This window comes from Anabrus simplex, chromosome 8 (assembly GCF_040414725.1).
Source record: "Anabrus simplex isolate iqAnaSimp1 chromosome 8, ASM4041472v1, whole genome shotgun sequence".
NCBI lineage: Eukaryota > Metazoa > Arthropoda > Insecta > Orthoptera > Tettigoniidae > Anabrus > Anabrus simplex.
In genome coordinates, this window is record NC_090272.1 from 198,404,310 (window position 1) to 198,465,257 (window position 60,948).

Below are 60,948 nucleotides of genomic sequence, written 5' to 3' on the forward strand. Positions count from 1 at the left end.
GAATGCAGAGAATGAGGCATCGATAAATGTGATAACGCTGGAGAATGTGGAGAATGATAGATGGAGAGAACTTAAGAATGGTGTTAGAAACCGGGAAATGGATGGAAAGAAAGAAGCGAAGGAATGCCAATGCCAGAAAGGATATGTAAATCGACGGACATATCAAACGAGCGATAGATATGTACCATATTATAGGACGAATAATAGGTACTCAGGAAACGGAGCTCGGAATAGTTTTCGGAGAAGGCCACTATACGAAGGAAGGAGAGAACAAAGTTATAGAGGTAGAGAATTTGCCAAAAGAAAGTATATCCAAGAATTAAGGGAAAATATAAATAATAAGGATAAATAGGAACAGGCGATTAAGGACAAAGAAGTGGTTGGTGATATAGAAGGTGCGGAGAGCTTAGAACTCCAGGAGTACAAGAAGATGGAGGAAGCGAAACGAACGTTGAATCCGAATGCACAAAACTTTAGTGCAGGGATAGATGTTTCCGAGAAGAAAAAGAAAACCATGGATTTTTAAGAATTAGTTATAATAAGTGCAATAAAGAAAGGAAATCGAATGACAAAATTTTGAATAGGATTGATGCCAAATAATACTTTAGGAGTAAAAACGATCAGGAATGATTATACGGAAGAAATGTAAAAAACTCAAACATGAAAAGAGATACAGAGAATGAGGATAATGTAACGTAAAGCTCCATTATACAAGTATATGGAAGAGCGGATTAAATATGTTGTATCCAACATATTTAAAGTTAACGTGGAGGTGAAATGTACCATTACGTTACATTAGCGGCCGTCAATGTAATGAATACAGTGGACAAAGATGGCGGACAGTAGCTTCAGGTGCAAGTACACAGAGTAGTGATCTAATAAATCGATATCGCCCGGCCGCAAGGGAAAAGAATTTCAAGAGTTAAATAATGACCGACGGAAAAATTTGAAAGAGAACGATTCTTAACTACTTTGTGAAGATCAAGTTACAAGTTGAAGGGAAGTTGCACGGCGTGTAGAAAGATTATAAAAAGTATCAACTCAACGTCAAATACGAAAATATTAGTATATTAACAGAATAGAAGACTATATCTGTAAGAACATAGTACGGAAAAAGACTAGATTTGAAAGAGATATTCGTCATTGTGAGATCTGAATTCAGAAACGGAAAGGAAGCTTCAGCTGAATTACACGTTGCCGAAATTAATACCATAGCGGCATAATTTATTGCTTCCAGGAGGGAGGCAATATCTGTTTAAGCAAAAGAAAGAGCAAGGAATAGGCCAGATTAGAAAAATCTATAAATTTAAAGAAAAGAATATTTTCGTCCAACTCGAATTTCTAAAAAACAAATATTGTGAATTGAATTGCCTATTATTCACCAGTATACTATGTATTCTACTATGTATTTGTTCTTTTATGATTGCATGATGACTGTTGACAAGATGGACTCAGCTTAAACAGAAGGAATGTTTTGCTCAAGACTGATTAGCTCAAGCCAAGACCCAAGATGAAACCGCAGATGACGTAGTCTTCGGATCGCAGTGGTTGCCTACTCCGAGATGCCGTAGTCCAGCAGAGATCCAGCGGCAAAATCCCGTTACGAGATAAGTATTATGAGTTGCATCGTAATGAATTTCAAATCAATTAATGAAAAATATTTATAGGTGTACAGGAGTGCTAGATATAAGAGATCAAGTGCCAATGAAAGGATATATGAATATAAATGCCAATTATTAGCCGATGAAATGTGCTATTTTATGCTATATAACTGCAGTGCTTATGTGATAATTTTAAGGTTATTGGAAGCTAGATCTGATTGAGTATTTGTGCATGTTTTGTGCCAATTAATACGTATAGACCGTGAAGCGTTTAACCAGTTATGGATGTATAAATATAAGCGAGATATAAGACGTAACCTAGAACTTCAGGTCAATATGTATACCAATCATGGCCAGTATGATAATAATATGGTAAAGAAGTGTTTGAAATATTATGAAGTTGCAGTGTATAAGAGAATAATCAGGATAGTGAATATTGCGTCCGTAACACAGAGGTTATTTTAGTGGAATTGAATGATGATCTATCTTAAATATGGAGGAATATATATATATATATATATATATATATATATACAGAGGAAATGAAGTGTTAATGTGGCATGTTATAAGTAGAATGAGGAGATATGTTTCTGTTCGTTATGTAAAAATGGGATAGATAACTGAAATGCGAATTTCTGTGTTACATATTATATTTAGATTTGGGTTAGCACTGCAAGTAAAGAAGACAGGCCATGTTGAGTTGAAAGCATGTCTCGAGCCAAGCAGTATGTGTTTCGTTATAACTTTCGGAGGATGATAGGGAGAGGTTACGTGTTTGTTATGCATTACGTTATATATATATAAATATATATATATATATATTTGGGAATAGAATGAAATCTCGCACATTTACGTATTTGAAGGTCAGCACGTTAGCGCTTACACGGAGTACGGTTTGCTTTATCGAAATTATGGCACAGCGAAGAAATATTTGGGAGTATGTAAATATTTTGGCACATGACTAAGACTGTATGGCACGATTTTCGCAGATTAGAATGACGTATCGTCAAATCTATGGCACTCCGTACTAGTTTTATTTGGTTTGTGTTGTACATTTGGTGATGTACTGATTTAATTTATTCATTTGGGTTATGATAGGAATATTGGTAACTGTATGGGTGTTTTGAACCCATAATTAAACATGCTAATGCTTATCTCGTAACGTGGTGAGTCACAAACAAGAATCCAAACATGTGTTTAAATAAATTTTTGGTCAAATAGACCGAAATATAAAATGAAACTTAACTTATGTCCCAAAGAAAGGCCCAAACAACATTAAATGAAAGATATTCCACTCCTCCTTGATTTAATAAAGTTCTGATCCCTATTTTTCCCCTTATATGAATTTAATCATGGAAGATATGGTGTAATTTGATTATTAACAAATATGTAAGCAAATATGTTGAAGATATAAAGTTCTTTCAAATATGTTTATCCCGGAAACCAAGCATTTTGAGAATGATACTTATAATACTATGATTTTCCTTTCCTCATTGCCAATGAATATATATTATTCAATTTTATTATACGTTAGCATGCTAATAAATTAGATATAGATTTGATTTTGCTTTTCTATTCTTTATGTAGGTAGTAGTAGGATAGTTTACGGAATTATTGAGTTAGCTTACGCTGAATATTAGATGAGGATCGGATAATTTCTTTTGACAGAAGGATATGGTATGAATGTTTCAATGGTCGGCGACTCTTCAACGGAATCCGCGATTTATTTAATGCATATAGGAACAACGAAGCGAATTTTTACCCTGAGAAATGATTATATGCCATATGTTGGAACTTATGTTCATAAATACTATTCCAGTTTGGAATCTTTGTATGACTTGCGACCCGATACTTAGAATTTAGTGGCCGGAGTAATATTTAAATATGTGAATACTCAGTTAATATTCCAGTAACATAAGATAGAGGCATCGGGAAAGGTTACACTGATGTTAAGGCATAATAATAATGAGGAAACATTGGACAATAATACAGAAACCCCAGTCTCTGATGAAGCTGCTCCTTCCAACCTCGTGAAAAAAAGAAATTAAGTTCAGGTGCCACATCTGTAATAAGGGGTTTACACAGCGAGGGAACTACAACCAGCACATGACATCGCATTACCGACGCTTTTGAGTGTGATGACTGCGGATCGGAATTCACCAGGAGAGGTCAGCTTGAAAGGCATATGTTAACTCAAACTCAAAAACGTAGGTTTGAATGTCAAATATGTTCAGCAAAATTTGCAGACAAGTGTAATTTGGATAAGCATATGTTATTGCACACTGGTGAGAAGAGACATATATGCAGTCTATGCAATAAGACATTCTCGCAAAGCTGGAATTTGAAGGAACATTTTCTCGTTCATTCTGGACATAAAAGATCTACATGTAATGTATGTATCAGGAAGTTTGCTAAGAAGAGCAATTTAATGACCCACATGATGACTCATACAGGGGTGAAAAAATACTACTGCGATCTTTGCCCAAAGCAGTTTTCACAGAGATGTCATCTTAAACAACTTTGTTTATGTCACTTTGAGAGGGTTGGAGTGACAAATTGGTTCCCAGAAGGATGCCAGAAAAGAAGTTTAAATGTAATGTGTGCTTTGCTGCCTTCACTCAGAACAGAAACCTCAAGCGTCATTTAATGTCGCATGCAGCCTTGAAAAATATCGATTGTGAGGTTTGCACAAAACAATACCTTACTAAAACAATCTGCAGAGGCATCTTCATTGCCATGCCCCCACACAAGTTAAACCTGAGCTAACACAACTATGTATAGCATGTGTAGAAAATCCCCAAATCAAGTCAGAGTCCTCAGAAACATATATTTTAGGATTAGATTCTTAATAAAACAATGTATTCATTTGTATATTTATGAGATGTAACTATTATGTACCTAAATTTGGAAAGTCTCCCATTATTTATTTTATCATTTTGTATGATGGACTGTGAGAGTTCTCTCTATGGTAATAAAAAGAGTTCAGATCTTCTCACAACTTGTAAATTAAATACAAGTTAAAACTCGTTCACCGCAGTTCACAAGGCAACTTCCGCATCTTCCATGGTGTTCATTTTGGATAACTGTTCTCACCGTATGACAAGAGGCTGTTATGTTTTTGATTCTATTTAGACTACCTCTGCAATTACATCCAATGTTTAAGGTTCTGTGGATAGTTGTGCAATGTGCTTGTCTTGCTGACCAGGAGGGGAGGGGATCAAATGAGGTGGGTAGGGTTGAGGCTCTGGTCATGGGGGATTCCATAGTTAGACACGTGGGGAAAGTGTGTGGAGGAAAGGGAACCAGGGTAGAATGTTATCCAGGAATTAGGTTGAGGCAGATGTTGAGGAAAGTAGAAGAGAGGGAGGAGGGAAAGGAGAAGTTGGTAGTGTTTCACGTTGGTACCAACAACGTAAGGCAAGCTGATATAAGTACCAACATAGTTGGAGATGTGTGGGATCTGGTAAATGCAGCACGGGTGAAGTTTAAGAAAGCGGAGATTGTTATCAGTGGAATACTGTGTAGGAGGGATACTGACTGGAGGGTGATAGGGGATTTAAATGAGACTGGAGTGGGTATGTTGGAAACTGGGAGTGAAATTTCTAGATCCTAATGGGTGGGTAGGAGATAGGGATCTGCGCTCGGATGGCCTTCATTTAAACCGCAGTGGTACGTATAAGTTAGGAAATTTGTTTGGAAGGGTAATAGGGAGGTACATTCAGGGAAACGGGATGGCCTAGGGAGCGGTGATTAGGGAACAGGGAACTGGAAATGAAGTAGGGATGACATAAAGTTGTTAGTGCTGAACTGTAGAAGTATTGTAAAGAAAGGAATAGAATTAAGTAATTTAATAGATATATATTTACCAGATATTGTAATAGGAGTTGAATCATGGCTGAGAAATGATATAATGGATGCAGAAATTTTCTCACGGCACTAGAGTGTGTATCGTAGAGATAGGATAGGAAAGGTGGGAGGGGGAGTTTTCATTCTGGTGAAAGAAGAATTTGTAAGCTACGAAAAAGTTAAAGATGAGACACATGAAATTCTAGGTGTAAGGCTCATTTCTAAAGATAATAGGCAACTTGATATATTTGGAGTGTACAGATCGGGAAAGGGTAGCACTGATGCGGATTCGGAATTATTTGATAGGATAGTCAGCTATGTGGGAAACGACATGGAAAGAAATGTGATTGTAGCGGAAGATCTGAATTTGCCAGATGTTAATTGGGAAGGAAATGCGAACGACAGGAAGCATGACCAACAAATGGCAAATAAGTTAATATGGGAAGGACAGCTGATTCAGAAAGTGACGGAACCAACCAGAGGGAAAAATATCCTGGATGTTGTGCTGATAAAACCAGATGAGCTCTATAGGGAAACTGAAGTAATAGATGGTATTAGTGATCATGAAGCTGTTTTTGTGGTAGTTAAAAATAAATGCGATAGAAAGGAAGGTCTTAAAAGTAGGACTGTTAGGCAGTACCATATGGCTGATAAAGCAGGTATGAGGCAGTTTCTAAAAAGTAACTATGATCGGTGGAAAACGGTAAATAAAAAGGTAAACAGACTCTGGGATGGGTTTAAAGAAATTGTTGAGGAATGCGAAAACAGGTTTGTACCTTTAAGGGTGGTAAGGAATGGTAAAGACCCACCTTATTATAATAGAGAAATAAAGAGACTAAGAAGGAGGTGCAGACTGGAAAGAAATAGAGTTAGAAATGGCTGTGGAAGTAAGGAGAAATTGAAGGAAGTTACTAGAAAATTGAATCTAGCAAAGAAGACAGCTAAGGATAACATGATGGCAAGCATAATTGGCAGTCATACAAATTTTAGTGAAAAATGGAAGGGTATGTATAGGTATTTTAAGGCAGAAACAGGTTCCAAGAAGGACATTCCAGGAGTAATTAATGAACAAGGGGAGTGTGTATGTGAGGATCTTCAAAAGGCAGAAGTATTCAGTCAGCAGTATGTAAAGATTGTTGGTTACAAGGATAATGTCGAGATAGAGGAAGAGACTAAGGCCAAAGAAGTAATAAAATTTACATATGATAACAGTGACATTTACAATAAGATACAAAAGTTGAAAACTAGAAAAGCGGCCAGAATTGATCAGATTTCTGGGGATATACTAAAGACAATGGGTTGGGATATAGTACCATATCTGAAGTACTTATTTGATTATTGTTTGACCGAAGGAGCTATACCAGATGAATGGAGAGTTGCTATAGCAGCTCCTGTGTATAAAGGAAAGGGTGATAGACATAAAGCTGAAAATTACAGGCCAGTAAGTTTGACATGCATTGTATGTAAGCTTTGGGAAGGCATTCTTTCTGATTATATTAGACATGTTTGTGAAATTAATAACTGGTTCGATAGAAGGCAATTCGGTTTTAGGAAAGGTTATTCCACTGAAGCTCAACTTGTAGGATTCCAGCAAGATATAGCAGATATCTTGGATTCTGGAGGTCAAATAGTCTGTATCGCGATTGACCTGTCTAAAGCATTTGATAGGGTGGATCATGGGAGACTACTGGCAAAAATGAGTGCAATTGGACTAGACAAAAGAGTGACTGAATGGGTTGCTATATTTCTAGAAAATAGATCTCAGAGAGCTAGAGTAGGTGAAGCTTTGTCTGACCCTGTAATAGTTGAGAGGGGAGTTCCTCAGGGCAGTGTTATCGGACCTTTATGTTTTCTTATATATATAAATGATATGAGTAAAGGAGTGGAATCGGAGGTAAGGCTTTTTGCGGATGATGTTATTCTCTATAGAGTGATAAATAAGTTACAAGATTGTGAGCAACTGCAACGTGACCTCGAAAATGTTGTGAGATGGACAGCAGGCAATGGTATGTTGATAAACGGGGCTAAAAGTCAGGTTGTGAGTTTCACAAATAGGAAAAGTCCTCTCAGTTTTAATTACTGCGTTGATGGTGTGAAAGTTCCTTTTGGGGATCATTGTAAGTATCTAGGTGTTAATATAAGGAAAGATCTTCACTGGGGTAATCACATAAATGGGATTGTAAATAAAGGGTACCGATCTCTACACATGGTTATGAGGGTGTTTAGGGGTTGTAGTAAGGATGTGAAGGAGAGTGCATATAAGTCTCTGGTAAGACCCCAACTAGAGTATGGTTCCAGTGTATGGGACCCTCACCAGGGTTACCTGATTCAAGAACTGGAAAAAATCCAAAGAAAAGCAGCTCGATTTGTTCTGGGTAATTTCCGACAAAAGAGTAGCGTTACAAAAATGTTGCAATGTTTGGGTTGGGAAGAATTGAGAGAAAGAAGAAGAGCTGCTCGACTAAGTGGTATGTTACATGTCATAAACCTCATTTTAGGTCCGTATTGAAATTTTTTTAACAGTTTAACAATAATAAAGGTGTTTTAATTTATTCCACCTTTTCAATACTTATATTTTCACTTATAGTTGTTACATAATTAAATTCTTAGTTACATGGGACATGTTTCGCCCTCAATTAAGAGCATCTTCAGCCTAAATACAATAATCAAAAATACAACTAAATTAAAAGTGGAAGTTAAATACAATCATCAAAAATACAACTAAAATAAAAAGTGGAAGTTAAAAGTTTAGTCTGTTATTAAAATTCGGAACAATAAAAATGTGAAAAATGATAAAATAAAAAGATGCTAATGAAAAACTGTCTTATGATTAAACTATAATCTTGTTGGAGACTAAAACTTCTATTAAAATTCTAATTAAAACAGTTCATATAAAATATTGGAAAATCAAAGTTGTAGTAATAAAAAGCCAACGACATGAGGGCGTGTACACAAGCATAAACTTGATTGTCATGAATACAATCTTTTCAAGGCCGCTGATGAAATTCGTAGCAAGTAAGGCAGAAGCGTCTATTGAAAAATTGTAAGAGGCCGTTAGCACCGGTAGGTAATAAAATGGCTGAATCCTTGCCAGAAAATGTCAACAGATGCAGAAATAAGTTTTATGTAAGTGGAAGTTGTTATTTGTTAACTACTGTTGAGTTGGTTGCTGCCCGTCTGTTGGCTCTGAGTCTGGTGTTATAACTGTGCTGCAGAGGCGGTAGTGAACTCGGAGGGGAAGGAATAGGGGAGTGCGGAAGGGAGGAGAGGATGGGTGGAGTCAAATGTGACGAGGCTGACAAAGGGGCGGAGTCAACTGCATTGCTGGAAGTAGGCCTAATATCTGTAGGTATGGGAGGAGTATTAGGGTTTGAAGAATTAAATATATTAGGTATCCTAAATTTATTCGAACTAACTGACTTTAATAATTCCGGCATTAATTCATGTAGCATACTTTTATTGTCCGTGGTTTCATTGAGATTCTTTTGCTTATTGTACGTCTGATCTAAATAGATGTATAAACTTTCTAATTCGTTCAGCATTCTTCCTTTTTGTATGTTTCTAATTATCGATAAATCTTTCTCTATGGATTCAAATCTGTGACCAGTCTCCCTCATATGCAAACTCATCGCTGAGTATTTCCTATGTTTTTCCGCGTTAACATGTTCCATGCATCTTGTCATAAAATTTCTCCCAGTCTGTCCAACATATGAAAAATTACACTGAGTACATTTAAGTCTGTATACTCCCGATCCTAAATAACGATTCTTATCATAATCATCTACAACTATAAACAATTCCTCTTTACACCCGAGTTCACATAAACAAGCATCTTTTCACAGTCTAATTTATAGAGCACTTAGAATCCCTCTATCTCCCAAGAATTTGAAGAAAGAATTAAATTATATTAGATACCTCGCTAAACAAAATGGTTTCAAAATAGAAATGATCAACAAATTAATCAATAAAATTAAGAACAAATTATCTACGAATCTGATACCAGAAAAGACCAAAAAAACTGAGTATGCTACATTCACTTTTAATAATCCAGCTATACACCAGATTACTAGCGTATTCAAGAAACATAATTTTAATATAGCTTTTAGAACTACTAATACTAACCAGTCCATATTCTTTAATCATAAAAAAGTTAATTATGATAAGAATCGTTATTTAGGAACGGGAGTATACAGACTTAAATGTACTCAGTGTAATTTTTCATATGTTGGACAGACTGGGAGAAATTTTATGACAAGATACATGGAACATGTTAACGCGGAAAAACATAGGAAATACTCAGCGATGAGTTTGCATATGAGGGAGACTGGTCACAGATTTGAATCCATAGAGAAAGATTTAGCGATAATTAGAAACATACAAAAAGGAAGAATGCTGAACGAATTAGAAAGTTTATACATCTATTTAGATCAGACGTACAATAAGCAAAAGAATCTCAATGAAACCACGGACAATAAAAGTATGCTACATGAATTAATGCCGGAATTATTAAAGTCAGTTAGTTCGAATAAATTTAGGATACCTAATATATTTAATTCTTCAAACCCTAATACTCCTCCCATACCTACAGATATTAGGCCTACTTCCAGCAATGCAGTTGACTCCGCCCCTTTGTCAGCCTCGTCACATTTGACTCCACCCATCCTCTCCTCCCTTCCGCACTCCCCTATTCCTTCCCCTCCGAGTTCACTACCGCCTCTGCAGCACAGTTATAACACCAGACTCAGAGCCAACAGACGGGCAGCAACCAACTCAACAGTAGTTAACAAATAACAACTTCCACTTACATAAAACTTATTTCTGCATCTGTTGACATTTTCTGGCAAGGATTCAGCCATTTTATTACCTACCGGTGCTAACGGCCTCTTACAATTTTTCAATAGACGCTTCTGCCTTACTTGCTACGAATTTCATCAGCGGCCTTGAAAAGATTGTATTCATGACAATCAAGTTTATGCTTGTGTACACGCCCTCATGTCGTTGGCTTTTTATTACTACCACTTTGATTTTCCAATATTTTATATGAACTGTTTTAATTAGAATTTTAATAGAAGTTTTAGTCTCCGACAAGATTATAGTTTAATCATAAGACAGTTTTCCATTAGCATCTTTTTATTTTATCATTTTTCACATTTTTATTGTTCCGAATTTTAATAACAGACTAAACTTTTAACTTCCACTTTTTATTTTAGTTGTATTTTTGATGATTGTATTTAACTTCCACTTTTAATTTAGTTGTATTTTTGATTATTGTATTTAGGCTGAAGATGCCCTTAATTGAGGGCGAAACATGTCGCATGTAACTAAGAATTTAATTATGTAACAACTATAAGTGAAAATATAAGTATTGAATAGGTGGAATAAATTGAAACACCTTTATTATTGTTAAACTGTTAAGTGGTATGTTCCGAGCTGTCAGCGGAGAGATGGCGTGGAATGACATTAGTGGACGAATAGGTTTGAATGGCGTTTATAAAAGTAGGAAAGATCACGATATGAAGATAAAGTTGGAATTCAAGAGGACAAACTGGGGCAAATATTCATTTATAGGAAGGGGAGTTAGGGATTGGAATAACTTACCAAGGGAGATGTTCAATAAATTTCCAATTTCTTTGAAATCATTTCGGAAAAGGCTAGGAAAGCAACAGATAGGGAATCTGCCACCTGGGCGACTGCCCTAAATGCAGATCAGTATTGATTGACTGATTGCATGTACTGTTATTAGTCTTGAAATTACCAGGCGAATTGGCTAGAGGTGTGCGGCTGTGAGCTTGCATCCGGGAGATAGCGGGTTCAAATTCCACTGTCGGCAGCCCTGAAGATGGATTTCCGTGGTTTCCCATTATCACACCAGGCAAATGCTGGGGCTGTGCCTTAATTAAGGCCATGGCTGCTTGCTTCCAACTCCTAGGCCTTTCCTATCCCATCGTTGCCATAAGACCTATGTGTGTCGGTGTGATGTAAACCCACTAGCAAAAAAACAAAGTTGAGAAATTATTAGCAATATTCCATAGCTCACATACCTTTCTATTCATTGCTGCTTGAGATAGTGAATATGATCACATTTAGGGTCTGCTTGAAAGAGTTTTTGAGTTGCTACTGACCTGCCCGTAGTGAGTTTTTTGATGGAATTTAAAATGTGGATAAAACTATATTATTTTATTTTGTACATCATTTCCATTAATACACTTTCACTTCCAAGCTCGTACTCAGACTCTGCATTCATCAGTATATTTGATTTCTCCTTTATATCAAGACTCCTCCCATGACTAGCAGATGCCATTTTCATGGGCTACCTGTGAAGAAAGTAAATGACTATTATTGCTAGGAAACAGCTCAGAATAAAAATATACCAACTCTGTTCCAGGGCCACTCATTATCTAAAGGAATGCAGCCAAGAAAACATAAGAATAAATATATCCAAATTCCTTTCTGCCACACGCAATTTGCCTGTACAGATTTCCCTAAGATGTACGTCAGGTGCATGACAAATGTCAGTAGAAGCTTAGAAGAAGGAGAATAGAACTTGTTCAAAGCAGAAATATATATAGAATAAAGTTTCACCATGTGGCCGATAGATGCCTGCACACTTGGAGTTAATTTCAAAACAGAACGTCACTTTGCATCAGTACTGCTCTCGTACAAATTTAAAAGTATACGTGTACGTCTGTACTACACTGGGCCAGGTCAACAGATGACGTAAATGTACGTTCGTATTGTTCAATGGGTTAAAAGTTTTTGATACTGAAAGAGTGCACATGTTAATAATTTAAGTGAGGTTCACAGCTCATCTTCCAAAAGTGATAGCAAGATTATGGTTCATTCAGCAGTCACAACAAAAGGATGGTTGCTGAATATGGGTACCAATGGAAGAAAATTGAATTGTTCATTCCATTGTTAAATGGTAATTTTGAAGTTTTTGAAATGCTTTGGAATAAGTAACAGAATTGTCCTTCATCAAAACTTTCATTATTTTTAGAGCAGTAATTGGTTGTAAAACAAATGATTATGGTAGGAATGTTGATGTACCCTAATATAAAAAGGAAACAGAGATAATGTTAGGTGGTGCAGATGAAATAAAGGCTTATTTTGCTTTCTGCATTCTAATGTCTTAGGTTGAAAAGCCCAATATCCTGTTATTCTATAACATCCTGGATACAGAATACAATTCATTTTTTCATCCCATCCTTTTAAATTAGGTGTATCTCACCAATGCCTCACTCGAAAGCTTCCTTTACTGGTCAGTACAAATCCTCTGTATGTTAAATTTAAGAGGAAAACAGCATAAGGATATTCCTACTATGTGATAAACTGTGATAAGTTTTATTTTGATGTGTGCCATCCAACTGTGCTGAGCTTTAAACTTATAGGTCAAGAGATTTAAATCTGGTTTCTGAGCAATCTCTGTGACTTTCTAAATACAACACACATGTGTTAAACAAATACTTATTATTAAAGTTTGTCATTGTCATTCAATTCTGAGTACGCTTATACCTGTATTGATGTATTCTCAGGGGGAGATTTAATGGCAGTGCTAGATCTCAGTATACTGAAATCTGTCTCTGACCAAATAGGTTACTTTGTCACTACTCTGTTTATTGTTGGAAGTATGAATAAGCACTCTTCATTGTTGTTCATGTACACGTTTGATCAAGTGTACTTTTTCTTGGTTGGGACTTCTCCAAATGGAAAACTCTAAATTCCCATGGAGGGAATTAGATATTTTTCACCAATAGAGCATGGTTAATAGAGCAAATGCATGAAAAGCCTTACATCTGATATGATTTTGACTTGCTTTCATTTTGACAGTCTTTCATCTCACGCCCTTCGTGGCCCTTGTCTTCCTTTAGCCAATACCTTCACTGTTTGAAGTGTCGGATCCCTTCCATTCTTTCCCTCTGATTAGTGTTATATAGAGGATGGTTGCCTAGATGTACTTCCTCTTAAAACAGTAATCACCACCATCACCACTATAAAGAATATTGGTATCTTTTAGCAACTGCATACACCATGTCATTTTGAAGATAGCATTAATGCTTGTAGAAATCCTACATTTCTATTGTTGTTCTTCGGAGTATATATTGCAGAATTCTTAGGCCGTCAGCAGTGTGTTAACTCTTAGTGGGCAGAAACATATGACTATATGATTCAGGTTTCTTTTGTTAAGGCCAAAAACATACGAAGGCTATGCCAAAAGATTTTAGCAGCCCATAAACCATAATTCTGAGGACAATGGGATTCTTTTCATTTGAAAGAGTGAAGTTTCTCTACCTTGGAACGTGCATGTGCAATCCCTCTCAGCAGTGGTTCCTCCAGTGTGGGAAGAAGGCACAGCCAAGACACGGTGCAAGATGAATCTGTCACACCGTGATTTTTGTGCATTAATTTTGTATGATTATAAAAAGAATGCTGAAGAATGTCATTCTTCTTTGCTGCATATTTTTGGTGAGGCTTCCCCTTGCAGGGTCACAGTTGGAAATTGGTTTCACTATTTTAAAGGGGCCGGCAGTCAACTGAAGATGAACCTTATCCCCGTTGCCCAGCAATAGCTGTGACTCAGGAACATTGATGTGTAAGGAAAATGATCAAAGATCTACAGCTTACATTTTATGACATTGAAGGGACCCTAAATATTGGGTCAACAGCAGCACAGACCATCATTCACTATTATTTAGACATTGCCAAAAGACACGCCTGTGGGGTGCCACATTCCCTGAGAGAAAGCCAAAAGGAGACAAGAGTGTGGACTTTCATGCTAGAAAAATTCATTGGAGGGCAGTCCCAAGACACCTACAATATCATCACAGGTGATAAAACATGGGTCTACCATTACGACCCTGAAACGAAGAGACAGTCTTCTGTGTGGTGCTTTTCATGGAAGGAACCATGCAAAAGTTTAACGAAGTCGGAACTCTGGAAAGAGGTTGGTGGCAACATTTATTACAAAAATGGAGCATGGAGCATCTCACCTCTGTGAACTTGGACACACGTATAGTCAATGCAGAATGGTACATGAACGATTGTGTACCCAAAGTCCTCGCCACTTGGAGGTCACAGCACCTGAAGTCCAAGAGTGGACACCTGCTGCATCATGTTGTGCATTTGCGCACAGAGCTGCCAGAACAATTGAGTTTTTGGAAAAGGAATAAGTGTGAGTGTTACCTCATCCTCCTATTCACCGGATATGGCCCCATGTGACTTTATTCTGTCCCCTAAGACCAAGGAAAAACTGAAGAGGCCATTGCAGCATACAAGAGTGCACTAGTGACATTCTGAAAGAGGCTTGGACTGAAAAATGTATACGTGCTAATGGAGAGTATTTTGAAAAGTTGCAAGTGTTTAGCAAATAATTTTTCTCGCACACTGCTAAAAACTTTCAGCATAGCCCTCGTATATGTTCTATATAAATAATAAATAATAATAATATTTGCTTTACATACCACTAACTACTTTAACGGTTTATGGAGATGCCAATTTGCTGGAATTTAGTCCTGCAGTTCTCTTACATGCCTGTAAATCTACCAACACAAGGCTGATGTATTTAAGCACCTTCAAATACCACCAGACTGAGCCAGGATAGAACCTACCAAGTTGGGGTCAGAAGGCCAGTGCCTGAACCATCTGAGCCACTCAGCCCAGCCCTATATAAATAATGTGGGTCATATTCTATTACATTCAGTCAATACACCAGATAATTCAAACAGACTGGTGTATATAAAATTGGACAGGCTGATAGAGGATTTGTTTTGGCTACATAAAACAAAACTGAATAACTGCATAAAACTGAAAAATCAGCAGTTGCTACACATCTATACGACACAGGATATGAAGAGTCTTATATTCAAAATTCCCACACCATTTTGCACACTCATCCAAAAGGGATAAAATTAAATATTTAATTAAGTGACATGACCTCTGAATTGCAAGATTTTAGAAAAATTTTAAGATGCTAATTTTCATAAATTGATTATATTTTTAGGTAATAGACAAGGATGATATTTTTTTCATAAGATTGTAAATAGAAGTGTATTTTTAATGTTCTTTTATGAATTTCTTTTGTTGTTTGCTTTACGTTGCACCGACACAGATAGGTCTTATGGCGACGATGGCACAGGAAAGGCCAAGGAATGGGAAGGTAGCGGCCATGGCCTTTTTATGACTTTTATGTTATATGTTATTTTACACAATTATTAGATTTCAACTTTTGTTTTGCAAGTTGCTTTATGTCGCACCGACCACCTAATACATTGTACATGCTTTGAGGACCTTATTGTCCTCTTCCTCGGTGGCTTTCTTCACCCTACCATATATCTCCTGGACCTCTTTACTTATTACTAAACACGAAAACTAAAGTTCTAAACATCTCTTAATTGAAATCTGCTGAGCTGGATAGCTTCAGTCACTTAAGTGCGGCCAGTATCCTGTATTCGGGAGATAGTGGGTTCGAACCCCACTGTCGGCAGCCCTGAAGATGGTTTTTCGTGGTTTCACATTTTCACACCAGGCAAATGTTGGGGCTGTACCTTAATTAAGGTCATGGCCGCTTCCTTCCCACTCCTAGTCCCTCCCTGTCCCACTGTCACCATAAGACCTATCTGTGTCCGTGCAACATAAACCAAATAGCAAAAAATAAAGTAACTAAATGCCTTCACCCATCATGCAACAGTTCTATACAGTAATGCATTCTCGCCACAGGCTTCACGTAATCCTTGAAAATCCATTTTAATCCATAAATGCTGTTTACATTTCGAAAACATGCTTTAGAGCGTGAAAATTGACACTCCTCACTTCAACACCACACAGAAACACTCCCACCTGGATGCCCATCAAATGCACACTACACATCAACAACAGTGCTACCTGAACGCTCCTATATCCTATTTGCACAAGCCCAAACTCCAACTACTTGTGCAATCCTTGCAATTTCATGTAAAGCCCAAAATCCTGCGAGTGCCTGGACTATGTTGCGACTACTTAACTTACAGTCGTTGAATCATCTACACCTAATTGTTCATGCGGTACATCATAATGTTAAACACGTGAGTTAGCATGTTTCACAAAGGGAGAAAACTTCACAAATGGATTATAATTAGGTTCACCTGAAGTAGGAAATTTGAATTTTCTGTCATATGGAAGAATTTTAGTAGGAACTTAAAAATATTTCTTGGAAATATATTATGGAACCATGGCAAGTATTGCAATGGAGAAGAAGACCAGTAGGACTCAATTGTTCTTTTCCTTATTATTCCCATATTCACAGTACATGCTATAAACACTTTCATCTCTGCAAAAGCAACCTTTTTCTAGCTTTCCACTCAGGATGCTGGACAGAGACGAATGTTCTTTCTAATAAACTGTTTGGCATACCTAAGAGTTAGAAGTGAAGCTGTGAAAAACAGGGAGGCAAATTGTATTGGTAGGGTATCTAAAGCAGTCTATTCTTAGGACCAATGTTTTCTTGAAATTGAGAATTCTGGTTAGGTTCATCGTTATGCTGATCTGCATCTCTCCAATTCAAACTAAGATTGTCATCTTCACTTTTGTTATCATCAGTAATAGTAGTAGGATAAGGAGATAACAGCATTAGGTCTAACAACTGTGTTGCATGAAATGTCACTGTCTACCTCCCTGTTTTCAGCAGAAGAAATATCACTCTCACTATCTCTTCCCAAGAGTGTGGTCTCAATGTCTTCATCGAACAAATATTTTGGCATCTTATCCCAAGAAATTTGCAGTATAACAATATTACGATAAAAACAGTACCTTCTCGTAATCTATAATCTTCATTTCCGTATTGACATTTGCACAATTAAAAATAGGAGAGGATTTCCACCAATCAATACTTATTTATTGTATATATTAAACTACAGGACCGGTTTTGACCTCATATTCAAGGTCATCTTCAGCTGAACCATACATACATATTTATATAATGAAGCTTTGATTAAGATTGTGGTGTTGAAGGAATGCCATATGATGATGATGTACATTTAGTTACATACAAATGGGGCACGTCTTCGCGTGAACTGGCGTATATGTCATTCTGTACAATATTGCAACTGTATGTCTAAAATGTTGAAGGTCTTAAAACTAGTGTATAAAACACGTCTTTTCCTAAACTAACTTATATATATGTACAAGATAAAAACAATATATAAAAACACTTCCTGCATATGAACATTCGTTCTTGCTTGGTGGTCAATACATCGACTAACTTCCGTATTTAAGTCTTATTCACAGTTGTACACTTCAGCTGCTATTCTTGGAGTTTGTAAAATTGCATGGATAAAAGTTTTGTCTTCCTGTGCGTATGTGAGATAAAACACTTTCAATTTTAAAAAAGGTGCCAAATGTATGGATGAAATTCAAGTAAAATATGTTCAGCTCTGCTGTGTGTTGCCCTTTAATTAGAACCAATTCATGTTGTCTTTTTGGCGTCCGTAAATTTGGATGACATTGGTTTCAAAGTAGTGGCTCCTTTCCCATTTGTAGCTGTGCAATGATGTTATGTTTATCTGTGGAAGATAAGATTGAGTTATATATATTGACAAAATTCACAGTAACTCCCAAAATAATAAATCAACCAATAAAGTACACATAAACAAACTCAAAGATAAGATAAAACAGAATAATCTACTAATAACGAAAGCCGATAAGGGCAATACCACAGTTATTATCGACAAAGACCAATACATATTGAAAACCAAAGAATGTTTTCAAGATAACACTTTCCTCATCAAACGTAAAGACCCGACCAATAACATACAAAGGAACCTCAAAACCTTATTAAAAAATACACACTTTCTTTTAACAGAAGTAGAATCCTCTAAACTTATAGCAATGAATCCTCAAATACCTACTGCTAAAGCTTATCCCAAAATACACAAAGAACATATTCCAATGAGACCTATTATTAACTACAGAGCAAGCCCAACCTATAAACTTTCGCAATTTATTCAATGATTTCTCAAAAAGCACTACGTATTCTTAGCTAATAAAACAGTACGGAACTCAATAGAATTTTGTAATAGGACAAAAGGATTAAAAAGATTGAACCATATCACAAACTCGCATCATTTGATATAATAAACATGTACCCAAACATTCCCACAAAACGAACAATAGAAATCATTGAATGTAACCTAAAAAGTCATAGCAATCTAAGCACTTTGGAAATAGAAGAGTTCATTAAATTACTTAATTTTGCCATTAGTAACAACTACTTTAAATTCCATGATACTATCTATCAGCAACAGGGTTTACCAATGGGATCTCCCGCTTCTGGTATAATTGCCGAAATTTACATAGACTATTTAGAGCACACATTCATCAACAAAATAGACCATATATTTTTTTGGTGTAGATTTGTTGATGATATCTTTATCATCCTTGACAATAGGTCCACAAATGAAACTGATATATTAGATAAACTCAATACAATATATTCCCATATAAAATTTACCATGGAATCCGAAAACAATCACAAATTGAACTACCTGGACATAATGACAACTAGACATGATGACCACCTTTCTTACAGAATATACAGAAAACCCACGCATACCTCAAATACAATTAAAATAGATTCTGTTCACCCCAACATACACAAAAGAGCAGCCTACTACAGCATGATACACAGAGCATTCCATATACCGTTAACAAAAGAAGATCTAAACAAAGAATTACAATTAATTCATGACATAGCTAAAAACAATGGATTCAAGAAAGAAATGGTTAACAAAATCATTCACAAAATAAAATCCCAACCCAAAACCAAACTAACAAAAGTAAACGAACCCAAGAAAGACTATGCACTATTTACTTTCAATAATGTACACATATACCCCATAACTAACATTTTTAAAAAACATAACCTAAGAATAGCATTCAGAACTACACACAATAGTACCAACATCATACACAATGTCAGGACAATCAACAGCAACAATAAATACAACCACTCAGGGGTATACCGTATCAAATGTAATAACTGCGAGACCAGCTATATCGGACGTACCGGTAGAAACTTCCTAACCCGATATAACGAACACATAAACGCAGTGAAACACAATCATTTTTCCTCAATAGGACAACATGTCGCAGACTATAAACATAGTTTTACAAACATCGATAACGATATGCAAATCCTAAACATAAACCCCAAAGGCCCCCTGCTCAACATAACAGAAGAATTTTACATCACTCTAGATCAGTACACCAATCCAAATTACAACATAAATGAAATCACAGAAAAAACTACCTAACATCATCTTCAATACAGTTATCCCCGCCCTAAAAGACCCTTACCTTAAGTTAATCGATAAACAGAACGCAACAAGCAACAGAAAAACACCAAACAACACACCCAGCTCCATCCCTACCCCCACAACAACAACTCTCCCTACCCCTCACAGCAGCTAGTATAAGCCCAAGAACACGAAGTAGTACATTACAAGCTCGCATGTCAAATACAACTCAGCTACACCAACAACAGTAAGTACATATTCCAATTCACACACATAACCCTTAGACATTCCTCCACACAATATCACTTATAACTCAATCTTTCCACAGATAAACATAACATCATTGCACAGCTACAAATGGGAAAGGAGCCACTACTTTGAAACCAATGTCATCCAAATTTACGGATGCCAAAAAGACAACATGAATTGGTTCTAATTAAAGGGCAACACACACAGCAGAGCTGAACATATTTTACTTGAATTTCATCCATACATTTGGCACCTTTTTTAAAATTGAAAATGTTTTATCTCACATACGCACAGGAAGACAAAACTTTTATCCATGCAATTTTACAAACTCCAAGAATAGCAGCTGAAGTGTACAACTGTGAATAAGACTTAAATACGGAAGTTAGTCAATGTATTGGCCACCAAGCAAGAACGAATGTTCATATGCATGAAGTGTTTTTATATATTGTTTTTATCTTGTACATATATATAAGTTAGTTTAGGAAAAGACGTGTTTTATACACTAGTTTTAAGACCTTCAACATTTTAGACATACAGTTGCAATATTGTACAGAATGACATATACGCCAGTTCACGCTAAGACGTGCCCCATTTGTATGTAACTAAATGTACATCATCATCATATGGCATTCCTTCAACACCACAATCTTAATCAAAGCTTCATTATATAAATATGTATGTATGGTTCAGCTGAAGATGACCTTGAATATGAGGTCGAAACCGGTCCTGTAGTTTAATATATACAATAAATAAGTATTGATTGGTGGAAATCCTCTCCTATTTTTAATTGTTTTAAAAACAGTACCTTGCATCAAACATACACAATGTGCTAGGAGATTCGTTGCGCAATGTTTGTGATGCATGACATGGCTCACCCATGCCAACCTGGGAAAGCAATAGAAAGTAAGAATGTTATAAACTCTTTTTCAGAGACAAAATGGTATATAATTGTAGCTAGGGATACAATGGATCAGCCAACATGTCCACCTGAACAAACTGAATTTGAATACCGGCCTTTACAGGACCTGAACATGTCATATCAATCAAGTTTTATTATTCACAGAATATGGTCCTACATCAGATCTTGGCAACCATTGGATTAATAACAATGCAAACTTTAAAGCTACCGTAAAGTAATAGTCAATTCCACAGCAGACAACAAAAACAAATGCAGGTAAATGGAATATCCTTTTATCTATTAGCTGCCACTATTCAGCTGTGCTGTGATGGCACGAAATGAAGAAGACTATATAAAAAAGATATTCCAAGATTCACTGAATGTGATAAGTGTACACATGAGTAAGGCACTTAAACATCCAAATTGCTCGATCTGCCCAGATTCATCTTTGCTCATTGCAATCATGGCAGATCAGTGGACAAGTCGGCTCCATAGCTAAATGTTTAGTGTGCTGGCCTTTAGCCACAAGGGTCCCGGGTTCGATTCCCGGCAGGGTTGGGAATTTTAACCATAATTGGTTAACTTCGCTGGCACTGGGTGTATGTGTCATCTTTATCACCATTTCATCCTCGTCAAGACGCACGGGTCACCTACGGGCGTCAAATCAAAAGACATGCATCTGGCAAGTCGAACTTGTCCTCGGGCACTCCAAGCTCTAAAAGCCATAAGCCATTTAATTTTTTTTGTGGACTAGTTTGTTCAGTGAAGTTGAGCATTCTCTAGTTTGATTCCTTCAAACACTCATCGATCAGTGTTCGAGCAGGATGCTTTGAAGGAGTCTAGACTTTGAAATATTAAACATATGTGAGCACATCATTTTGCATAGCTCTGCTAGAGAGGTAACAAGAGAACTATTTTTATACCCAACTGCTACGTATATTTCTGATTTCCCCAACCTTGCATAATATTGTAATTTTATAAAATACTGACTGGTAGATCAAGTGTTATGATTCCAGCCAATTAGCCAATATGACTTTTATTCCATGAAAAATTGCTTATCAAGACTAGGAACCATAGGAAATGAAATACCAGGAACGGGAGGATTATCTCCCTTGAGTTAAGTGCCTGTGTGAGACCTTGCATGCTTACGTAAGGAACCTTGATATACGAAGGCCTTGGGACAAACAGAACATTTAAACTGCTTAATCTGCGAATGAGTCAATAAGTGATTCTTAACATGACTACTCTGAAGGAACGGTTTTGAACATACAGGACACGAGAAATGTCTTTCTCCAGTGTGTACTACCATATGCTTCTTCAAAGACCCATTCTCCTTGAAGTCCTTACCACATGAGGAACATCTAAATTTTCGCTCAGCGGAATGAGATCGCACATGTCTTCTCAAGGTACTACTCTCTTTGTATTGTTTAAGGCATATATGGCACTGGAAAGCACGCTCATTGGAATGCGTTACTTGGTGCACCTTAAGATGTCCAGAAAGTGTGAATCGTTTACCGCAAGTGGGACACTCGTGACACTTTTCTTGTGTGTGGATCAACATGTGTTTCCTTAAGGAGCCCTTTTCCGTGAAGTTTTTCAGACATACTCCGCATTCAAAGGGCCTGGCTCCTGTGTGCTGAACTAAATGAACATTTAGAGCACCGCTAGAACTAAACCGCTTACCACAGGTCGAGCATTCCCACTTCTTAATGCCAGCATGAGCCATTAAATGCACTCGTAATTCACTAAATATGTAGAACTCTTTGGGACAAAGGTTGCATTTGTAATTCCCTCTTTTTCCATGAATAAGCATGTGGCGATTTAAAGTAGCTTTCGCAATGAATGACTTGCCACATATAGGACAACTGAAATTCTTTTGACCAGTATGGTAAAGTATATGCACTTTCATCCGACTCTGTCGATCAAAATATTTCGAGCATATTGGGCATCGAAATTTCAGCTTTGCATCGCCGACTTCTGCTTCTGTCTCTATATAAGGTACATCTGCATTGTCTCCACTGAAACACAATCCAAAACGTAATATGAAATAATGACATATACATCAAGTACCAATACATTCACATTTCTGCTTCTAGAATAGACATCCGGTGAAAGAACACTACTATGCAAAACTTAAAGACGATATAGGTAAAGTAACATAACACATTAACTACTTGGTGCAGAAGGAACAAAAGTGAGGGAGCATATTGCCTGAGGTCTCCCACACATGCAGAGAAAGTTAGTGTGAGGTCTGCATGACTATAGTGCCAAGTGGGTCTGGTCCAGCAACATGCGGCAGTTGGAGGAACAGAACAAGAAGGTATATGTCAATCAGCGAGCTGTAACAGTGCACTATGGAGATTGTTTTTTTATTACAACATGGCTCAGAAACAACATTTGATTTTACGCAGTGAAGAATCACCGGAAAACTGGAAGGATGAAGCGAGACAAGTGTAGCCCAGGAGTTCTGTATTGCTCACACCATTGGCACAGCTGCCAAAACGAGAGGAGGTATCTGACCACGGTCAACTACAGCAGCAGATGACCACAACTTATGCAGCAGGCAAGAAGGGACAAACATCAAACAGCAGGTGCAACTGCAACCACATTTAACAGGAAATGCAAGACATGCAATCTCTCGCTCCACAGTGGCACGGCCACTGTATGGGGGATCGGTATATCCGACAAGGAGTGGGGTAGTGTGAATTTTCACAGATGAGATCAGATTGACTCTGAGTAGTGATTCTAGATGTATTCTCATAATGACAAGTGGGAACACGTAATGCACCCAGGAACATATTCGAACATGATCATTTTAGTGGTCCAAATGTTACATGGTGTGAGGAGGCATAATGTTGCATGGGTGTACCGACCTCCAAATCTTTGAATGCGGTACACACACCTGTCAATGTTACGACAATGTACTCCTTCCCCATGGGCATCTTTTCTGGGCTTCATTTCATTTTTGTGGATGACAATGCGCGGCTGCATCGAACAGCGCAGGTGGAGAACCTCTTGTAACGAGTAGATATTTGGCGAATGGACTTGACTGCACACTCCCCTGACTTAAATTCCATTGAGCATGTGTGGGGTGCATTGGGGAGACATATTGAAGCATGTCAACATGCACCAATGACCATCCAGTAGTTGTCAACCATGCTGGTGGATGAACAGTACATCCTGCCACAAGAACTCCTTACCAACCTTGTGGCCATCGTGGAAGCACATTGCAGAATATGTATCATTGTCCATGATGATAACATACTGTTTTAAGAACCATGTCCTTCCTTTTGTAATGTCCAGGGGACCATCATGCACTGCAGTAATTTCTATGTAACTTATTGTCTCTGAATGCAAGTGTCATTTCTGTTTGTCTCTTCACATATTTCTTTCAGTTGCCTACTGTACCATACAGTAGCAGTTCTCAGAAAATCAGCTCCAAGTGAAAGGGAAATTGTCAGGCTATGTGTGTATTACGGAAAGAGCTGGTCTGGGGACATCACCTTGTTGTGAGGGACCCATTTGGAGAGCCGGAGGTCAATATGTCAAGGGTACCACCTTTGATTTCCTTACTGAAACTACTGTTTTCTACATTGAAAGACATTCAATTTCTCTGAGAATTACTCATCAAATCTTAAAAATAATCACACCCCTAAATTTGCAATATACATAACTCTAATACCACATAAGATACACAAAACTTTGTAGTTCCATTTAACACTATAACCACCAGAGCAGTCATTCACATATTCAGAGCCTTGTTTTGATCACATTTTCTGTTGTATTGCAAAGAGCTTCAGTGACTTTCCCTGATTATGGTCAGAATCATCCGTATTAAATTTAATTATTTTTGCATCATTGGATAGGGCATAGGTAACAAGTATGCCGAGAACCAGAGGAGTGGTCATTTTGACCGCTGTATTGATTATCACAATAATATGTGTTAGAACATGTCTTTGTTCCTCTGGTTGAGATAAAATTTATTTATAATTATTCTCCCTGCAATAACATAAGCACAACAATGAAACTCTGATAGTCTATGTACGGCCATTGTTCATTCTCTTCTTTATTCATTTAACGAAAGGTGGCTACAAGAGCTAATGGGTCACTCTCCTCTGAGAGTAGCGAACATTCTTCCGCTGTCACAATCCCCTTCAAGGCCTCCTTCACCCTTCCTCTATCCATGAGACAATCACGAACTTGGGACAACTGTCCACTACTCTCTCTCGGCAGTCTGGCTCTATGGCTTCGTCAGCTTGTCACAGAACATGGCTCATAGACCATCGTCCCTTACTGATGAAGAATTGCTCACTCTATTGTATGGAATTCCAGATGATATATCTGAAGTTCAATGTGAACCAGATGTAGAGGACCTACGAGAAGAAGCTGCGGACAAAGATTACTCCCGACCAAGTGACCATTCTGAAAGCAGTGATTCAGATGATGCCAAAAACCCAATTGTTCAACCAGGTAAGTTATAATAATAATATATGTTATCGTCATGTCAATGTTGCAACTGAAATTCAGCATTTAGACTGCAATTTGCCTGGTATAGGCTGAGAACTAAAAGTTTTCAATTGTTCTATAACAGCAGCAGAAAATAAGAAAAGCTGGAAATAAGAGGGGATGCATAAACACAAGCCTCCCAGAATCGAGTATTACATTACTAGGTACAGATGGCATCACGGAGCGGACTGTACGAGAGTTTGGGAAGACTACCCCTGGTAGGATGGCTTGTCACAACATCTTCAAAGAAAATCCAGGACCTATTCCTATTCCAGTTCCTCCGTATTGTTTCACTGAAGAATGGTGGCCCCCACCGTTTAGACCACAGTGTAGTGAGTGCATGGCATCTTTTTATTGATGAATTTATATTGAAACACATTAAACACTGTACGGAAACAGAAGCAAAATGTGTTCTAGGAGATGGATTGTGGAGTGTAAGTTTAGAAAAACTGGAGGCATTCATTGCCTTAGTGTATGCTCGTAGTGATTATGGAGCCAGTAACACCGAATTTGATGAACTGTATTTCATAATATTCTTTACTTGACAGCTATCAATTCCAGGATCATTTTCAAGAAAGTGACAGGGAAGAAGGATCAGTCACCAAAATTACATCCTGAAGCTAGCAGAGGAGTTTCGTATGGGGTACATGGGATCTAAACCTAAGTCAGTGGATACAGAACCCAAATTTGGAGAGCATGTGAAATGAAATATACAGAGGAGGCAATGCCAAATGAAGAAATTCAAGAATAAGACAAGATTTACCTACAGAGAGTGCAAACAGCACGTATGGGGTTTTTGCTGAAAAGACATAAGTAAGGTCATGGTATGTAGTTCCTGCTTCTAAAGACACAGAATTGAATCAATGTGTGCAAATACATTGAAGGAAAAGAAAGACAGTGTTTCAAAAATATGTTGTGGTACGTGGATTTGGCAAAAATGTTTCAGGTCATAAATTGCACTAAATAAAATGTTACAGTAATTTTCTTTTCTGATAAGGAGTAATAACTATGTTACCGTTTAGACTAAAAGAATTTGAAGTAAAAACAATGTTTGTTTATTAGATAAGTGTGTTTTATAGAAACGTTTTTGTGTTTGCAATAAATGAGGAAAATATTACATTTGCAATATGATTAAATAATTTGTTTCTTTTCCGTGTTAGATCCCATAATTAATGTTTAATAAACTTAGTAATAGATATTTGAAAGGATGAGTAACTATACATATTGAGAATAACAATAACAATTCTAATATTCCTGTCAAAACGACCACATTGGCAGTTCTAGATATACAATATGTCCCGTTGGTCCTAGTGTTAAAATGCAAACAAAGTAAGTACCGTTATATCAACAGATATAGACAATCTGGAAGAATACAGCACATGAAAAGAGATTTTCCATAACTTTAATGGTTCACGAGTTATTTGAAGTGACTTTTTTGGCTGAGTCGCTCTGTTCAGTAGCTTTATAAGCTCAATTAACGCAATGAGCAGTACTGCAGTTTATTTATGGCAGTGTTGCACGTGGCCTACGGAAGTACTGCCGTCTATTTACGTTCTCGAAATTTGCGCCTGAACAGTACCGCCATCTATTCGCGCTTCATGTTGAATGTTTGAAATTGTTTCCTGACATCGTACTGGAAGGCTTTTGGAACAAAGTTGACATATTCAGCAAACTTTATTCCGTGTTTTACTACATCTCATATGTACTGTGATGAAGTTCTCTCCCAGTATCCGTATTACATAACCCAACTTATTACGCCATTGTGCTACAAATTACAGTACCCGAGAACTGTTTTCTATTGTTGTTGCCTGTGAGAGGATTGTATGACTATTCCTTGACAACACACATTATTTTTCTTTTCCCTCATCTCTGGTTTCCGTAGAAACAAACACTCTCTGATAGTAAAAAAATACACGTGGTAATGGCGGGATTGAATCGAGGATGCAACCTTGCTCCGGAAGATATAAGTAATATATTGACTAACGAGGAGTCTGATGACAAAAGTGATATTTATGATAGTGATAGTTATTGTATTGTGACTGATGAGAGTGAAATTGGTTATTCCTCGAAAGACGACAACACGGAAATTGAAGACGAAGTGCAGAGCTCCACTGTTGCAAAGAAAGCTAAGCTGTCAGCTGTTCAAACTGAAGGAAGAAAGTGGAGTTTTGTAGGCAGTTTTCTTCCTATGCTTTCTGCTCATTTTGATCCATCAAATTCAAGGGTTAGTGATAACCTTCATTTGAATGATAATGACAACAATTAAAGACTTGGAAGTGTCGATTTTCAAAGAAGTTGTTGATTGTAATATTATGAACTTGATAGTGTCAGAAATGAGCAAGTACTACCGGTATTTATTTTGTACGGAAATTACGGACATAAAGGAAAAAATCGAAGTTACAAAAGTGGCAAAGCATAACCGTAGACTGGCAACTGGCAACTGTTTTGTTGATGGGCCATGTGAAAAAAAAAGGAAAAACTATTGACATTATTGTTTATACTGGAAAGGATACAGACATTGTACACGATGTAAAACTCGAGTCTCTGGGCAAGGCCAACTCCAATCCTCAGACTGTAATATAAAAAAACATGGTGGCCGAAGTAGCCGGATAGCTGGTATTGGCTAACACGAAAATATCATGTACATATTACATAAACGGCGGTAAATTAACATAATAAATGTAACATCATAGAGAAAATCACTTTTACATGTATGAAAACGCTTCGCCAACAAGAATTACATATATTCTACTAGAAAAGAGACCAACAAGCTGATTATTTAGAAATTTCAATTCATCATATAATGCTTTTTCTTAGATTTCACTTCACTGGATAGATAAAAATACATGATAAAACTGTTAAAATGATACTTCTAACATCATTTCGAATGTTTCAAAATAATTAAGGTACAAAATTCCTCAATTTAGTTGCTCTTATGAGAACTGTGAAACACAATTCGTTGCATTAGTTTTGAAGTGGTGGACAATTTTTTTAATTCAGCACCCAACGAATAGGAAGTACACCCGAAATAATAATGTTATTGGCTTTACGTCCCACTAACTACATTTGTTATGATTTTCAGAGACGTCGTGAAGTACCGAAACTTAGTCCTGCAGTAGTTCTTTTACATGCCAGTAAATCTATCAACATGAGGCTGATGTATTTGAGCACTTTCAAATACCACTGGACTGAGCCAGGATCGAATCTGCCAACTTGGGGTCAGAAGGCCAGCGCCTTAACCGTCTGAGTCACTCAGCCCAAGTACACCCGAAATGATTATGTTAATCCAATGAATGGCCCTAGTAATGTTAACATAATGTTGACATATGGCACAACAGTACTTCACACAATGATAGTAACCTTAGTAATGAAACGTTCAGACACTAAAGACATAATAGGTTTTTACACATTAAAGAACATGAGTGCAAAAACTTTCTTGACTAAACACTGATATTTAACCACATGCACGAGCTTCGGTTCGGCGCAGTCTGCTTGATAACAGATATCCACAGCATGAATCGGAATGTGTTGGTAGTGTAAAACTCTACGTTACAAACCCAGCTAATCCCTCTAAGTCACTATTTCTTGTGTGTAACAGTATACATATTGCTCCAACTGTCACACTTACAAGTTTTGTTATACTCCAAGATCCAGCCAAACATTTCCACAGGCAAAGCACAGATTATTGTCAAATAAACTTGCATCTAAATCTCACTCGACACTTCGAAGCACATAGACACTAATGGAATAACAAAATATCTATTATATTCTACCTAAATTTATATTTTTCAAGGAACACAAATAGTTTGGAAGTAGACAAATGGTTTCCCTAACCTCAGACTTATTCTCAAAATGATGTATGCACGCTACAGTTTTGTCATGTACTTCAAAATAATCACGATGTATGTTCCTAATCTATTTCTATCTTAATATTCTATTCCGTAGGAAACTTAAGAATAGTTGTATGAGAGGTATTGCCATACTTAGACTAAAACCTAGTCCACCTAGTGCACTCATGTTTTTTAATGGGTAAAAACACGATCAAAACAAGCATATTCTCACATTACTGCGTATAATTACAGATCGTATGTGTCCACTGACTCATATAAATACACTCGCACACTTATATTCTACAAAGAAACTGACATTTATGGTCAACTTTCATAAAATTACACAGACTACATATGATAACAACAAACCAAAACAAACCCAGATTTCCTACAATTCCGCCTACTAGATTCGCCATCTTTGAACGGTCGAGAGTAGCATTAAGGTCTGAGGATTGGAGTCGGTCTTGGTCTGGGTCAGTACCATACCCTAAAGATTTGTTGATAGGTTACACTGTTGTAAAATCAAGTCAGTGTGTTGTAAAGGTTACAAATTTGATCACATAAGATAGTAGGCCTAATCGTACTTGTGTCAATTTTGTTATTCCTTCGATTATTTTGAGAAAAATATTTTCTACGCCACTATTTCAATTAAATTCAAGGTATCAGTTGTGGACCTAAGTGTAAATTATGTAGATTTATTAATACAGAAAAAGAATCAAAGATCGTAAAATTAAGAATTCAAAATTTTCAAGAAAAAAACTTAGTCCTGGTGGCCTGGGAGTGTCACCAAAACTCACTGATCAAAAGGTTAAAAGCAAAGCACAAATTTCAATAAATCTAGGGCATGGTGCTATGAAGAAATTAACTAAAATCCAGCAGAACAGCAGAATAATTATTAATACAAACATCTGTCTTATTAAAACCCTTGTATTCTGTTTTCTCATACAGTTGTAAGACATGGAACATAAGGCTTGTAGCAACCAACACATCAATGCCTTTGAAATGTGGTACTGGCAAAGAATGTGCCATGGACTGCAAGGTATAATATTTTGACTTATTTCTTTATCATGTGAGGCAGATCATATGGCATATCATACCTGAGCATGGGCTACATAAAGGGATGTGTGTATCAATGACCAGTCTAGAAAGCCAAGAATAACAGCCAAGAGGATTTGTCGTACTGACCACACAACACCTTGTAATCTGCAGGCCTTCAGCCTGAGCAGCAGACGCTTGGTAGGCCATGGCCCTTCGGGCTGTTGCGCCATCGTGGTTTTCTTTCACGTATCAATGAGGTTCAGTAATGAAAAAAACACTTTTATTTAGGTACTTCATTGCAATAATTGAGGATTTCATCTTTAGAGTAAATTGTCCTGTTGCACAGGTAAAGCAGAGAGGTTGTTGACCATCAGACTGAAAATCTATTTCTCCTGAGCACCTGTTACTTTTGGCCACTCAAATTACTAAGCTGTATGCATTTAAAGCATGTGAAAGCATGTGATACATAGGACATATTTTTTCTCCTAGAAGCATTAGAAATTTCATGTAAGCTAAAATGAAACTAAAAAATGCTAGACCGAGCTCGATAGCTGCAGTCACTTAAGTGCGGCCAGTATCCAGTAATCGGGAGATAGTGGGTTTGAATCCCACTGTCGGCAGCCCTGAAGATGGTTTTCCGTGGTTTCCCATTTTCACACCAGATAAATGCTGGGGCTGTACCTTAATTAAGGCCACGGCCGCTTCCTTCCCATTCCTAGGCCTTTCCCATCCCATCGTCGCCATAAGACATATCTGTGTCAGTGTGACGTAAAGCAAAAAAAAATGCTAGAAGGGGCAACAACTCCATCTCTCCATGGGCTCTGAGGGAGACCACAGCAGTTATACTTCTACAACAACAAAAAAACCAATCTAATACAGGAAATATATATAATAAAATAAAATAAAACAGAATCCAAAATATCAGTACTTACTCCACTTTCTCACAAACTAAAGGCGCTTGGCTGATGCTGTCTTCCTCTACATCTTCTTCTTCCTTCAAATCCTGCCAATACAGTACAATATAAATGTTAAACTAAATAACAGTTCTAGGAAAATACAAAGTAATTGTATAGAACTAGATTCCTTTATCAAATTCATTAACAGGGCTATCTGCCTTGTGGTCGTGGTCATTAAGGCATCATATCTTTATGATATGACACTGTGATTAGCTGGTTCACGTCCCATCAGTGGAAAAGAATTTTCACCATCAGAATGTTGGTCAGCAGGGTAGGAGAAGTGGTGGTAAACAATTTCTACTCCCCAGATTTCATCCCATAAGAATTCACATGGAGCGAGGGCATATGATGCTGTTGATGGTGATTCAACCATCGGATGGGGATATTGAGTCTTGAGCAGACACTTTGGTGTTATTTCACAGGGCAGACATGTACTGACACCATTTATCACCCTCTACCTACATATCACCATCATCATTATCGTCATCATCACACATCTAGATGTGAAAGATCTCCATGGACAACAACTAGAAAACCTCCACCAGCCCTCTCCAGCAGCTACACGACATGAATCAAACGTTAACAGAGCCTGTATTTTAATGATATGCCGTATTTTAACTGGTGCATTGTGGACATTGCTACCTTAATAAATCCCGATCATGGTCCCCTAATAATACAAATTTGTATTCATTAAATTATTTTCTCATCCTTTTCTACCTTTTAATTTTTGGTCTTTTTCAATTTTGCATCATAATTTTGTAATTTTCGATATTCTTTATGTTTCTTTCTAGATTTTAAGTAATTTTTCTTTGTTCTGTATCATTTACATAGTCCTTTTCATGCATTTAGTTGAATTATAAATATCTGAATAACATCGGAGCTTTGAATAAATATGAAGATTGAAACATCAGAAGCTGATTCATCTCAGAGCTTTTCAATGAGCAAGAACATGCTAGCAGGCACTTGATGACCATTTTCATTCAATTACATGCATATGATCACTGCCATTTCTTGCAGTGCAGAATGAAGAAAATATTTCATAACTACAAATGCCTATTTTCCTTAATATGTTCTTCTCCAGTAACACATTTCCTTAGCTAATAGCATTCTCCAGTAACACATTTCCTTAGCTAATAGCAAAGTTCTTTTCCTTTTCCCCCAGATATTCAAGATGAATCAATAAAAATAAATAATGTTGTACAATATGTACTATACCCCTATATTAAAGTATGCATCAGAGACTTGGAGACTTTGACAGCAAGAAATGAGGGTAAAATTCAGTCCGGTGCGATGAAGTTCCTGAGGAGTATGGTAGGGAAAACGAGGAGATACAGAGTAAGAAACATTGAGGTCGGAAAAGAGATAGGGGTAGAAAAACTGAGTGATAGGATGGAGAAAAATAAATTGAGATAGTTTGGACATGTTATGAGGACGGAAGAGGGATGAATACCAAAACAAGTGTTGGAGGCTAATATAGACAAAAAGAGAGCAAGATGGATGGATTCTGTCAAGGACAGTATAAGAAAAAGAAGACTAGATTGGAATACAATTATTACTGAAGAGGAGTGGTGGAAGGAGAGGCAAGGTGGAGAAGTGCCATAAACACCCTGACATGGCAAGAGCTGGACAAGGGAAAATGAAAATGATGACGATTGCACTCATGGATGGCAAAATGACTTAACACAGACAGAATACCAATGTTAAGTTATTTTGCTTGTAAGAAGAACTGCATATGCAAAAAAAAAAAAAAAAAATAGGGGGACATGGCTTTGGTGGACTGTATTGTTTAACCAGTCAGTGTGTAGTAAGCTATAGAGTTTGTTTTGTCTTGCTTCAACATGCTTTACAAACTTAAGTTGCCTATGAAATGAATCATCACGAGCATTCCTTTTAAAAAGTAGTGAAATGCATGGTGTGTTGTTGAAAACTAAAGTGAGCGTTGAACCATGCTTGTTGCAAGTTCATTTATTTGACACTTCTTTATGCAAATGGCTTCTATCAGCCTCATCTTCCCATATTTACCTATTAATGTCAAGTATTGTACAGTAGAGCGCAGCACCTACTGTGTTTAAACTGAGAGGTCGTTCATTTTGCGAGAGCAGCGATTTTTTCTCTTTGGAGCTCATCTTCACTGTGTATGTGTGGCAGATAACAACAATGGAAGCCACAATGTTTGAAGTAGCGTTTTTGTGTCATGAATAATCATTTAATGTCTTCAAGATTGGGTCTTTAATGCTTATTATTTTTAATTATAACTACTGATAATTACAGGTATGTTGGTGCTTCTTCCAATAATTGTTTTTGGTGACGATTCATTTCCAACTGTCACGGTTGATTGACATGCACCTTTTTCGCTCCGTTGTATGATATGTTTTGTGTGGGTGTGACTGTGATCTTGAGATGATGGTAAAAAGGGTCTCTGTGTGGCTACATTTTGGTGCACTGCGTGCTTTCATACTTTGAAATACCTATAATATGCCTCTCGTCTCAACCATGGACATTCAGGTCGCACGTGCCATGTTCATAGATTTGAATAAAGTGATAGTTCATCCTGGCCTTAAATTTATAATTGCACGATGCACACAAATGCCTTGATATGTGAGACCTGTTGATGATGACCGTGGGGTCATAATTTATGGTTTGTATTTGACAATGTTGTCCGAACGGCCGTTCGCATTTTTATTTCCCGATACCCTCATGTGTGAGTGCTGGATGTATGTGTGTTAATGTGTGTGAGAGAGAAAAGGAGGTATGTCGGTCGACCTGTTTTATTGTCCTGTTTATATCTGTACCTTATTTTGTTCTCGGTACAGATCTGTTTATTTATTTTATCCGTGGCTGATTCTCGGTCCAGTAGCTGCCATGTTGGCTGTGTATTTATGCATGGGGCATACCTGTAGTATTCTTTGATCTATCATTCTTTGCTTTTGGTCCATGGAGGCTGGTCTTAGCCTCATGCCGATATCTCCGTTCATCTTATCTGCTTTGTTCTCCGTGATGGGCGAATTGTTGAGAGAGCTACACATTGTTGATTACATAATAGTGTATGAAAAGCCGTGTCGTGAATGAATGGGTTTATCAGAAAACGAGCGACCTGATTGTGATGTGAGTACAGTCATTACACTGCAATGATGAAACAAAAATGGAAATTGAGAGGCGCTGAGCATTTTATAATGAGTGATAATGTATTCATACGAGTGTTAGTCTTGGGCTCACGCCGCGACACAGAGATGTTTATTTATGCAAGGTACGTCCATATTTATTACCATTATTTTTGCCCTATTGATTTCACTTACGGGTTCCTTGTCTTCATGTTTGTTCTGAATTTTACTAACAAACCCTAGTTTTAAGTAATTTTTCTTTTATTGATAGTAGCTATAGTCTTATCCCTTGTTCACCAACTACGAGGGGCGTTTCCAGCTCAGGGCCGTGATTGTGCCTTTCCTCATCGAAAATCCACGCCTCGAACTATTCCCTATGAATGTGTTAACGTCGATGATGTATGAATCACCGATTTTTTCTAGGGAGGCCCGGGGGGGTTTGGCACAAATGGTAGCAGAAGCGTGCTCGATTAGGACACCTCCTCTGAGAAGGAATCAGACGGGGTAGAGCTGGAAATGCATTTTAAGTCAGTTCTGGTCGCTTTAATTTAACCTTATGATGCTGTTAATTTCTGGTTTTAATCTTAAGTTTAATGTATAGTTTATGTGCATTGTTGTCGTCTTGCATACGTGTCTCGTGTTTGATATCTTTGAAACTTGGATTATGATATGGAGAATCAAAAGGCTTTAGAAATAAGTAATCGTACTGATAGTGTTACTGGAGACATGTCAAACTTGGAAAGTGAAATGAGGCAAGGTACTAATGAACTCGATAGTTCGCCTGTAGGGAGTAGCAACTCTAATAAATGCCCTGATGATGATAATGCCGTTGCCTGTCGTAATTGTACTCTTGGCAAGAATCGTGTGGAACAGATTTCCCCCATTTCTAGGCCTATTTCAGATCGCCATGCTAACGTGAACCTGGTATTTGATGTGAGAAAGTGGAGGTTAAATTTCTCTGGGGAAGGAGAAACTTCCAGTGTGATTGAATTCATGGAACGGGTTGAAAATATCGCTGAGTGCAGCTCGTTACCTCTCGATTTGTTGTCATGTCATATTCTTTATTCTTTCTCCAGATCTACATGATATGTATATGATCCATTTATATGGAGAAAAAATAACAAATCTTACCTAAACCAGCTCACAAAAGGAAAAGGAAAATACTGTCACCTGATAAACAAACAGACACATGAACAAAACAAAATAATAATAATAATAATAATAATAATAATAATAATAATAATAATAATAATAGAAAAAAATGGCAATAGGCAGAATAAACACTGCCGCCTGACCCGAGATCAACCCTTATTGATAGTCTGTTGGCCGTGGCAGAAATGTAGTCTGGGAGTATAATAATCAGAAATTAAAACAATAATGCATTGCTGCATATAGATATTAAACAATAACATATTGCTATGTAGAGTGCGAACTAAACCCATAACACATTGCTGTGGAGAGTGTCTACACAATAACATATTGCTATGTAGGATGCAATAGTGTAAGCAGATGGTGTCTGTTCTTTAAACACGCGGCATGTCTCTTCCGGCCTGGTACGTTACTCAGCACAATCTTTTCTGAACACTGACCTTCTTGTATTTCTACTTACATTGCAAACCCAGCTATCTTGTTACCTCCATTGCCATGTCCTTGAGCACTCTTCCTCCTCCCGTTTCATTATTACCTCCACTGCCGTGTCGCTGTGCACTTTTTCTCCTTACGTTTCATTGGTATTGTCCGTTCTTGAATTCCACTGCCTCGCTACACTTATTTACTTTTATCCACACACAGTTCACCTCCTGCTAATTTAATACTTGATCACTCTTATTTTAACTGCAAATAACACACATCCTCCACTATTCCCTTTAGCTTAAACAATTTACTTGCTGCTACTGCTTGTTTTTTTACTTCTTGTCATTACACCTACGTCCAGGTTACTCGTCTTCTCCCACATTTCTTTCAGGCTCAAGCTCCTCCCTTTTACCAAGCCACCTCGTGCTTCTGTCTTCTCCCTTTCACTCCGTTTATGTGCACTCGTCACGTCTTGTGGTTCCTCCCCCCCATTCACTCCGTGTTTCTTCCTTTCGTCTCTGGCACCGAACTCCGACCTTATCTCCTCAATCATCGTCTTGGACTCCCTCCTCATCTCTTCACTGATAACCTGTATGATCTCCTCTATCGTGATGTCTCCTCGTTGCGAGCTCTTTTCTAATGCCCTATTTTCCTTGGTTTTTCCTTTGTTTCCATGCCCGTTTTCACCAACTATATACTATCTGTAGTTCGCATTTCTTCCACCCTCTTCCCCATTACCACTTCCTTCTCATTCTGCTCCATTTCACGTAATTTCGTTACTGTCCAATATTTGGTCCATTGACCATTGGTTACCACTAATAATTGACCGTTGATGTAGGCTCTTAACCCTTCCAATCGAGCCCGGACCAAATGTCTTTTCAGGGTGTTTATATTCTTGATCCCATCTCTTCCCAAATATCTTTTAAACCAAATTTTTGCTCCCTGTATATTACCCGCTCCTCTTATCACTATTTCCGCCATCAGGGTGGAAAACAACTTCATTTTTATTGGTCTGTTACCCCGTGCTTTACCTACCCTTCCCACGTCGTCAATATGAGCTTCGCTAAAATTGATTTTCATCATTTTTTGGATGACTTCCACCATTTTGTATATAGTCAGCACTTTGTCCTCACCTTTTTCTTCCGGCACCCCATATATGAATAAGCATTTATTCCTGCGTTCTTGGTTACCATCTTCTACTGCTGACTTCAACTTTACCATCTCTTCCTCCATCTTCCTTATTTTCGTCTTGAGTGATGTAATTTCTCTCTCGTTAGTTTCCACTTTGGTCATTGTTTCCTCCATTTTTCCCTGTATCCATCGCCATATATTTTCAAGTTCTTTCACTTGTTCCTTCATCACATTTTTAATCTGTTCAAATGGGCAAACCTCTTCTACAACTTCTTTGACCACTTTTCTTATGACCTCCACGTCCTCCCAGTTCATGTTGCCACTGTGAGTCGGACCGGGATTTGTTTCCACACCCCCTATAATTAACAGTACCATAATCACCGCTGCCACCTGTATTATCTCATCCATCATTCTCGTTTCTACTTTACCTCTTTCACTCCAGGCTGTTTCCATCTTCCATCTTCCTTGCCATCTTCCAATAACCACCCGATATTGGTCCACACCAATCATCTTCCTCTTCTCTCCCGTCTTTCTTCCCACTCGCCGCACACACCGCGCTCCCGCTCTACCGGCACTGTCAGCTCTGAACGTCTGCTTCCGTTCGCTGCTTAGGTAAGACTGCTCTCGATTTGTTTGTCCCTGTTATCCCAGGAATGCTGGAAGGGCCAGCTCTAAAATGGTTCAGGCTTATAAAAGGTAGCGTCCTGACGTGGGACGAGTTTGCTAGCCACATTAAACAACGCTTTGGGGTCTCTGATATGGATTACTGCTTGAAGCAGGAAATCTTCCGCAGGACGCAAGGAGTAGGAGAAAGTATTGACAATTATGCCACCGGAATCCTAACTCTATTTAACCGCATGTGTGTTAAAGTGCCCGAAACCAAGGTTTTCGACCAGTTCTACAGGAATCTAGCGACCGACTACAAACTGTACATCAAACGATCTCAAGTAGAAAGTGTTGAGGACATTATTAACCTAGGTCGCGAGTTCGAGTCCGTTGTGAGTCAAAACAAACAGTACTGTCCGCCTCCTGTTCCGTCCGATTGCTCATTTCCTGATGTTGCTTGTCGTGCGCCCGTCAAATCCGTTACCTTTGGTACCCCCCATTCTCCGTCTCGTCCCACCCGTGGTCCCGAACGCAAGCCCAACTTGGAAACTCCGCACCAACCTTACGTCAATGCAACCCAACCGTCCAACTCGGCTACTGTAAATGGCGGTAGAGCCAGGTCGTGCTAGAATTGTGGAAAATAAGGTCACATCTCGAAGAACTGTTGGTCTAAGTCCCCTGTTAGGTGCCCTCAGTGTGGTCTTGGTGGCATCACTGTGCGCGTATGTCCTCATTGTAACCCTCAGCAGGGAATCTAGATGCACGCCAACGTGATGGCCCGCCGTTGGCGCCTGATGTTGGTCTAAATAAGAGTATCTGGGGCCTTCCATCATCTACCCCATGGGCCAAAGTTTATACTGGAACTCGTATATTGTATGCCTTGTTAGACACTGGTTCGTGTGTTTCGTTTGTGAACCAATCCCTTGTGCTTTCTACCAATTTAGAGTATCTCCCTGAGTATGAGAGTCAGAGATAGTACGTGTCTGTCGATGGCCGCGAGGTATGTCCCGTAGGTCGGACCAAGTGTCATATAAATCTTCATGGTCTTTCGTGGGATTGGACGTTCAATGTTGAACCCAACCTGTCCGCGCCGATCATACTAGGGACTGATTTTATGCTGGCTACCGGTTTATCCATTGATTTCATCAATTGGACTTTCGCCTTTCGCTTTAAATCCGATGTCAGTCACCCCTTTGAGGCCCCATTCCAACGTCTCACTGTGTGCGCCCTGTCGAAATCTCCACTTACCGACGCCTCGTGTGAACTCTCTGATAATCAAAACCTCATGTTAAACTGCTTGTTGGAGGAATTTTCTGATGTGTTGACCGATAAGCTTGGGTGTGCAAAGAATTTCTCTTATTCCATTGAGCTCAAAGATGATACGCCTGTTAGATCCCCTCCGTTCAGTTGTTCGCCCCCGAAATTGTCCGCGATGAGAGAATATGTCAACGACCTGCTGGATAAGAAGGTCATCAGTCCCTCCAAGTCTCCCTATAGCCTTCCTAGTCCCTAAAAAGGACGGTAAATTCAGGTTCATCTTAGACTATCGCAAGGTCAATAAGAACATCGTCTTTGACAGCTTCCCCTTACCCACCATCGAAAGCACCTTCCAACACTTTCATGGCGCAAAATACTTCACCGTGTTTGACTTCAATTCGGCATATCGCCAAATCCCTTTGGATCTCAAAAGTCGCCCTTGTACTGCCTTTGCTACTCTGTTTGGATTGTTCCAATTTAATAAAGTCCCGATGGGCATTTAGATTGGAGGACAAGCGCTTAGCCACATGATGGATTCGATCTTCGGAGATCTCAAATTTTCATGTGTCTTTAATTTTTTGGATGATCTTCTGATTTTTTCACCAAGCTTTGATGAACATCTGGCTCACCTTCGTGTGAAGTTCTCAGTCGTATGCGCAAGCACAGTTTCACGATCAACCCTCAGAAGGAGTCTCTTTGCTCCAAATGTCTAAATTTCCTAGGTCACATCATATCCGATTCTGGAATCGCCGTAAACCCGGACAGGGTCAAATGTATCAAGGATTTTCCTCAGCCTAAAAACGTTCGTGGTGTGAGAAGATTTCTGGGTATGGTCGGTTTTTACAGCCGCTTTATCAAAAATTTTCCTCAGATTTCGGCCCCCTTAAACCTGCTGAAAAACAAAAACAGTCGCTTTGTCGGGAGCCACGATCAAACTCATGCCTTCGAGCAACTGAAAAAGGCACTTTGTGAAGCCCCTGTGTTGCACAGTCCGGATTTCTCCCGTGATTTCATCCTCCAATGTGATTTCAGTGAGCTCGTTATTTCTGCTGTACTTAACCAAGCCGATGAGGAAGGTGGGCTAGCCCCCGTCGCGTACTTTAGCAAACTGTTACATGGAGCTGAACTGAGGTATTCCATTTACGAAAAAGAATGCCTAGCCGTAGTTTTGGGTGTTGAGAAGTTTTGCTCATATTTGGAACACCGCCATTTCTATGTCCACACCGTCAATCAGGCCCTATCGTGGATGAGCGCCAATGTAAAAGACTTGGTCGAACTACTAGGTGGATCCTCTGGTTGTCCGCTTACAAATTCGCTTCGCGGTGGTTCATGTTCGTGGGAAAGATAATGTTGTAGGTGACTGTCTGTCGCGCATGTTTGACAGGGTAAAGGAGAATGAGGTTGGACCTGAGGAAGACCCTGTTCTGATTGATGAGGTTGACAGCATCAACATTTTACAAAATTACCCTTGGTCTTTCACGGACATTTCCGAATACCAGAAGGATGACTCGGAGTGTCAAGAATTGTTGAAACGAATCGCGGATGGGTCTCTCGAAGACGAGTCGTATAGTGTCAAAAGAGGGTTGTTGTTTCGTCAGAATCGCAAAAACAGTAGAGACAAAATCTACGTTCCTCTCAAATTATGGTCCATGCTGTTCAATTTCTATCATGACTCCTATCTGGGTGCCCATCTGGGCCAATATAAAACCTTAAATCGTATCTCTTGTGACTTCTTCTGGCCTAACCTCAAAAAGAGAGTTTTGGAGTATGTGAAAAGTTGCAACGTTTGCCAAAGAACAAAACCCGCGCAGTCTTCTCTTACTGGACTCCATTCTGCTGACATGGCAACGTGCCCCGGAGAAAGGTTATTTATTGACTATTTCGGCCCTCTCACAAGATCCAAGAATGGCAACATTGGGATTCTGTCCGTCATTGATGCGTTTTCAAAATTAGTCTGGTTATTCCCTGTACGTAAAATTAATTCGAATAACATCATACGCCGTTTATCCCAGCATAATTTTGGAATTTATGGACCCCCTAAAGTGATAGTGACCGACAATGCGTCCACCTTTAGCTGTCATAAACGCCACCAATTATGCTTTGGTTGGGGAGTGAAGCATGTGTTTCTGAGCCCCCACTACCCCAATCCCTCGCATGTTGAACGATTTCACCGTAATCTCAAAGCCTGTTTGACGGCATTTCACAGCGCTGATCAGCGCAACTGGGACTGTAACTTGGATTTTTTGTTTTAGCTTTCAACAGTGGTGTGCATGAGTCGCACCGGCAAGCCCTGACAACTCTATTTTTAGGAAGGAACCTCGTCGACCCGCTGCAGTTGAAGTGGGATATCGGATACCTGTCCAAGCCGTCCAGGATGATGGATGTGGAAGCCAAATGGAAGGAAGCTGTGGCACAGTTAACCAGAGCCCGAGACCAGGTGGCAAAGAGGTACAATCAAGGCAGGAAAAAAGTAAACCTGGAAGTTGGAGACCTGGTCGTGGAAAAGATTTTCCCAATAAGCTCAGCGGCAAATCAGGTCACGGCCAAATTGTGTTACAAATGGTCTCACCCCAAAAAGGTAATCAGGTACTTGGGACTTGGGACCTGTGACGGTTGAGTTGGAAGATGTCGTAAGTAAAAGGTTGAGTAAGGCTCACGTTTCATTGGTAAAACTTTACCACCAAAGGAGTCAGTAAACCTTGAGTATTTTAATGATATTATGTATCAGTAGTGATGTCATAAACCTTGTATTTGTCAAATTCCCCTATTTTCTAAACTGCTTTTTTTTCAGGTAGAAATCATGCAAAATGAATGAGGACGGAAGAGAGAAAGGATTGGTTTGCTGGAGATAAACTGAATTAAATTCCGAATCCTAGCTATACGAGAATGTCATGCCTGACTGTTCAGTTTCTTTTGTATGCCTGATTTTCGACCTGTGAATACGTGGAATGAATTGTGTATAAATGGACTGATTTGAATCAGCGTTATACGTATCAAGAAAATACAGACCTCTCGTGAGGCGGACTGACATCTTTTAACCGTGTACTATTGCAACTAACTTTAAAAATTTCATGTGTCTGTAAAAATGTAGCAACAAGTAGATTATAAGTTCTAGGCTAATTTGAGCACGCGCTCGTAGTTTTTAAGTTTCTGGACCTCTTTTAAAATGCGTCCGCTCATCCGATCAACGAGCTAATGTTTGAACCATGCTTGTTGCATGTTCATTTATTTGACACTTCTTTATGCAAATGGCTTCTATCAGCCTCATCTTCCCATATTTACTTATGTATGTCAAGTATTGTACAGTAGAGCGCAGCACGTACTGTGTTTAAACTGAGGGGTCGTTCATTTTGCGAGAGTGGTGATTTTTTCTCTTTGGAGCTCATCTTCTCTGTGTATGTGTGGCAGATAACAACAATGGAAGCCACGATGTTTGAAGTAGCGTTTTTGTGTCATAAACATTTATTTAACGTCTTCAAGATTGGGTCTTTAACACTTATTATTTTTAATTATAACTACTGATAATTACAAGTATGTTGGTACTTTTTCCGAAAGTTGTTTTTGGTGACGATTCATTTCCAACTGTCACGGTTGATTGACATGCACCTTTTTCACTCCGTTGTATGATATGTTTTGTGTGGGTGTGACTGTGATCTGGAGATGATGGTAAAAAGGGTCTCTGCGTGGCTACATTTTGGTGCACTGCATGCTTTCATACTTCGTAATCCCTATAATATGCTTCTCGTCTCGACCATGGACATTCAGGTCGCATGAGGCGCGTCATGTTCATAGATTTGAATAAAGTGATAGTTCATCCTGGCCTTAAAATTTATAACTGCATGATGCACGCAAATGCCTCGAATATGTGAGACCTGTTGCTGATGACCGTGGGGTCATAATTTATGGTTTGTATTTGACAATGTTGTCCGAACGGCCGTTCGCATTTTTATTTCCCGATACCCTCATGTGTGAGTGTGAATGCTGGATGTATGTGGGTTAATGTGTGTGAGAAAGAAAAGGAGGTATGTCGGTCGACCTGTTTTATTGTCCTGTTTGTATCTGTACCTTATTTTGTTCTCGGTACAGATCTGTTTATTTATTTTATCCGTGGCTGATTCTCGGTCCAGTAGCCACCATGTTGGCTGTGTATTTATGCATGGGGCATACCTGTAGTATTCTTTGATCTATCATTCTTTGCTTTTGGTCCATGGAGGCTGGTCTTAGCCTCATGCTGATATCTCCGTTCATTTTATCTGCTTTGTTCTCCGCGATGGGCAGATTGTTGAGAGAGCTATACATTGTTGATTACATAATGGTATATGAAAAGCCGTGTCGTGAATGAATGGGTTTATCGCAAAACGAGCGACCTGATTGTGATGTGAGTACAGTCATTACACTGCAATGATGTAACGAAAATGGAAATTGAGAGGTGCTGAGCATTTTATAATGAGTGATAATGTATTTGTATGAGTGTTAGTCTTGGGCTCACGCCGCGACACAGAGATGTTTATTTATGCAAGGTACGTCCATATTTATTACCATTATTTTTGCCCTATTGATTTCACTTACGGGTTCCTTGTCTTAATGTTTATTCTGAATTTTACTAATAAACCCTAGTTTTAAGTAATTTTTCTTTCATTGATCGTAGCTATAGTCTTATCCCTTGTTCACCAACTACGACGGGCGTTTCCAGCTCAGGGCCGTGATTGTGCCTTTCCTAATCAAAAATCCAGGCCTCAAATTATTCCCTATGAATGTGTTAACGTCGATGATGTATGAATCACTGATTTATGCTAGGGATAGTTATGAGGCCCGGGGGGGGGGGTTGGCACAGCGTTCAGTGATGCACAGTTTCTACAGGACAAGCTCTTATGTACTGTTTGTTTACATGCAGTTATCTAACATAAGGTACCTAACAGAGGCAGAATGTATTTGTCCTGTCCCATTGTTACAGGAAAGCAGGACTATTCATGCAGATGCCACACGGCTTCATGTGGCTAAATTTGTTGTAAACAGGGTCTGGAAAAGAATCAGAGAAATAACATTGCCCTCTAGGAGATCAGGCCAGGGTAGAAAGTGAAAACTACAGCCAGAGAGAACCGGTATGGGGTCAATTGTGCACTTTAACAGCACATGGTACAGTTTAAGAGCAACAAAATGATTTGTGGGCAACAACTGTTGCAACTGTTGATGACAAAACCATCTGCAACAGACTGCAAAAGGCAGGCTTAGCTTCTGAAGGCCTTACAAAGGTCTGCAATTAGCACTTTATCACAGGAGAGACTGACTAAATCTTCAGCATTCACATGGGAACCAGGAGCTCTGACATTGGTGCAATGTGATGCTTCACTGATAAATCACACTTGCACTCATCGTGTGATGGATATCTGCGGGTGTATCATCGACGTGAAGAGTAGTATACAGAGGCAGTCCAGGAAGTGAACAAGTCTGATGCTGGGTCTGTCATGGTTTGAGGTGGCATCACTCTCGACAACTGAATGGAACTTGCGGTGATCAGATACGAACTTACTACTGACAAGTACATACAGTACATTGTGCTTATTTATAGTATGCCCACTGCAGCAGTTATGAGTCCCCAGTTTCTGGTACAAGAGCACAACAAAAGGGTGCATACAGCAGCCGCCATCAAGGCTGCCCCTGAGGAACTCCTGATTCAAAGCATGGAATGGCCCACTATGAGTCCCAATCTCAGTCCCATTGAGTACTTATGGGACAAGCAAGATCGACAAGTCCAAAAACATTTAAGAGCTCCTCAGATAATTCACGAACTACAGATGCTCTAGTCGAAAAATGGGAAACACTCCTATGGTGGAAGTGTGTTTTCTAATCAGAAGTATGCCTCATATATGTGCAGCAGTCATATAGGCAAGTGGAGGCCATACCAGATACTGAAGGGACTCTAACTTTCTATGACAGTACTGGATGGTGACTGCACTTTAGTTTATGATATAGTGTTCAATTTCTGGTTGCTGCATCCAAGTGTACAATGCAGCATAAACAATCTGTGTACTCTTGTTAATGAAGGGTTGAAGTATCTGGTAAAATACAATATATCACTGCACACCTACATTATAAAACAATATAACTGTTCTAAATCTTGTCTCTCTAATTTTTTTTGAGCAGTATATATTAAATAGGATGGAAATATTATTCTTGTAAATGTTGTATATAGAATCACTATTTCTGGGTTTTCCCCCAAGTATTTGGTGTCAGCACTACATATGAATTTGGCCAAGTTTTATGGCCGGATACTCTTCCTGATACCAACCATAAGTGAAGGTATTCAATCACTATTGCTCTTCTCTGTACTGTTTGATAGTGTAATGTATTTTGTGTACATGAAGACGAACCCTAACATATCTAGGTCCCAAGCCAGAGGAATTAACACTAGAACAGCCAGAGCAGTCATTTTGACTGTTAGCCAATTTCAAGGTATTTCCACTCTCGTACTTTTTTACGCATGAGGTTGTACTTTTGTGACTTTTAATCTTTTAGGTTTATGCACATTCATGCCAAAAATTACATCCGTAGATGACAAGAGAACACAGGTATTGTCTGTTATACCTAGGAAGGCCATAAGAGGTCAATTTGATTGTTTCAGTTCCTTTATACGAAAAACTACATTCTGCTCACTGCTTGCTTCCTGTGATATATTTCCAAGTGGTGCGATAGTAACGCACGATGTAACTAAATACTATGCCTCTAGCAGTGGTCGCGAGTGGATGAGTTGGTGTCTGTCCCATGTAGTATAGTGTGTAATAATGGCTCGGCAGCAAAAACTGAGTCCTGTTCAATTATTAACAGAAACTGAAAAGCTAGGAGATGAATCAGGTAACAAAGATACATTATCAGATATAGACTTAATGAGTGATGATGAGGATTTTATACCTAACAGTGTGGTAATGTGTTAGATAGTGATAGTGAATTGGCTAATGAAAATATGCATGCAGTGGACTTCGTATGTACAATAGACACAGTTACTCCTTCAACCAGCCATGATCAATCTTGCAACAGAGGATGATCTCTTAGCAGTGGGCAACCTGTTCAAAGAGGAAGGAGACGAGGTGGGAGAGTCTCCTTCATTTGCACCAGGGGATCAGTTATGTGGCAAGGATGAAATAACTATTTGGACTGTTATCGACAGTAGTGGGAACACTCCTGGAAGGATGGCTGCGCAGAATGTACCGAAGGAGGCAGCAGAGCCTACTTCTCACGTTAAGTATAACATAGAGACTAATAGCAAGGTTAGTGGCTGCCATTTATTCATTGACACATCCATGTTGAAGCATAAAAAGATGTGCACAGAGACCAAAGATTGTAGACAATGGATAATAATTGGTCTATTTCTTTGGAAGAATTAGATGCTTGTATTGCTTTGTTATATGCCCTTGGAGCTTATAAACTTACTAGTCTTGCCATAGATCATATGTGGGCATCTTTATGGAGTTCTCCTGTTTTCACTAACACTTTGGCAAGAAACAGAATCAAAGAAATACTAATGTACTTGCGCTTTGATCTCCGTAAAACTAGATCCACTCATTTGCAGACAGATAAATTTGCTTTGCCGTCTGCTATTGGGAATAGGTTTATTGAGGATTGTTATGCGTGTTATAAACCAGGAGCAAATGTCACTGCTGATGAACAACTCTTCCCCAGCAAAGTTCGGTACAGGTTCACGCAGTACATGGCCAACAAGCCAGATAAATTTGGCATAAAACTCTGGCTACCAGTACATGTAGATTCTAAGCACGCATGCAATGGGTTTCCTTATCTTCAGAAAGAATAAATGCGACCTGCCAATGAGTCACTGCCTGATTATGTTGTTATGAAACTTATGGACCCATACCTCACGAAAGGATGTAATGTGACCACTGATAACTTCTTTACATCGATAAAATAGGCTGAGAGACTGAAAGAGAAAAAAACTAGTATTGTTGGAACAATCATCGAGTGAGGAAGGAAATCCTAGAGTCAATAAAAGCATCACACATGAATCTCTACGAGACTGTCATACTTCAAAAGAAAGATCACACTACTTTCACAGTATATCAAGGAAAAGTGAACAAGAATGTGCTTCTGCTAAGCATTCTATAACTGAACATTCAAGTCGGTCAGAAAACAAGAAGCTCTCTAGTACTACTGAATTTTACAACGGAACTAGATATGGTGTGGATGTAGCTGATCAAATGGCGCGTAAATACACCGCTAGGGCTGGATACGGAAGATGGACTGTACATGTATTTTACAACATACTCGATCTAGCAGCAATAAAATCATGGATAGTCTACAAGGAAGTTACGGGACAGAGAATCTCTTGATATGAATATATTCTTCAAATAATACAAGAACTAAGATTTGATTATGTGAAGACAATATCCTGGTTGATTGATGAACTCTCTCCACTTCAGGCTGAGCCTCAGACTCAGGTCCAATGTGCCAGTCGTAGGAGACAACAATGTCAAGTGAACTTCAATTGTAAACAGAATAAAACCTCTGACACGTGTTCTTCACGTAGCGAAGTAGTCTGCAGAAAATGTTTGTGTAAGGTAACCACTTGCAGAAATTGCTTATCAAGTGTCTGAACAGACTTGGAAACAAATAGAAACTGTTACTTTTATCATAAGTTTCCATAAAGGTATTCAATAGCAAGTCCGTTGAAATATTTCAATGTTAGCTATTAGAAGTAAGATAATAATAATAGAAGTGAGATTATTCATATTTAACAATGGATTGATTTGTATACAATAAATCCCAATGGTTAACTATATTTTAAGTAAATAATTGAACATTCCCAGATTCTGGATGCTAAATGTATATCACTAAACAGCAGCAGTCAATATGACTGCCTGCGGCCTTTATAGGTATGAGGAAAGTTTGGCCCTTCTAGTGTTAATTGGATTCAACTACAACCACCATCAAAATGAGACAGAAAACATGTACAAAAATAATAGGAGGAAAGGAAACCGTGAAGGGAAATAGAAATGAAAGGATATCATCAAGCTGTAAGAAAAGTAAATGCAGTGGCCTACAGTGACTTAAGCATATAAAATTGATGAACAGAAACATTAGATTGACTTCTTTTAACCAAGATACATTCTATCTCTCTGTATGGTACTAGATGGCAGAATTGTGTAAAACCTAACCCATCAATGATGGGTTCAACAGGTAGTCTGAGATAAAAATGGAGTATGGGATAGATATACAAAGTAATTTTCAACTGTACTGAAATCAGATCACAATAATAAAATATCAGTGAAGTTAAAAATGAGGCTAGAATCAATAAAGGCTTCAGATGAGGCTCCTCCCTTTCTCTCCATATTTATTTAAGTTATTCATTAAGGAAACAACTGAAATTGTGAATAACAAGACAAAATGTATACAGCAGAGGTTCGCTTTGTGAATTTGGTGCATTGCGAAAACCCTGTTATAACAACAGTTCTTTTATGACCCTTGGAAATTCCTATACTAATCTGTGTAATATCCTCCAATTATCTTTCACTAATTCATCTGTTATGAGCTAATTAGAGCGGGTTCTTTTTTCCATTATTATCAATATTTGTCCACTTTAGTATATGATGAATATGACTCGAGGTCTTCCACATTGATTTCTTGCTATGTGCATGAGCGAGTTCTCACTGATATTCAAAACTGCTGTTGATGACAATTAATATTACTCATTGACTCACGAATCCAACTGGTGTAAACAAACACTGAAGTTGGACTACAAGATATACATTTCATATTTCCGTATTGACAGCTAATCACTTTAATAATAATTTATTGTTAAATGCTCTCCTCCTATTCAATACATTATAGTACAATGTAAATTTGAAACTTAAAATACACATATATCATGTCTAAACATGTTTTGACTCTGTTTGGGCCATGTCAGTAGAATATTAAAATTGACATATACAGTAATTAAAACACTTAAAATTGAACTAGACATGTTGTTGTATGTGTTAAAATATTATTATGAATTAGTTCATACACGTAATAAGTTGTGGTGAAATCTTCAGTCTGCACAAATAACCGCTTGTCAGGATACCATCTCTTCATGTTTAAACAGCTAGAAGTTTGCCAGCAGGATTAGGTGATATCTGATTAGTATTTAATCTTTCATGATCAGGTTAGCTGTCAATAAGGAGTTTAATAGCAACAAATGGCATGGTGATAAAAATGCCTCCCATTGCCCACTTGAATGATTTATTCATGTGTATGGTCTTGTGCACACTAATCTGTGTATTTTAAGTTTTAAATTTACATTGCACTGTAATGTACTGAATAGGAGAATAGCATTTAACAATAAATTATTATTAAAGTGAAACTGTAGTTTGAGCTGAAATGGGAGTACGTATCTTCATGATAAGTGTGTAAATGACAGGGCCGACAGCAGTTGTTTATTCCTTAGGTAAAAATTGCAAAAGTACGATCACTTAATTTTAATACTAGGTACTGTAATTAAATAAGGATGTGATGCTTCTAAGATATCACAGTGTGCATCACAAATTTCAGAGGTTAAGTTATATATTCTCGCGTCTGATTAAATTTCAGAAAGGCTGTTTCCACATAAATATATAGCAGGAAAGTTATCATCAATATGCAGGAGGCCTGAAATATGTCATAATACATGCATGGTAAAGTTAGGTTAGGTGACACATTTTCAAGTAAAAAAAATTGGAACATTTGCCACTGAAACCTCTGTAGTGATGCTCTTACCATTTTTAACAATGACGCTGAACATGCGTGTTCAAAAAGTAGCATTAGAACATACTGTTACTAATGAGTAAGCCGTTGCATGGAAATTATATGTGAAAGATTCTGATCAAACTGATTGTTGTTTCATAGCAATTATGATCTGTTTTTTTCTATCTTTTCCACTTTAAAAGATAATCTGAGATAATGACGAATTCCCTATATCAAGCAACTTTATCACCATTATGAATTCTCGTCATAACAGCCTTCTACTGTAAATTAATGGTGAAAGGAAATACTGCAACAGATTTGGAGATTGTGGTGATATTTATCAAAGAGACTACCAATTTATTACTCCATCATCTTGTATTTTCGTTACTTGTTTTTCTTTACAATCTCATATTGTTTTCTCTTGTGAACAGCAGGCTACATCTTTAGAAGAATAAAACCTTATCAGTAGGTACCTCTAGTTTTGTTTATCATATCAATTAATTCTTCTAAAAGAGATGGATAACATTTTAAAACCTAGACGATTCTGCACTGATCCAAATTCAGCTACAGCTGCTAAAGAATGGACTCGCTGATACCGGACGCTACAGAGCTTTATTTCAGCATAGATCCACCGCTGACTAAAGTCATTAACTGGTACACTAATGAGCTTTGTGTTTTGAAATGTAGTTGACAAATGCCTTTAGATTGTAGGCCGGTGATGAAGGCATCACGAATAAATTCATCTAGATTTTTATCAGTTATAACAACCTTGAACTGACAATCCTTGCTCAAAAGCTTCCATGCCTGATGGTATTGGTCAACTCATTCATCTGGTTGTTGCCAGTGGGTTGCTAACTTAAACCTAGTGAAAACCTTGTTAGGACATGATCTTTCTTCGAAACTCCTGCGGCCATTCTAAGCATCTTCATCTCCGTGGTATTTAAACAAAGCTGGTGGTGTTCATAGAATGTCCAGCATTTCGAATCATAAGTTAGTGCAAACCTCTCAACTGTCATATAGTTTTCCTGTAAGCTTCAGTTGCATCCTCCTGAACAGCACCGGCAAATTTTGTTTGTACTTCAGCCAACCTCATACACTAATCTTCTGATATACTTCCTCAGTGTCAAGGAGACAAAATTCTAAGTAACTCTCCAGTTTCTACACAACTGCCTTCTTAATCCACCCTCATTACAGCTGTCAATGTGACTATTTTCTGCTTCTTGCTTGATGTCTGCAAATGATTAGAAAGTGCTTATTCTTGACATTCCTGTAATAAATGCTGCAATGAACACAAAAATACATACCGGGCGAGTTGGCCATGTGGTCAGGGTGCGCAGCTGTGAGCTTGCATCATGGAGATAGTGGGTTTGAATCCCACCGTCGGCAGCCCTGAAGATGGTTTTCCATGGTATCGCATTTTCACACCAGGCAAATGCTGGGGTTGTACCTTAATTAAGGCCATGGCCGTTTCCTTCCCACTGCTAGGCCTTTCCTACCCCATCATCGCCATAAGACCTATCTGTGTCGGTGCGACATAAGGCCACTAGCAAAAAAAAAAAATACTCATTGTTACCCTCGCTTTTACACTAACAATGAAATGATCATCCTCCTCCTTTCCCCTTATCCAGGTCAGGGCATTCATAGCACTTCTCCAACTTCCTCTCTCCTTCCACTACTCTTCTACATCATTTTCTTTGGTATGAATATGGTACTTATGGTACTTCTAAAAAATGAAATGATATGAAGGGAAACAGAGGATCTATGAGTTCTAGAACTACCGGGCGAGTTGGCCATGCGCGTAGAGGCGCGCGGCTGTGAGCTTGCATCCGGGAGATAGTAGGTTCGAATCCCACTATCGGGAGCCCTGAAAATGGTTTTCCGTGGTTTCCCATTTTCACACCAGGCAAATGCTGGGGCTGTACCTTAATTAAGGCCACGGCCGCTTCCTTCCAACTCCTAAGCCTTTCCTATCCCATCATCGCCATAAGACCTATCTGTGTTGGTGCGATATAAAGCCCCTAGCAAAAAAAAAAGTTCTAGAACTTGTACATTAACTCTGAGAAAATGAACTTATGAAAATGGACTCACAGTTTCTTCTTCTTCCACGTCTGATGTTCCATCAGCTTCTTCTAGCATAACCTCTTTGTTACTCCCATCGACAGAATTTGCATACCCAGACTCAAGCTCAGATTTTACCCATACCTGAGTGACAGCATCACACTCTTGGTCTAGAACACATTCTGGTTCCTAAAAAACATGAAGAAACGATGATCATTGCAGTCTTCAGAGAAAATAAACAGTTCAATGTACAGTTACAAGATAGATCACTGAACAAAGATCCAGTTTAAAAAAACATACTTGAGTTATTCCTAATAGAAAATGTAATGTTCATACCAGGCAAAAATAACACATAAATACATGATCACACTGGCACAATGGATTTGAGATGATGTATTCATTGTGGAAGCCTGTAATTCATATGGGGCTTGTCCCTAAATGGCATGGCAGATAGGGGAAAGCTTCCTAAATATGATGGGAGGAAGAAACTGAAATACTTCCTGCAGACAAACAGGTATAACATCTGATACAGAATGTGCAGTTGCTACCATCATCTTTTACCATACTAGGATCGGAGAGATGTAACTACATATTTAGCCTTTTGTAGATACCATAGTTTTGAACAGGAAATGCATGTCTATTTTTGAATCAAACGTATATCTACTTACAATACTAAAGCTAAGTTACATCTACTGATACAAAGTAGTCAAATCGTTGGCCAAATTAACATCCCCTCATCTTAATCAGACTACTTTATACTGTTTAACTGTTACCTCACTAATTAAAAAGGACAATACTTTTCAATGGGACAAAAAAGAAAGAAGGAAACAAACAGGTGTACCACAAGGCTCTATACTTGGACCATTTCTGTTTATTTTATACATAAATGAAATATATCAATTCAAATATTGTAACTATGGTAAATTTGTATGCTGATGACCTTAACTATAGCCACTATAGTTGAACAGACAAAATTAACAAACATGATAAAGACTATGAATATCACTTCTCTCACTCCATCAGGTACTAAAATTCCACATGAAATTTTCGTTAATAACCTAGGCATCATCATGAGTGAGAACCTAAACAAGAATTAATACATCACTCGTATCTGTAATACAGTACACTGTAGGCCCATATCTCGCTCCATTCTCTGAAATACTATTAAATTTATTTAATTATCAAAGTCAGGCTTATGAAAACATTAGTTCATCCAATATTCTACAATATAAGTGAAATTCTGTAATTATTGATGCAACTAATGAACAATTTTGGAAGATACAATGGCTCATGAATTCTTGTTTCAGATTTATATTTTCTCTGTGCTAAGACACATGTTACACCCTATTACAAGAAACTTTCTCTCCTGAAATTTGAAGAAGTCAGAAATTTCCATGTAGCCGTCTTGTTGTTCAGATCCCTAAATGAGAGAACTCGCTGTCTGCCAATTACCAGTAACATTCCTCATTTTACCAGCATAATACATGCACTGTTACCACCCTTACCATTCCCTTCGGTAGGTCAGTTTTAATCACTCATTAATTTTGACAGGAACAAGATTATGGAACTCAACTCCAACTAACATCAACAACATGAATTCTTTCGTGTCATACAAGTCTTCATACAGAATGTAACTCTTAGATGCAGAAACCAACAGTGTGAATCATTATTAATGAATGGTAGTGTGTGAAATGAAATGGTGTATGGCTTTTAGTGCCGAGAGCGTCCAAAGACATTTCAGCTCTTCAGATGCAGGTCTTTTGATTTGACGCCCGTAGGCCACTTGCAAATCATGATAAAGATGAAACAATTGTGAAGATGACACATACACCCAGCACCCATACCAGAGAAATTAACCAATGATTGTTAAAATTCCCAACCCTGCCAGGAATCGAAACCGGGTCCCGTGTGCAAAGGCCAGTACGCTAACAATTTAGCCATGGAGCAGGGCATAGTGTGTGAATGTATATCAGATAATCATTTTAATCATTAGTCGTCTGATTAACAATATGTACATGGGTCAAGTTTTATTATTTATTACTCAACATTAATACCAGTAGCCACCAACTGCAGCGCAGGCAGCTAGGTGCGTTATAAATATTGTTTGCTTATTTCTTGTGTATAATGTGACAGCATGGTGCACAAGGCTGCCAACTTAGGAACCAAGCACAAAAGCACTGCTATACATTTAAGCACAGGCAGGTGACAAAACCATTCATCTGGATTGGTTAATTCCAGCTAGCGCCAGACCATTGGTCGGGATTGGTTGAGTACAGTTGGTGATAAAACCAATGGTCTGGACTGGTTAGGTATGGCTAATTATAAAACCATTTGGTTCTAGGAAAGCAAAGGGGGTATGGACGGGCATAACCCCTAGGCTTCTGGCATTTCATAGGGTGATAGCAGCGCATTCTACATTCAAGAGTGGTGAAAAGCTGAATTAGGTATGCAGGACAGTGACAAATCCATTGATCTGGGTAGGTAGTGTCTCGAGATTTTGACTGCTGTGCATTTCATGTGTGAACTATCTGCCAAATAACTGTCTATTGTTTATTTATTACTCATATGGCTATGTGCAGAAGCTGTTATGAACATTAGCGAATTAATATTTAATTATAAGAACAAATAACTTGCATTTGTTATTCTGCACAGGTTGGTAACAGAATGGTTTTATTTTTTTTACAAGTTGCTTAATGTCACCCTGACACAGATAGGTCTTATGGTAATGATGAATAGCAAAGGGCTAGGAGTAGGAAGTGGCCATAGCCATGTGAAAATGGGAAACCATGGAAAACCATCTTCGGGGCTGCTGACAGTGGGGTTCGAACCCACTATCTCCCGAATGCAAGCTCACAGCTGCGCGCCCCAAACCGCATGGCAAACTCGCTCACTAGTAACGGGATGTATTTCTGTCAATTTTTGGAAATGATGTAATTTCTGATTATATGTCAGCCAATGGCGATGCTAGTAGCTGCTCAACGAATGGAGTGTCGTGTTACATTTCATTAAGGTATAAAGTGAAATGACCTCTGAGGGCGGGCTGATGGGTCGCTGGCAATCACAATGAACATTGTGCATAAGATCTGCATAATTTAAACTTCATTATAATGTTATTATGCTTGAGTAACAGATAGTAAAATTCTACAGGTACATATTAGTTTAATGATAATGATGATGATAATAATTTTGTGTGGCTGATTCTAGCTGAGTGCAGCCCTTGTAAGGTATACCCTCCGATGAGAGTGGGCGGCACCTGACACGTGTAGGTAACTGCATGTTATTGTGGTGGAGGATAGTGTTGTGTGTGGTGTGTGAGCTGCAGGGATGTTGAGGACAACACAAACACCCAGCCCCCGAGCCATTCAAATTAACCAATGAAGGAATAGAAGACGGGACCTCTGAACCGAAGGCCAGTACACTGACCATTCAGCCAACGAATCGAACAATGATAATGATTGTTGTTTTAAGGAGCCTAACTTCTACATAATCAGCCTCTGCATATTAATTTTAAATGGACCTTATATTATATATGATTTGTATAAATTTTCATATGATTGTCTTAATAATTAAAGATTTTATCATTTTTTTAGAACTCTCTCTGTTGATCTGTGATAGTGTTGACCATCAGATCCCAAAACTATGGAAACAAACCCAATAGAGGTAGTCATATTTTTGAAGGATGGAAAAAAGTAATTGGCACTCCATGTTGTATGATGTCAGCACGTAAAAGATATGGCAAGACATTTGGTGTTTACCTGACAAAAACACTTAAAATTTGCCCATAGAGGCAGAGATGCCAACTTTCCAGAAAGGCTATTCGTAATGCAGCCGTTAGGACACGGGGATTGAGGGGGGGGGGGGGGGGGTACGGCGGCGGCCGTAGAATTTTTCCCCCGAGATCTGCAGAAATGTATATATTTTCTAAACTTTCTCTTAAGTAGTAGTTATAGTACTCATTAGTCATGTATTTTAATGTACTCTACGTACGATGTGTATTATATAGATATGACTTTTTTAAAGTGTGATTATTTTTGTTAATACCATTACTGTTATTATTGTTAATATTAGCATATAATTGTCATCAATAGTTATTATTAAGTGTTCTAGGTTAAGACTGGTTAAGTGTAAGAAAGGAAGTACTTCCCTAACTTTGCCAAGATAAAATTATTATTATTATTATTATTATTATTATTATTATTATTATTATTATTATTATTATTATTAACTTACATATCATTGAACAATCAATGAACAACATACAATTCAACCATCTTGTTCTTCCTCATTATGCGCATCTGAAAAATCGCGGCTACACACACTACAAAACACGTGTGAAATGAGACTTTGAGGAACGCAGTAAACAGGGCCATTCTTTCGAGTAGCGAACTATTTTTTTGTTTATTATTAGCATCACTAGTCACGGTAACGTCATCACACGTATTTTCCTGCACAAGAAATCGCTTCATTATTTCAAACTTTTCGCATTTCGTAACACAACGATTAGCATATATCCTGTAAGAGCAAAATATGTAAATTTGGCAACCGACATAGCAATAAATACTCGCATATTTGCTTGGAAATCTGATCATGTGACGAACAAAGACAACAACTCCGCAAGATATACCACTTCACAGGTGCCTATTTTTCCGGTACTGGAAGCACACACTGCGTTTGGCGCGTGAAAACTCGAAATATTCTTTAACGAGGAACAGGAAAGGGGTGTAAATAATTAGTGAGAAATCCGAAAATAACATTCTGAGAATTCAAGCTGTAATGGCATTCCTTGTGTATCCTTTTGAACACTTCATACACATAGACTTAAAAATCAACAAAAAATCGTAATTTGTGGTGTGTGATTCGTAAAGGCGTAATTATGATGGATAATTCGTAATTATTACGATTGAATCGTAATAGTTGGCATCTCTGTAGAGGGTTAGAATGTGGATAAATAAAGTTCTTTGAACAAGAGAGAGGTGGGAATATGGAATATGAAGGGGTGGATTTATCCTGGTTTTGCGAGTTGGAACATGTAGGGAAAAGAAGAATGCAGGTTCAAGAGAACGAAATAAACTGTTTTTTTTTTTTTTTTTTTTTTGCTAGGGGCTTTACGTCGCACCGACACAGATAGGTCTTATGGCGACGATGGGATAGGAAAGGCCTAGGAGTTGGAAGGAAGCGGCCGTGGCCTTAATTAAGGTACAGCCCCAGCATTTGCCTGGTGTGAAAATGGGAAACCACGGAAAACCATCTTCAGGGCTGCCGATAGTGGGATTCGAACCTACTATCTCCCGGATGCAAGCTCACAGCCGCGCGCCTCTACGAGCACGGCCAACTCGCCCGGTAATAAACTGTTAATGGTATCATATAGGAAACTAAGGTCAGCTACTTTCCAGCGAGTAGATAACGGGCGAATGTTTAACTTATCCAGTATCCAATATATATCACTGCCACCATATCAGTCTTATTGTTTACATATTTATTATTAATAATCAAGTAAAAATAGTAGTAGTAGTACTGCTCAATTAATTAACTGGATGATGTCAAACCAGGAAGCAAGCAAACCTATCTTGTAAAAATCACTCACCATGGGGATCATGTCTTCCTCTTTTATTGGACACTCTGGCTCAATTTTTACTGCAGGAACATCATCCATCTTTTAAAAGACACCACCTATATATAAAACACAATGCAAAAGTATGACTTACAGTTCGGATTGGAAACTATAAAAGCAAAAGGGGATAACTATAATTGTTATCTTAAGGTACAAACAAATGGGATTACCACATCTCCTCAACACTAATCATGACCTTATTATACAAGCTGTGCATAATCACAATTTAAAAAATTCAAATAATTTTTAAAAATAATATACAAATGTACACCACACCAATCCATATTTACGACTCCAAGTTACATGTTGATCATATTACCAACGGAAGGAAACAAAATCAACTTAAATTCTGTTTGACAAGAGCATCAATCAATAAACCAATCATTGACCTGAATTTAGCACTCTTGCTTAGGTGGCAGATTACCTACCAGTTGTTTATCTTTTCTTTTCTTGAAGCCCACCTGGTGGCCAGGATCGTTAAGGCACTGAAGTATATATGGTCTGACACCATGGTTAGCCAGTTCGAGTCCTGTTGGTCAAAAATACTTTCACCATCAGAATGTTGGCCAGCAGGGTAGGTATAGAATTTCTAATAACTAAACTGCATGCCAAAATCTTGGACTAAATTCCAAACCTCCCCCCAGTGCTCATATGGAGTGAGAGCATATGATGCTGTTGATGGTGATTCGTCTGTTAGATGAGGAAGTAAAGCTTTGAGCAGATCCCTTGGTGTTTCTCAACAGGAGTAGGCTATGTGCCAACACCAGATTTCACCCTCTCTCTACCTCATCATCATACCACATCCAGACACACTGGTCATCTATCGGCATCAAACAGAAAGGTGAGCCAAACTTATCCTCAGACACTCCCGGCATCAAAAGCCATACGATAAATAAAAAAATCACCAGATTTCACCCTCTCTCTACCTCATCATCATACCACATCCAGACACACTGGTCATCTATCGGCATCAAACAGAAAGGTGAGCCAAACTTATCCTCAGACACTCCCGGCATCAAAAGCCATACGATAAATAAAAAAATAAACAGGAAATTAAAAAAAAAAATCTCCTTATATACATTTTCATTTATTTAGGAACACCCTCCTGTATTTACATGCTGCCACTAAAAACAACATAAAACATATCAAATTTTATCTATGCTGTTCTGTTAATTGAAGAAAACTCTAGATTATAAAAAAACGGTATAAACAAATATTTGCCCAAATTTGTCGTCTTGAATTCCAACTTTATCTTATTATTATGATCTTTCCTATCTTTAAAGGCTCCACTCAAGCTTATTCGTCTATTAACGTCATTCCATGCCACTTATCCACTGATAGCTTGGAACATCCTGCTTACAGAGAGTTACAATAATTTAAAATCTTCCACCTTTTCGATACTTTTTATTTGCTTTTTAGCAAATTTGTATTTGTAAACAGTACATGTTTCGTTCTCACTTGGGAACATCTTTAGCTGTTGTTAAGCTTAGGTGGATCGCTAAATTTTTGAACACGTTATTTGCAAGTACATTGATTCTCTTAAAGACTACTAGAATACAAATTAAATTAAAATGATGTTAAAACAATGTGGGGGTTAATGGGTTAATGAAATGAGACTGGATGATTACATAGTTGGTCAGCTTAAAAACTATATCTATTCATTAGAATAGTTGTTAAAAGTTTCACTTTGTTACTTTAAAAATGTCTGTTTGTCTTCCAGTTAAGAGGTTTTAAAAATGATTGGCTTCATGACACTGTGCAAATTGTTGTTGAATGTTTTTTCTTTCACTCCTTCCAGGTAAGCTGTTATTTATTATGAGTTTGCTTAAAGAGCCCTAAATTGAGTCTAATGCGGAACTTTGAAGCTGATTGCTGGTCAATTTTGGGAAGGGAGCTTCGTCTCAATTTCTTGCTGTTGTTACACTCCAATTCTACTGTGACCCTGGAGGGGGAACGTTTGATGCTGCTTTACATCTAGTACCTTACCTGGAAGTAGTTTGTTATCTGAATATGAAGGGGAAAGTGTGGGGACAGATACAAACACCTAGTCCCCAAGCCAGAAGATTTAATCATATGCAATTAAAATCCCCAACCCAGCTGGGAGTGAAACCCAGGACCCTCTGAACCGAAGGCCTTTTATACTGATCATTCAGTCAAAGAGTCTGATATTTCAGCTATATATATATATATATATATATATATATATATACAATAAAAATGCCAAAATCACAGTAGAGGACAAATACAATGTTTTAAAATGGAAAAAGTGCAGAACATACCATGGTGAGGTTAGACATCCTGTCCCTCATCGTTCATGAGTCTCATCATTCATGAGTCACTCTTTGTTTGTTTGTGTGTGAGAGAGAGAGAGAATGTGTGTGTGTTTTCTGTTCCAATCTTGCACAATAACAGTGAAAAAGCAAGTTCACTCCAACTATAGTTGACTGGATATTTCTTTTCTTTAAAGAAAAGTGAGTACCATAAATGAATATAATGTTTTACTGATTGCTATAAACTATGTACGTATGGTGTTGGTTCATTAGTTCCTGGGGTCTACTGGATAAAACCTTGACAGACCAATAATTGATTCAATTTTTATCTTTGCATTCAATCATTGTCACCAACAGTGCTTTCGATGACACAGTCGGTCAATTAGAAATTTGTCGAATATAACCTAACTCTGTGATTATAAGTGTTTTTGGTGGATCACAACCTAACCTGTCACTATCAGTGGTTTTTAGGTGATCAAAACCTAACCTGTAACTATCGTGGTTTTCAGTGGATTACAATGGTCTTGTCACTAGCCAGTACTCTTCAAGAGGCTTGCTGGCCTGCTTCCCTCCAGCCCATGGTCTTCTCACTAATAGAAGGAAATTATAGTCAAGCAATGCAAAGACTATTCTTCACACTCTTACAGTCAGATGATGTAACCTATCCAGACCAATGGTTTAGTCATCTAGCTGGACATCCTGCCTGTCATCATTCATGAGTCGCTATTTAACATTCTGCCTGTGTGCATGTTCTTCTCATTAGCCAAGGTCGTGCTCTTGTTACGTCATGTAGGTGTGTTGTAAACCTCCTTCACAAACCAGTTATTAAAAGTTTTACCCAATCTAGTGGCCCCATGATTTGCTTACACTTGATCTATATTATATTTGTATGCTGTGTCAAATAGCCAAACGATACCAGGTCATCAATATATTTTCAAATTATCTGCCATTAACGTAAATCTCAACTTCGCAATGCTGTTGCCCATCATGTCATACAGACGCATGGCTCACTGCCACGAAGCCCCTGCTGGCTGATCCTGGAGTTAAACCGGACCTTGATAAACCAATTTCTTATAGTAATCTACTTCTAGGAGGTTCACTGAACATATAGAATGCACTGCATCTGATCTCTGCACTACTTGACTCAACCTACCTTCAGGCATAAAATGAAAACAAGCCTGATGTCTGTCCATTTGACCACCATTCTATCATGACAAGGTTTGCTGACGAGTACTTGAAACGCTGACACTCATTAAAATACAACCACAGCACAGAAAATAACTTTGTAATAGATGCCAGCCATGAAAGACTAGATCGTTATAATAAATGATCTGTTTAAACGCCCATTCTAACTGTTAACGGTCTTAACAAATTCTCTAAGATTTCAGTGTTTTTTCCTGCAGAATTTCTATGTTGCTGCATTCGAATACACACAATTGCCTACCGG

At 38.2% G+C, this 60,948-nt stretch overlaps 1 protein-coding gene across 3 annotated transcripts; it reads right to left on the bottom strand.

Annotated features, from left to right (window-relative positions):
- Nucleotides 1–11,643: 11,643 nt before the first annotated feature.
- LOC136879410 (gastrula zinc finger protein XlCGF57.1) lies at nt 11,644–60,738 on the bottom strand. 3 transcript variants are annotated; one of them, XM_067153229.2, is made up of 5 exons: nt 57,660–57,857; nt 57,205–57,290; nt 51,651–51,809; nt 31,165–31,235; nt 11,644–11,761 (listed from the first exon to the last, which is right to left on the bottom strand). In XM_067153229.2, the coding sequence occupies exons 2-5, from the start codon at nt 57,271–57,273 to the stop codon at nt 11,758–11,760; spliced, it is 303 nt and encodes a 100-aa protein (XP_067009330.1). In that variant the 5' UTR covers nt 57,274–57,290; nt 57,660–57,857; the 3' UTR covers nt 11,644–11,757. The 3 variants fall into 3 exon arrangements, with proteins under 3 accessions (XP_067009330.1, XP_067009329.2, XP_067009328.2); XM_067153228.2 differs by lacking the exons at nt 11,644–11,761; nt 57,660–57,857 and adding exons at nt 20,920–22,876; nt 60,655–60,738; XM_067153227.2 differs by lacking the exon at nt 11,644–11,761 and adding an exon at nt 20,920–22,876.
- Between the last annotated feature and the right edge of the window lie 210 nt (nt 60,739–60,948).

What these genes read in the sequence shown, in the direction of transcription:
- LOC136879410 (XM_067153228.2), bottom strand. Translation starts at nt 57,273, where the DNA reads ATGGATGATGTTCCTGCAGTAAAAATTGAGCCAGAGTGTCCAATAAAA. An exon ending in AGGAAGACATGATCCCCATG is followed by an intron (nt 51,810 to 57,204) that starts GTGAGTGATTTT and finishes CATGTTTTTTAG; the next exon opens with GAACCAGAATGTGTTCTAGA. An exon ending in TTAGTTTGTGAGAAAGTGGA is followed by an intron (nt 22,877 to 31,164) that starts GTAAGTACTGAT and finishes ATTGTGTTTCAG; the next exon opens with TGGAGACAATGCAGATGTAC.